Raw genomic sequence first — 60,948 nt, 5'->3', positions numbered from 1 at the left:
GGCAATGTGGCGAAGGATATAATTTCTCCACGGCGGTCCTGCTCCGCCAGCTGGCCCAATGACGGCCGTCGAGACTGGGAATTCCTAGGAGCGAAGGCGATGCCTGAGTGGAAGGAAGACTAAGGGCATCGTTGACCGCGGTCTCGCGTGACCTGAGCAAGACCAGGTCAATATCAGGCAGCAGAGTGCCTCGTGGCAGCGTGTCATATTTCAATGTCGAAATGGACGTCTGAGTTACGGCGATCCACATGGGAGTCTCGTGGCCCCAAGCCGTCTCGGGAAGGAGAAAATTTGCTGTCACGGCATCACCTCGAAGATGCGAATACGTACGTCGTACGCACCCCGACGACACTCCTAACGCCGTTATGTAACAGAAACGTGGCGCTATTTCAACCGCGTTCCACCACTTCTTTATCTCACCAGTGCTGTGCTGCCTGGTGTAGGCCCACGAGGTCCCCGTGCTCCTTCCCTTGAGCCGGTTAGGCCCAGATCAGACAGACAGTGGACCGGCTAAGACTGACCCTGCTCCCATTGACCAGCACAATTATATTGAACCAACCCATTGAACAGACTCAAAGTAGAGCTGGCTGCACCCATTTTTAGCCCTTAATATATATATCACATTATGATATTATCAGCAAGATAAACAAGAAAATGTGAAGCCACTTCAAATATTCAATATAGAGCTAGCTAGTGGCACCCTCCCATAATTTACTTATATTTTGCAAGTACAATATCCATGTTTTTTTCCCCAAAGTGCTAAAGGGAAAAATAATGGTGCTTATCCCATACCTAACACCATCTATCTTCTGTGTATCACACCAACCTTTTATTTCTTTGCCAAAAATATATAAATTATTTTTTTTCTTTTTAGTACATGACGGATAGAGATATCTTCCATACAAAGGATTCATCTTCCCACTCATAAATCTACCATAATTTTTACAAACAAATAAATGAAAAAAATTTGAAAATGCTTTGAGACCTACGCAAAGTGCAATTCAATTTGCAAAACAACATCAATCATTCTTCGGTATAACAGATATGATCCGAATCTAGTGCAGGACACAATTTTAAAATTTAGAGGATTGCGCATGGGTCCTTGAACTTCATCTCTCTCATTATACATGATAAGATTTATAATCTTGGAACTGTTTTAAGTTTATAATTTATCCGTAAAATAGGCTCGAATGAGTATACAGCCCGACCAAATAAGCCAAGTTCAAGGGAGAGTACAAGTAATCGAACCAAATCTACAAATACCTCAGTGGGCCACCAATGGTGGGGGGAACAAGGACTGATGGAGGGTGGCACACCTTATCGCCGCAAAGCAGTGCGGCAGAATTCTTTTTTTAACTCATTGCGGAAGTCGCACTTTCCAAGCTCTCCCCGCTGTAAAACACTTACATCGGACAGATGGATCGATAGATACGTCTAGTCGGCAATCTGCAACCGAAAAGCTCCCAATCTCTTTCCTGTTCTTCTGTCATTTTGTTCCCTCCTGCCAGAGAAAATGAAAGAATAAAAGGAGAGAGGGAGAGAGAGAGAGAGAGAGCTGTGAGGTGGTGGGTCTTTTCTCTGTGCGATTGATGCCTAATTTCTTCAATTTCTATTCGTTCTCTGAATCGAAATGGAGCGGTACGAGGTATTGAGGGCTATCGGATCTGGTAATTTTGGGGTGGCCAAGCTGGTTAGAGATGTTTGGACCAAGGAACTCTATGCCGCGAAGCTTATAGAGAGAGGACAGAAGGTTGCACCTCTTTTCCTTTCCCTGTTTTCTGGCTGGATTCTGCTTAAAAATCCAATTTTGTTATCTGGTGATTGCGTAGATTGCCAAATTAGCAATCTTTTTGAAGGTTTTTCTATTTGTTCATCGCCGTTGACGAAGGTGTTTGTTTTGTGGGACTGAGGAGACTTCTGCTGTGATGACAGAAGGTTCCTCGTCCTTTTATATCTCTACTTTCTCTTATTTTCTTTCAGCGGCACTGTTTAGAAATCCAATCTCGATAACTGGATTTTGCTTAGCTTGCGCAGTTTGTGACTTTTCTTGAGTATTTGTTATCTGCTGTTTTACTGATACCTTTTAAGTTGCAAGTACTTATAAATCAGATGTTTGCTTCGGTGGACAGATTGATGAGCATGTTCAGAGAGAGATCATGAATCACAGATCATTGAGACATCCAAATATAGTTAGATTCAAGGAGGTATTTATTGCTATCCCTATGAAATGGACCTTTTTCCGTGTCATGTTAAGATGGCACTTTGAGCATCTTTCTCTTGCCTTACCTTGTATGCCCCATGAAGATTATATGAGTCGACTTATGTACTTTACACCGATTAGATGCATTATCTCTGTCTACTCTGATGATATTGCCGATCCTGGTTATCATCAAGTTTCGATCAATTACTGGATTCAATATTTTAACAAGAGAAGTACCTGTTCAATGTGTATATAATAAAAGACTTCTTGATGAGGATTCTCTTTATGGAGGACTTGGTGGGGTTCTATTGTCAAAGTTGGAGTTGTGAACTTGTGTAACGATTCTCCATTGCTTTTGCAGAAAGAGCACAAGATAATTCGAGGATATGAAAGAACAAACGATTTTTGTAGAAATCAAAACAATTTCCAGTTGACGATAATGAGGACAAGCATAACAGAGACATAACATTTAGTTTTTTGATTGCAGATATCTTATCTCTTATCACGAAACTGTACACATATTATACCGTGGAATTTTGGCATTTCCTGATTTTTTTTCTGCCTGTCTCGATTAGTTTCTGTTCTATAATTGATGCCAAGGAAGTTCTCTGTCCTAACTAATTTTGTGAAATCTTTCCACACTCTGTTTCTTAATGTTTACGAGGATGCTGTCCTAAGGGCTTGCTCTTGGGGGAGGTCCAAGGTTCTAACTTTGGTGGTGGCACAGTTCCACCATATTGCTTTAAAAAAAAAAACTAGAACAAGAAGTATTCCTCGATACATTTAACTGCCACTAAAATCTCATCATTGAAAAAGGATGACATGTACCTGTCAATAATTTTTTTGGTGTAAATATAATTTCACATTTTTTAATTGTATGCCAGCCAGATATGTTTGAAATCTAACAAGATATAAGAAGTATGACATGGATGTCCACTAAATCTCTTGGTATTCAATTCTCTTGCAACATTGTAGAAGTTGGTTGATTTGATTCAGTTTGCTAACTGAATGACATTGGGGCCCCTATAACTTTATTCTGTTTTTGGAACTTGAAGTTGCTTGCTGATGGTGCTGTCACATGTCCTTGATTTTTCTGAATATTTTATGAATGTACGATGTGCCTAAGATGCCATTTTTTTTTTTGCTTTTTCAACAATGTTTGATATTTATTGCTCAATGCATGTCATGTAGCTTGTAAATCTCTTTGTAATAAAATTCTCTTCTATAAATGAGTCAGAAACATTCCTTGCTTGCACTAACAATGCAAAGGGATATCATGAGGGGATAGTGAGAGGATTATAGAACCCAAATGGTGCGCCTTTGTTTTCCTCTTTCCCACAGTTTAATGATGTTTGCTGTTACACTAAAACCTTGGTTACTTTAGATACTTTAGATAGAATTAACTCTGCTAAAACAGTCCAAATAAAATTGCATGCTCATATTTTAATGTCTTCTTCATTTTCAGTCTAGTGTTGTTGGAAATAGATAATGTTGAGACTTTCAACATATAAATTTCCTCGTCTATTTTATTTCTTTGACTATATTTACATTTTCTGACCTAATATTTAATGGGAATAGAGTAGGACTGATGTCCCAACTCTTCCTTTTTCAAAAATTTCTCTGCAAGTTTCCCAAGAGATCGATGTTAAATCAACACAAAGAACATATGAATAACCCTGATTTGAGGAATTACCACCCAGAAAACTTCCACTTGTGGGGAGGCCACCACAAGATCAGCTCCTAAACTGGTGCCAGCCCTGATTCTTTAGGGTTATTCACCTCTTCTCATTTTAATTTAGCATTTTTCATGTCCAAAATTAACTACTGAGCTTTCTTCCTGAAGAACTTTTGCTTCTCATGTGCCATAAAAAGCTTAGTTTCTTAAATTTGCATGGCACATTTTCCATACACTAACTTAAATGTGCTCGATCAGTCCTGTTATATAGTGAAGTATTATTATGTGAAAGTTTTCCCTCCTTTAATTGGGTATTAAATTATGAAACAGAGTTTAGCTATTTTATCTCCAGGCAATCTTAAACTAAGTTATCAGCAAGCAGGTTACTTGGTCAACCATGGTATTCTCATTAAGTAGGTAAATAATCTATCGTTGTTACTTGTCACTTGTGATGATGATATCTCAATATTAAGAACCTTGTTATACATTACTCGGAGCTTCTATTGTGAACTGTAGAGTAATCTGGCTCGACATTATATAGCTTGCTAGAATCTGATGGTAAGGTTGTATCAAACACAAGAGTATGGTTTAACCGTAATCTGTTTCTGAATAGCAGCATTTTCTATTTCTGAAAGATGTTCTGTTAATCCTTTCAGAATTTATATTTATATTTATGTTTATATATTTACAGGTATGTCTTAAGACTAGTCAGAATACTAGTCTATTAGTTACATTGCGTTTGGATTGTTGCTTGATTTACAGGCACATGCTAGAACATTAACCTGCTTCTGTCCATTATCATTTATATGAGTTTATTTTTGGATAGTGGGTTTTCAGGACATTCCCCATGTCTAAATTGCTGATACACCACTGCTTTGATAGAATACTGCGTACTGAAAAACCAATTATCTATTCCTAAAATCCACAGTATCTATGTGCATTTAAAGCAGTGCTTTTTTCCTAAAAATGCAATTTTGTATAGCACAGAGTTAATAGGATTTACATAGTGTTCACCATAAACCATGATGGTTTACATGTCATTCATTCTATTTCTAGGCTGCTAATGATAGCATGATAATGTAAAGTTCTCTATGATATTATGAGTTGTATAGATAAATATTACCTCTCTTAAATAGCAGCCTTAGTAAGTAAACCTCTAAATTCACTTTATCTCTTTGTTACATAGGCTGTGTCCCTCCCAAGCCCGATATCTCCTATGATGAAAGAGCTTGTTCAACCACTGAATGGACTTTTGACTCTTTAGGCTTAGATTATAGAGGTGGGAGAAGCTGAAACTTGCACAAAGCCCAATTAATTACATTTTTTGATGTAACAATTAATTACATCATGAAAGAAGTTAATCAACTTTTCCATCTTTACAATGGCCTCTCATAACTCGAGGCACCATGAAAGGAGTTTCTGAAAAAAATTTCCTACTGAATCCATGCCATTATAAGGTAGGCCAGATTAGATATGTGATTTTGAAAAACTAACTGAACAATAACTTATTTGTTTCCAAAGCATCATAGTTCTAGTTTCTCTCATGTTGAGGTCTAGCCTGCTAAATCTGACCATTTGTGACTATGCCTCTCTCTTATAATTGGTTCTGTGTTGCTTTATTGAAAAATCCGGTGTCCACTATATGATTAAACCAAAAAATTTCGTTCCAGGTCTTGCTGACACCAACACATCTAGCCATAGTTATGGAATATGCTGCTGGTGGTGAGCTTTTTGAGAGGATATGCAGTGCAGGGAGATTCAGCGAGGATGAGGTAGAAATGTGCTCTCATTGTCTTCAATTTTGTTTATATGATATATAAGTAAAGTTTATATTTGATTTGATTGTTGTTTGTCACATTTGAAACAGGCACGTTTTTTCTTTCAACAATTGATTTCAGGAGTCAGCTATTGTCATTCCATGGTATTTATTTGTGTTTGTCCTGCCCTAGTAAAACTCCATATCCTATTACATGTATTGATAGCTTTATGATTCTTGACGTGGCAGCAAATATGTCATCGGGATCTTAAGCTGGAAAATACTTTATTGGATGGTAGCACAGCACCCCGCCTTAAGATATGTGATTTTGGTTACTCAAAGGTAATTAACTGTTGTAAGGCTAGAAATTTCGGCTCAAGACAAATACATGACCATATCTTTCTCATCTTTCAGTCTTCGGTGCTGCATTCCCAACCAAAATCCACTGTCGGCACACCAGCTTACATTGCGCCAGAGGTTTTTTCAAGAAAGCAATATGATGGAAAGGTTAGTTCGGTTTACATTTTCCTCTATTGTCTAAGAGCTTTTTTACCGGAACTAATCAACTGGTTGGTGAAAACTCTAGATTGCAGATGTCTGGTCATGTGGAGTAACATTATATGTAATGCTTGTCGGTGCTTATCCCTTTGAGGACCCAGATGATCCAAGAAATTTTCGAAAGACAATTGGGGTGAGTATCTAGCACCCTTTCAGAGCTAGAAAGATGATCGGAAAATTCTTGGTGCTTCTTGCAGCAATTCTAGAAATCTTGCTCTATCTGACTTTCTTATATAGTCTGAGTGGACCATAATTAGAGTGTGATATTGTCTTTTATCTGCTGGTCTCATGGAGATGATTTTTCCTTGATCGCCGAAAATTTCAGTTCAAGCTAATATTTACCTTAACATGTTTTAGCATTGTTAACTAAAGAAAAATCTTTTACTTTGGCAGCGGATACTTAGCGTCCAGTACTCTATTCCAGATTATGTACGAGTATCAATGGAGTGTAGACATCTTTTGTCTCGGATATTTGTTGCTAATCCTGAACAGGTAAAACCTTCTGAGGGACTTGGTCGCTTTTCGAGCTTTGCCATGCATATATGGAATGGAGACAGCAATTTATATATTTTATGACTTTTGAAAGCTGATTTTGTCACTGTTTTGGGATATCGCTCTTCCAATTTTTGCCGAACCATTTATTCCATTGCTTTCATTATTTTTTTTTGGCACCATTTTTGTTTCGACTAAATGTATCAGTACATCTCATAGGCATTCATCTGTGGCAGTTGATGGTGTTATTACTCTGTTTGGTGCTTTCTTGCAGAGGATCACCATTCCAGAAATAAAAATCCACCCATGGTTTCTAAGGAACCTGCCAATCGAGCTAACAGATGAGTACCAGAGCGGATTGCAGAATTCCAACACCAACACCTCATCCCAAAGCGTCGAAGAAATCATGACCATCATACAAGAGGCACGGAAGCCTACTGAGGGTCCAAAACTTGGTGGCGAGCACTTTGTTGGCAGCAGCAGCATGGACCTAGATGACATGGATGCAGATGCGGACCTTGATGATATTGAGACGAGCGGAGATTTTGTTTGTGCTCTTTAAATGTCAAGAATACAGAATCTGCCTGCTAGCATCTAGTTGTTGTGTGAGTTATTTCTTCTTGAGACGAAAGCAGGATCGTCAACTCGACGAGGAACAATTCCAATTTGTCATGGGTAGAGATATGTTGTCGTGTAAATGAACCAAGTGAATATCTCATGAACCTTTGACGAACTAAGCACCATTTGTTTGCTCTTATGTTAAAATCTAGGTTACTTTAGATATAATTAATAGACTTAATTAACTTCGCTAGTACGCTCCAATCAACATTGGATGTTTAGGCTCCGTTTGGAGGGGTTTTTGAGGGACCAAAAAATACTTTATGATCCTCTAAAAGCACTTTTCGATTGAAAAAAAGGTGTTTTGGTAAAAATTTCTGAAAGTTGTTTTAGTTTTTCTAAAAAGCTAAAAACAGTTTTTTGAAAGAAGCTTCATTTTAGAGTTTTTCGAAAAAATTATTTTGAACTTTTTCTGAAAGTTTTTTTTTGACCAAAATACCCATAGTAAAATATAATAATTACATACTTTGTCCTCTTATAAACCTAAAATCTGCTGGAGCCCTAACACAGAACTCTAGTCGTGGATCAGACTTCCTTCCATGCAAAAAAAGATATTCTTATTTTTTATTTTTATTTTATATCTTTATTATTGTATTATACTATAATATAATATAATATAATATCATAATACATTAATATATTATGTTAAATAATTTAATATTAAGTTATATTATAAAAAAATAATTTATGCTAATAATTATAATATTTATACCTTTTTTTTTTTGCTAGTACGGGTCGATCATACCCGGCGTGAGCGGATAGACCCAATAAAGTCGAAAAATAAAATGCCTCGGAGTGCCAAGGGCAACTCCCCATCACCAAGCCATAAGGTGCCTCCGGAGTGACAAGCTACAAACGCAGCTACCCAATCCGCAGCATCGTTACCTTCACGGTAAATATGCGTGGCCTGAAAGGCCCATCCATCCCTCGCCATGGCCCAGATGTCCCGGAGCAGGGGATGGTCACACCCGCCACCCCTCGGACCCCCCTGGATCCAACTAATAACGGTGGCTGAATCACCCTCCAGGATGATAGACCTAGCCCGTAAGACGCACCGGGCATAGCAAACGCCCGCCCAGGCTGCACTCAGCTCCGCACATGGAACCGAAGTATCAAATAACTGACTGCCACCAGCAGCCACGACCCTAGCAGACGGATCCCGAATAACAAAACCTGCGCCTCCCCTCATACCACCATCCAGAACAGACCCATCAAAGTTGACCTTAAGGAAACTCGGGGGTGGGGGTTCCCAGGTGAAAAGCACCGTACGGGATACTGCCGAGGCAGGGTGGGAACCCCAGATGTCCCGAGCTGTCAAGGTCCCTCCAACAGGACTAGTGTAACACAGCTCAGCCGTCCGAGCGCAAGCACTCTCGACCACGAATCGCAGTGACATGCGTCGTTCACCAAACAGGCGAGCGTTCCTAGCCAGCCAAATCTGGTAGGCAAGACAGCTCGCTCGAATAGCCGCCTGACGACGCACTGGGGACACCGATCCCTGACGCATGGCCTGTAGGAACATGTCCCTACATCGCCATACCACATGTGGGACCCCTGCCAGACGCCAAGTAGCCCTAGCCCATGTGCACCGAAATAGGGCATGGTCCACCGTCTCGGTCGCACCACAAGCCCCACACACCAGTGGGATCCTCACACCCCGACCGCCGAGAACAGCACTCGTAGGAAGACGGTCCTAGGCCACCTTCCAGAGGAACAACGCTACCCTCGGGTGGAGCCCCAATCGCCAAATCCAGGCACAATCCGGACCAGGCTCACAACCCCGCCTAAGGATACGGAAAAGATCGCCCATCCTAACCCGGGACCTGGTCGAGGAACTCCACACACGAACATCAGGTCCGCCACTCTGTGGTAGAGGGAGTGAGCGAACCCGCTCCGCCAAATGCTGCCCGAAGAACCGGGCCAACCGAGTCTCATCCCAGCCAGCCACCCCGGGAGTCATGAGATCACAGACTCGAAGACCCTCCCCAGCCTCGACACTAACCGCAGTCGGCCAAAGCCGCAAAGGAAGGCCGTCGACCCATGGGTCCCTGGCAACATCGATGCTACACCCGTCGCCGATCAACCATCGGGTGTGACTAGACACTAGCGGCAAGTACCGCGCTATCTCACGCCATAGAAAGGAGCAACTCCGCCCTCCTCGGGCCCAGCCCTCTGGGCCTGCCCGTCCATAGCGGCTAGTAATGATCCGACTCCAGAACCCCCGCGGCTCCAGAATGACTCGGGCGGCATGCCGGGCAAGGAGCAGCTCTCGTCTCTCGAGGAGAGATACCACCCCTAGACCACCCTCGCTGAGAGGAAGGCATATGCTTTCCCACGCCACCAGGTGCACCCCCCGACCTCCTCCATGTGAGCCCCATAGGAAACCCCGAAAAAGTTGCTCAATCTTCAGTAGAACAGACTTTGGCACCACCGTATTCGCCATAAGATAGACAGGCATAGAGCTTAAAACTGATCGAATCAGCGTGACTCTGCCCATCATCGACAGGGATGCTGCCCGCCACCCCTCTAGTCTACCCTGAACCCGCTGCACCAGTCCGGTGCACTCGGACACACGCAATCTCCTGCCCGAGATCGGAACACCCAGATAGGTCCAGGTTCCATCCTGCTCGAGCATCTCCATAATCCTCCGGATCCCTCGTCGAACCGCGAGTGTCGTACCCGGGCTAAAGGAGATGGAGGATTTCTGGACATTCACTCTCTGACCAGATACAAAGCAATAAGCAGCCAAAACCCTCCTGATGGTCTGAGCATCCGCAACGCGGGCCCAAGTCAGGAGGAGGCAGTCATCAGCAAAAAGTAAATGTGATATCGGCTGGGCCCCAGGAGCTGGGACGTAGGCCCCTAGCTCACCGGCAGCACATACATCCCGCAGCGAGCGAGATAAGACATCAGAGCAAATAATAAACAAGTATGGAGATAACGGGTATCCCTGCCGAAGCCCCATAGTAGATCTGAAGAAAGGAGATGGGGAACCGTTGACCAAGATAGAAAACCTCGGTCCCCGAACACACCCCATAACCCACCTAATCCATGTCTCATGGAACCCCAAACTCTCCAAAGCTAACCTAAGAAAGCTCCACCTGATTCTATCATAAGCACGTTCCATATCCAGTTTAACAGCCATCAGGCAATGTCGCTTCGAGGCCCGTCGAAGATCCCACATCATCTCTTGGGCCACCATGACATTGTCTGAAATATTCCTACTACCCACAAAAGCACCCTGCTCGGGACAGATAATGTCAGCAAGGAAGGGCTTCATACGAACCATGAGTATTCTTGCGACAACTTTATATAAAGTTGTGCACAGACTAATCGGCCTAAAGTGGCTCGGCTCGACCGCATCCTGATGCTTAGGTATAAGAGTGACAAAAGTGGCCTTCCAGTCATCAGGCATCCCAGCCTGCCTAAAGAAACACAAGACCGCTTCCACCACTGCACTCCGGACGATACCCCAATATCTCCGGAAAAAGAAAGGTGGAAAACCATCTGGGCCCGGAGCCCTATCCTCCCCTAGAGCCCAAATGGCCTCACGCACCTCTCCCTCCGTAACTGGTCGAACCAACATAGCGTTCTCGGTCATACCAATTTAGGGCTCAACCCTCGGGAGCTGGCCCGCAACATAAGACCCACTGTCCTCCGTCCAACGAGATCGAAAGAAATCGAGCAGAATACGACTGATATCTGAATCGCCCTCCACCCGATGGCCCTGGTCATCCTGCAAGGATCGGATCATATTCCGCTGCCTTCTGATGACCGTAGAGCGGTGAAAGAAACTAGTATTCCGGTCACCCTCTCTGACCCACTGGATTCTGGATTTCTGTCTCCAGAAGATCTCATGTTGACGCAGGATCGAGTGATGAGCGGCGAGCAGTCCCCGGAGGCTAACCATATCGGCCTCATGGAGCACACCCACCTGATCTTCTCTTCTTTGTAGGTCAGCAATCACGACCTCCACACCTTCCAATTTCCTAAAGATATCACCCACTACCTCACGATTCCACCGCCGTAGCCGTCGCCTAGTCAGTTCCAATTTACGTGAGACCCTCTGCATGGCGTCGCCGCGAACCGGCAGACCCCAAGCTCCTCGGACAATGTCCCAGGATTGAGGGATGGACAGCCAAACCTTCTCGAAGCGGAAGGGGCACTGGTGACTAGAGCCCGATACCGTCGAAACCAGCAACGGGCAGTGGTCCGAAGCAATATGGGGTAAATGGCTAACCCTGTAGGAAGGAAATCTAGTGAGCCAGTCAGCAGAAGCAACCGCCCTATCAATCCGCTCCCACACTCTGGCACAACCAGACTGGTTATTACACCACGTGAATTGTGAGCCGGAAAAACCTAGATCAACTAGGCCATTACTCGAGATGAAGTCGCGAAACTCCCTCCTGTCCACGGAGTCGGTAAACACCCTCCCTCCACGTTTCTCACTCCTCTCCAAGATACAATTGAAATCACCCACAATCGCCGTCGGAAATCCCTGAGCGATCAAGTGGGTCAGCTCATCCCACATCACCCTCCTGGTCCGATGGTCAGTACTAGCATACACACCGCTCAATATCCATGGAGCACCATTAGGTTCCGAAATAATCATCAGGACCTGTTGGGCACAGTTATGGAAAACATCGATTGTGGCCACACCCCGCTTCCACAAAGCCACAATGCCCCCGGACAACTCCTGGGATTCAACCACATATGACTCCCACTCAACCTCAAACCGCCGTAATACACGATCCAGACCTCTACCAGACAGTCGTGTCTCGTAGAGAAGGCAGATCTCTGGACTATGGATCTGAACCAACCTCCTGAAAGATGACATAAAAGCTGGCTTAGCCGCCCCTCTACAATTCCACGCAAGAATCCTCATGGGGAGAAGTCCGAGAGGTCGGCCGCAAGCACATCCACCCTCTGGGCCGTAGGGTCCATCGCCGCCTCGTGATGAGGATCATCCTGCAAACCCTCATCCACACTAGGCCCGGACACAACACGCAACACTGCCGCCCGAACCTGCTGAACGACTGTCGAGTGATCCGTAGACCTGCTCACCGCCCCCTCGGAAACACTCAAGTCGCCTAGCCCAGGCTCCACAAGTGCAGGCGCGTCCCGCATCGGGCAATCTACACAGACTGGAAAATTGTTGGTCATGGTCGGGGTGCCCAAATCGGGCCCGCTCGAGACACCATCCCCCAGTCCCACATCTGCCGCTAGGGAACCTAAAATAGTAGGGATCTCGGACGATAAGGCTACCCCCAAAGCCCGGTCCCTGAACTGGAACCCAGGCTCACCCGCCAGCTCGGCCCGTGGATCGGGCCCAATGGCAGGCCCATCTGTAGACCCCATAGGCCCCACATGGGCTGTGAACAGTAGAAGGCCCCCGCCCACAGGGGCCTTCCCAGAATCCTCCGCACGGGCCCCAGCCAAGCTGGGCCACGCCAAACCCATCGCGCGACAGGCCTAGGAACCCATCGCGCGAAACCGGCCATGCCTCCCGCGGGACTCACGTGCCCCGCGACCTCCCCCGTGGCCCACCCGTCCCACGCCCTGCGGGCGGCCCGCATCAAATAGCAGCCCAGAGTTTCTGGAACGTTTCTTGGATCCAAGGGTCAGCCCAGTTTCCGAGTCCACGCGTCCCACGAGTGAGTCGCCGGACGTGTCGACTCGGGAATCCTCTTCATGCCTACCGGGAACCGGGACCCCCACCGCCGGCGGGGAGTGGCGACGGGCCACTTTACTTGGCTTTTGCCAGCCCTCAAGATCCGGCGGGGACACCGGATGCCTGGGCGAGGCAACCGGCGAGGGCGGCCGAGATGGGGGCGCTCTGACTGAAGGCTCAGTCGTCTTCCCCGGCTACGGCTGCGGTGGACCTTTCTCCCGCGTCTGCCGCGCACGGGTCGTCACCAACCACGGGCCGTAGATCGGCCCGGGGATCTCCTCCCCTGAAGGGCATCCTTCCGCCGGTGCCGGAGCCCCAAATCGGCACCCTGACTCAAGGTGTCCAATCCGACCGCACCGCACGCAAAGGTCCGGTAGACTCTCGAAGACGAACGGCTGCCAGAGGGCCTTCGTCTTCCCGAGTATCCGGATGCCAGGGAGGAGGGGCTCAGAAGCGTCAATCGACACCTTGACCCGCGCAAACCCCATAGCTCGGCGCCCCTCTGTAACTCCATCCACCGCCAGTGGTCGCCCTGCCTTGGCCGCGATCTCCAGAATAGTCGACGTCGACCAATACTCTGGAGGGAGCCCAGGCAGCCGAAGCCAGACCGCCACCCTCTGCACCGGATTTTTCCTAGGTAGAAAGTCCGGCGTCCACGGCTCCATGGCTAAGAGCTGCCCCGCCACCACCCAGGGCCCTTCCGACAGGGCGCGATCCCGAACCTCCAGCGACCGGAAACGCAGAGCAAAGTGGTCGTCGGCTAAAGACACCGCCACCACCTCCCTTGGTTTCCTCAGTCGGGCGGCCACATCCTTGGCCACCCACTCGACCGGCACCTGCCGACCGAGGCTCCGGCCGACGAGCGCTAACCCTTCCCATTCCCGGCGAGCAGCCTCAATGGGCTCCACCGGGAGCTCAAACACCGACAAGAAGTGGTGGCTCAGGCGAGCCACCTCCGTCTCTGTCAGCCGGTGAGTAACCCATGGAGCCGGCCGCGCCCCGCCAGCGGGTCTCTCCCCTTTCCGCCCCAGATTCCTACCTTTGCCTTGCGCTACAACCTCCGCCCACGTCCTCGTCGTTGCCGCCGCGGCCATCTCCGTCGGGTCTTTACCTTCCGCAGACGACGGCCCCGATGACTGCTCCCCTGCCGGACCCGTCGACCCCTCCATCGGCTCCTTCCCCTTCCTCCTGGCCATGGGAGACCTGCAACACAATGAGCAAACCAAACAACAAACCCTCCTCACCGCCCGGCCCGGCCAGCAGCAGCTCACCGACCACCGGCGAAGAGAGCCGTTGGGTTGACAGAGCTTTCTCTCTCCTCAGAGCTTCTCACTCTAAAGAGCCGTTAACGAAAAACTTTTAAACAGTAATATTTATACCTTTATTATTGTATCATAGTATAAATATAATGTTATATTACATTATATCATAATACATTAATATGTTATATTAAAATAATTTAATATTATGTTATATTATGAAAAATTAATGTACGCTAATAATTATAATATTTTGTACATTTATTATTGTATTATAGTATAAATATAATATTATATTACATTATATCATAATATATTGATATGTTATATTAAATAATTTAATATTATATTAAATTATTATGCTATAGTATACAATGTTATATTACTATATTATAATAATATTATATTACATTGCAGTAATATTATACTATATCATATATTAATATATTAATATATGTTATATTTTATTATGCTCTGTTATATAATACTATGCAATATTCTTTATGGTAATTTTGTCATACAAAAGTACTTTCTCAGTTTGTTTACCAAACATATGTTAAAGTGGTATAGCACTTTAGAAATGTAGTTACCAAACAGCAAATAGCTTTTTATAAAAGCTCTACTTCAAGAAGCTCTACTTCCAATAGCTCTACTTCCAAAAGCTCTACTGCCAACAGCTCCCCAAACAAGGTTGATGTCTTTGTTGTCGTAAGTCTAGATATGTTGTAAATAGATGATGCTGAGATTTACCCTACTTTTGGAATTGGCATAAATTTCCTCATCTGTTATATTTTTTGGGCTATATTTACATTTTCTGTCATAAGATTTGGTGGGAATGGGAGTAAGATTGATGTTCTGACTTACTGTTCATGGATAGCCCTTACTTTGAAGGTTACCACCAAAAAATTCACTTATGGTCCACCACCAAACCAGCTTCCTACAATAAGCAAGATGAATCTCTTTTTCATCTGGTGATTTTGCACCACCTGGGGAACTCGCACTTCAAACCGGAGGAAAGAATGAAGTTCAGTTTCCTTTCTTCTCTTCTTTCCCACTCGCGGGAGCCCCCTTTTACTGGTACCAACTACCATCCCTGATTCTTTAGGGTTGTTCACCTCTTCTCAATTTAGTTCAACATTTTTCATATCCAAAATTAACCGCTGAGCTTTCTTCCTCGAGACCGTTTGGAACTTCTTAGGTGCCATAAAAAGCTTAATTTTTTAAATTTGCAAAGTATATTTTTCATACACTAATCAATTTTGTAATATGGTGAGGTATTATTATCTCAAATTTGTTTCCTCATCAAATTATTTATCGACTTATGAAATAGAGTATAGCTATCTTAGCTCCGGCAGTCTTAAATTAGGGTTATCAGCCAGCTGTTTACTTGGTCCACCACGATAATCTCGTTAAGTAGGTAAGTACTGCATCTTGATGGTGTTTGTAAAATTATGATGCTTAGGATGTTTGTAATTTATAATTAACTATGTTTTGGATTTAGAAGTTGGATAAAACATTTACGTATATTGGGATGGTGAGGCATGGCAATATAATTTTGTTTACTTTTTGTGATGGAGAGGGCTATATAAAGTTTATGAATAAAAGTATTGGATCGTTTTTGAAAAATGTATAGTAATGTGAAATTTATTATTTCCTATATAAATAATAAAAAAGTTTGATTGAAAATATCATTGCAATTCTTTATATTTTTCTATTTTATAAATTTTTGCTTTTTTAAATTTATTAAATATTTTTAATTATGATATTTTGGGTTCTTAAGTTGACGGGCAACTAAAACGGGTTTGGATTCAATCCAAGCATGCATTTGGAGCATGTGATTAAGATCTGATTATAACCCAACCACTAATGTCCGGATTAGGCTCGGTCTCCGACAGGCTTCCGGTAAACTGGCTCGGGTTCTAATCGGTGGTAGCAATCGAACGGCGCAGATCACCCAATCCGTCTAAGAGTGAACGGTTCAGATCATTGGCACATAACCAAACCCTAACCCTCCCGGTCCCAATATAAGACGCAGCCAGAAGCGCCCAAAGTCCGAGAGGAAAACCTAGCAGCCGCGGCTCCCTCTCGCGTTCCTCTCCTTCGATAGCCCTGGTGCAAGGGAAACTCGATCCAAGATGAAGGTACGGGTTCAAATCCTTGAATATTTGGCTAAATTTTGCGATTTTTCATCGATTTTGTGGTCTCTTTTTATCGGTGTTGGTTGTTTTGGATCATTTCCGCTTCATTTTGTACTGTCTGATCCACTTTTTGTTGATTTCCCCCCTAATCTTGCAGTTCAATATCGCGAATCCTACCACTGGGTGCCAGAAGAAGCTTGAGATCGATGACGATCAGAAACTGTAAGTTTGTTTGGTTATTTTTCTGTTAGTATCTTCTTCTTTTGTGTTTTATTCCTAGATCTGATGGAGTCTGATCTTCTTCAATAAGACCTTTTTTTAATTTCTTATTTCTAATTTTTATCATTTACTTTGAAGTATTCTAAGCTGTCTTAGTGATTTAATTGATGGGGCTGTCGAGAGTTTGAGTGCTGGTAGAGTGGAAAGGTTGGCAACTTGACATGGTCGAAATCATGCTGCGTATGGAGACGAAATTGTCCTAATAAGCAGCTTAGTTGATAAAATTATAATTTATTTAGTCTCACTGCTTAATCTTGCATTTTCGAGATATTCCTGATAAGCCCATCAAGGTAGTTGATTCTCTATGTCCAATGAATGTAGTTCTGTGTTTTGTTATAGTTGTAAGCTTTATTATGGGCGCACCGGGATTGTTACCTTGGTAAGGTGGCATCTTTGTTTCATAGAGAGAATTGAACTTGTGAGCTGAGATGTAAACAAAAAAGTTTCACTTTGCAGGAAGATCTATGCTTCAGCTTTTGTATTGCTAGTTTACCATAATTTTGCATTCAGTTCCTGTGAGGGTATGATAACAGATTCCCCCAGATCAAAGTTTTCATGCTCAAGTCCTCATGCAATTGATAAAGGGTCATATTCTTTTGTTTATTGAGGGGAGAGATATTTTCTCCCTTTCTCTCCCCTCCCCCTCTCCAAACTTGTTTCCCAAGTTTTTTTTTGCAACTAAGTTGGTTATATTGCATGACACCTTTTTTTTATGCATCATAAATTTGTTTATACTACTGATCAGCTCATCAATGCCTCTAATTCTCAAAGCTCAGGGCTTTATTTTGTACCATCGATTATCTGCTCTTCTGTGATTATCTGCTCTTCTGCCTTCCTAAAATCTATTTTAGTGTATCTAAACTTGTGGAACCTTGTTATTGATTCTGTATACTAATAATGAAGGCATGAATGAGGTATGTGCTTTACATACTTCACAAAAGCTTCTCTAGAGAAGCTGTGTATACCTCATGCTATATAACCTTTCTAGTTTATGTGTCACTTCTTTTATCCCATTTGTTGTTAAAAATTTGAGGTGCCTCATGTTACAGTCAAGGTGACCCATGGAAGGCTCTTTTGAGTAGACACAAGGGAAAGTTAAATTACTTAGTCAGGACCATGTTTAATACCGTATGACTGGCATGTAATCACTTGTACTCCATCATTGAATATATCATATCCAGAACCAACAATCTTCTTGAATATGCTATGGGTTCTGTGAAATCTCTGGCAATTCACACTTGCATGCTTTCTATGGGTCTTGTCCTTGAGGAATTTCGTCTCTTTAGCTTGTTTTTTTCTCATTTTCCAATTCCCATTTGTAGTTTTTATTTATCTTGAGTGAGGCTTCATATTGCTCAAGCAAACATACCAGTGTCGAGGTAGACAGGGTGCCTGCAATGAACATATGAGCGCTGTTATTATGTTTTCTAATTTGATTCTATTCCTGGTTTGAAGTCTCATCTCAAACAATTAGCTCAAGGAACTGTAGTTGAATTCTATCTTGTTAAATTACAAAATTTCATTTAGCATCTTCCTGCTATAAAGTGATGCAGTACTGAATGTTGTTGTCAACATACAAATAAATATACGTTTTGTGATGTATTTTTTTTTCTATTGGTTGGGAATTTTTAAAGAAAATTCACTTTAATTTCAATTTTGTAAAAACGGTTGCTTTATGCATTTTGGATTTTATTTGATCATGATACTCCTGCTCCCATGCCTACCAAATATTCCTGCAAGATTAATAAGTGTGATCCTTTTTCTAAAAGTGAAAATGCAGTGGATTTTTCTGCAAAACCATTGACATAATGTATGGTAATGCATATGGCAGTTATTGTTGGCTCTGTAAGAATTTCTTTTATGGAGTCTTAAGAAACCCTTGCATGGGCAAGTATTGATTTCAAATTAGCAGTTTAATGTGATGTCTGCAATCCTCAATGCGATAATCTTATGGCTTTTTAGTTAAATCTTTCTGTCAGTTTACCATGAACATGTTTTTTCCTGTGTCACAATTCTGCATGTAGCATCTGAATGCTTGACTCTGGAGTCTCGACCTAATTTTTTGGGTTCAGAAGGAAAAGAGTGTTGGTCTGACTCACAAGATGTTCAAGTTCTTCCACGTGATGTAAAAAGTGTTTTATGTTCATTTCATGCTTATAGCAGTCAAATGAGACTGGCCAACATGCTATTTTTTTTTACTGGGGCAGTTTCTTGAACGACTGCATTTTATGCTTTGATGTGTCTTCTTTTTCTTCTATAAGTGTGATGATGAACCTTAATATGTGGGTTTATGACAAATGTACAGTCGTGCGTTTTATGACAAGAGGATCTCTCAGGAGGTCAGTGGAGATTCTCTTGGTGAGGTATGGCTCAGTGACAACTTATTTAAGAAAAGAATGCTGGAATACCTTTTTCTGGCTCAAGCACATTCTCAAAGTAAATACTTAGGAAGCATATAATGATGACTACTTGCTTGCTTGTACAGGAGTTCAAGGGCTATGTTTTCAAAATCATGGGAGGCTGCGACAAACAAGGGTTTCCCATGAAACAGGGAGTACTAACCCCTGGACGTGTCCGCCTGCTGCTGCACAGAGGCAAGCTTATAAATTTTAATTCATTTATTTATTTTTGTGTGTATGAGTGCGTGGGGTAGGGGGTGGTCATGCATGCTTCTGAAAAAGTGCTTATGAAGGGGCCTAATTTAAATTTGTTCAATTTGCTATTTCTCATTTATTATGGAACCTTCATGGCAGGAACACCCTGTTTCCGTGGATATGGCCGGCGCAATGGAGAGCGCAGGAGGAAATCTGTTCGAGGGTGTATTGTCAGTCCTGATCTTTCAGTTCTGAACTTAGTCATTGTTAAAAAAGGTGAGAATGATCTGCCTGGATTGACCGACATCGAGAAGCCTAGAATGAGAGGACCAAAGAGGGCCTCTAAAATCCGGAAGCTGTTCAACCTCTCCAAGGAGGATGACGTGCGCAAGTATGTCAACACATATCGCCGAACCTTCACTACTAAATCAGGTGGGTTGAATATCTTTAATTGCTGGTTTTACAGTAGTCTTATATATTTTTATGGTTCCATAATATCAAGCAGGTGATGATTATCTAAAAGCTCCCAGACTTGTAGTTCCATTTTTTCTTATGCTTTTTGTGATTTTGAAATATGTGGTAGGAAAGGGTTCATTCAGTGAGGGCATCTGTTACATTCTCATAGGACTAGTGTTGGGCCGCCTCAGTTTCTCTCTCTCTCTCTCTCTGTGGGTCTGCTTTGTGTAAATTCCCGTGCATGTTTGTGTATGGTCATCATTTGTTTAGTAATGGTGGACAGCCGTGAGTAGGGGAACAAGTCATGAAAAGATGAACGCTTCAGTCATCCTTTTTTATTTTTAACTATCTGTACCAATATTTTCTGAGAACTTGTTGAATGGTCCTAATCATAACTTCGGCAGTAGTTTGTGATTGATTCTTATCGTCCTACTGAGGAAAAAAAATGTATATATGTTTTCCGGAATAAATTTTCATCCTTTCAAATGTGATAGTGCAACATTGCAGGAGCAACAGCTGCGTATGGATCCATTTTAGCCTTCGTTTTTTTGACCTTGAATCAACATGACATGCTTGCTGACATCTTGCAGGCAAGAAGTGCAGCAAGGCCCCCAAGATTCAGAGGCTCGTGACTCCCTTGACACTCCAAAGGAAGCGTGCCAGAATTGCCGAGAAGAAGAAGAGAATCTCCAAGGCCAAGGCAGAAGCAGCTGAGTACCAGAAGCTTCTTGCAATGAGGCTCAAGGAACAGCGTGACCGTAGAAGTGAAAGCCTGGCAAAGAGGAGATCTAAGCTTTCTGCTGCATCCAAGCTATCAGTGGCAGCTTAGATGTAAGGTTGTTCAACGGAAACTGATAAAAAAAATTGTTAGGACGGTAGTTGTCATTTTGACTGCATGCATATGTTCGCAAGTTTGGTGGTTGGGATTTTGTGTTGGATAAGTGTCCTCTTGTTTTTTTGAGTTTTGGATGTTGCATCTCAATATGTTGGGATTCTGCCGTATGGTATTTAATGCTTTTGCGTTTGAAGTTTGTAATTAAACCGTGAGTACTCGAGAAGATTGATGCATGGTGAGGGACACCGGCAAGCGTCGAGGCCAAGTGCCGCTTTCTCTCTCTCTCTCTAGAGAGAGAGAGATGTTACCGTTAACATATCTCGTGATTACCGGTTAAGAGAGAGATATTATAGTTAGCATATCTCGTGATTACCGGTTATTTTAGATGTGTCTACAATAATTAATGACAAAGCTTGTGATGGTTCACCGAAGCAAATGGGAAAGCTACATTATTTGGCTGTAAATGGGGCTGTAATTGGGCCGGGCCCTGACTGGTTTCCATACAGCCTGAGGCCTGAAATTGCTTTTAAACTTTTGGGTCGAGTCTCGGCCCGAGGCTTGATTTAGCCGGCCAATTTAGGGCGGGCCAGGCTTTTCCACCGGGCTCTGGTGAGAGAGGGGATCTTGGGAGGGGCGGAGACAAATTAGGAGGGAGGGGAATGGTGAGATCGGGAGGAAGAGAGAGTGGGAGGGAGAGAGGACATCGGAGATTGGGAGAGCGAGCACAGAGGAGAGACAGAGGAAGAGGAGGGGGGGGGGGGGAGCTCGACTGGAAAGAGAGGAAAGGAGGGATAGAGAGAAGAGAGGAGAGCGGATAGGGGAGAGAGAACCGGAGGGAGATAGGGGAGAGAGATTAGGAGGGGAGGGGAGGGGAGGGGAGGGGAGGAGAGAGGGAAGACCAGGTCAAGCATCGTCCCGAGCCCAGTTGTTACGGCCTTATTTTTGGGCTTGAACCACACGACCAACTTGGGCTTCGCCCAGGCCCGACCTGTAGTCAGCTGGACCGAAGCCATTCCATCCGTATATGTAAATGAGGGCTATTGGACCTAGCCATATTACTTAATGAAGAACTTAGATGAGTCACAATAATCGCTAAGGTTTTTTACCTTAAATATTGCTCAAGCGAACATTATGGTTCATCCTCATCAAATATGACATGGAGGGAATGGATGAAGGACAACTGGATTGAGGAGGACAAAGCCTGGGAAGGCTTCATGCAAATAAATATAGAGTGGTAACTTTAAACAACCAGCTGAAATAAACATAAGCATATGTTTGGTTCACGAATTGGTGGTGAGATCCTTACCTTAGTAACTTCGGAACAAAGAAGTGCCTGCTGATGCTAGAGAAAGAAGTCGGTATACAAAGAAGTGCTCTGTAGAACTCAGCTCAGATATCCTATCCAAGCATTGGCTATACAATGTTGCCATGAAAAGTTGGCAGTTCAAACTTAGGAGACCAGTTACGTTCCAAGCTTAACCAGAACAAATTCAACTAGTTATTCCTCTTAAATTGCAGCCTGTAGACCACCACAGATATAGTCTCAGAGGGATCCAACTCTATTATGAAGCTTCTCACCAGCAACATACAAATTTCTTAATGCCAATAGAGTTAAATCACCTCCTCTTGTTTCTCTTTGAAAAGCCAATGACATCTAAAAAAGCTAAAATCTTCCTCAAAGATAGACCCATTCCTCTCGTATCAAATTATCATATGCAACTATTCCAAAACTGGATACTTTCCAACCTATCTGTTGTACCTTTTTATCTTGTTGTTGACCTTTTAAGAGATTTAAACCATTAATCTGCAATGTATTAATGAGTTCTGTTTTTGATAAAATTCAGACAGGCCTTACACCCTTTTAATTATGGAAAAAAAACAAGGTGACAAAAGCAAATTGATACAGTTGCACACATCCATTCATTGCTTATACCTCAAGACTCTTTAGTGCAAGTAGCAGCAGATCGATAACACATTAAGATTGTTAACAAGCAACAATAAATTAGTAACAACCATAGCTCACATAAGCCATGTAGACCTATTCAGGAATTGAAATCCAACGAGTCACCAAACGCATAGTGCTTCAAGACAGAATTGAAACACAAAGTGCAAAACCTCTCCCACCTAACAGCTGAGCCATAAATAAGAAAAATCCACATTTTATTCAACAAGTTTTACTTCTTCCAAATTTCCAACTGATGTTTTTATTGAATATTTGTTATGGATAAAATTATCAAAAAGTTTAATAAACATCAGCTCCATATAAATTGGGTCAAGGATATCAGCAAAAAAAAATATTCATAATCTTGGTCCAAGTATTCCCATTTTAAACAAAAAATATACAATGAAAAACTATAAAGTACAGTTATATATAAACAGAATAAGATAAACTCAGAAAAAAATGACTATTAAGATCTCCTATTCAGATTGTGGGTTAAGTCAAGTTGGGCTGCATTATTTAGAAATCAGAACCTTCAATCAGAGGATTGGTAATCATTCAACTCTCCCCAAACGACTTCTTCGACCTCCTCCCATGACTTGGCTGTCCTCAATTCCTTCCATAAACTGAATATAGCTCCCAGGACATTCTCCTCATGTAAAATACAATAGCACCTGCAAAGGCAACGTTTTTATATATTGAACAAAACCCACTTTGAAGCCATCATTAGCCTCTCAAGACAAATAAAAACAACTACAGCATATGATACTTCTGACAAAATAAATGGAATGAAATAATAGTTAGAAAAAAGAGATGTAAAGTTGCCCATTGCTACATTAAGATTTTTTGTGACAATACTCTGTGTGAATGTTGTGAAATCAAAAGAAAGCTATGCCTTCTTGTTGTATTGCTTCAGTTTATCATTCTTGGTCAATATAATCACTCAGGTCTTAATTGCATGATATTTTAGTCTTTAGTCGAATTTGCTCTATGATGAAGAACAGTTAGTCTGACTTTGTAGTTATTAACTAATCTTGTTATATGATGAGCAAAGCCGATGTGAAGCAGGGCAACAAGTCTCCACTCTAATGAACACAAGCTGCATGGTAATAAATAGCATGCAAATAAGTAATAAAGGGCTGTGTTTTAGGACTGATGTTTGAGAAGAAAAGAAAGCAAAAGAGAAACAAGGACAGAAAAAAAATAAGATGGGAAGTAAATTAGATGAATAAAATTGAATTGTATATCGAATTTGCAACAAAAACGTGAATCAATATTTATCAAGAACAACAAAAATTGGAATAACTAATGTATTTATAGGTTATTGAGACTTGGTTTGATAAAAAGTGTCATAAATTTGCATCACTAACTAAACAACTAGTCCTCAATCATCGCATTATACTTAAAAATGAATGTAAAAATAAAATAATGGAAATGAAACCTGTTAATGCATCAAACACTAAAAGAATATCCAATCTAGGAAAGAGATATTAAAGAATATCATGTTTAACAGAAACAACAATTTAAACCTTAAACTACAACCCCGGAACTTGGAGCAGTAATTTATATCAGAAAAGAAGTGAACACCAATTAAAGCTATTCCTAAGCATAAAATTACCTCTCTAAACATCTTAATATAATTCTACACCTTCTCCAATTCTGCTGGGCCTCAATTACCCCCTACCCCAAAAATGCGCGCACACATGAAAAAAAAGGCGCCAGTGTAGGACATCTGCCATGTTGAATGTTATGTGCGCCGTTATGTCATAGGACCCAGTCCATGATCTACACTGGATTACAAATGGCATATGGAAGACCAATCCTCCAGGATAATAGTGCATATATTAGTGAAAAAATCCTTTGTGTTGACCATCACCCCTCGGCCATGGTGGATATGGTCTCTTCCCCTTGATAACCTTGGCAAGGGTTTGGGACTGACACCATCCTCCTCTTAAGTCCTTGGTTTCATACACTCAGAAATTGTTTCTGCTCCAACAACTGCCCCATATGCTTTTGAGCTTTCTTACGGCCTAACCACTAGCTAGTGCTGCAAAGGTGTATTCAAATACTTTTGAAAGTTAACTACTATTATCCATTTTATTGGATTTGGATAACAAAAGCTTGTAGTACTTTACCATCAAAAATCAACATTTTAATATGATTTATCAAGTGTAGCAATATGTATCACCACCTCCTATTATTTTTAGGATCAACCCAAGATCCACTCTCATACTTGCTCCTGCTTCAGGAAACTAGCATCATATGCACTTATGTTGTCTATAATATGAAATCAACTCCTAGTTTTAATTGCATGAATTTGTTGCTAACATCAATATAGGGTATGAAGTACCTCTTATCCTGGTATTGTTCAGGCATACAGTGCCCACTGTGGATACTAAGTCATCCCAGTATGAACAGTATGAACATATAAGTGTACTATACACGTAGCATAAATACTGATGCATTCTCCGTACTTAAATTTGGATTTAATTTAGTGTGCTTTTCATAATCAGTTGACTTGATATAAACATTTAACCAGAAAACGACTCCAAGACATCTAATATCTTAAATTGAACATGCATCTTCGATCCGATGAGCATAACCAAAACAAATACAGAACATTTTTTTATTTACCGATATAATAAATATTTATAACACAGTTTCCTTTACAAAAAATTGTTTGTCCAAAAAACACAAAGAAAAAACTAAATCCCACTTGTCTGGACCCAGGTGATTTTACCAGCAGAACAAGTTGGCACCCTCATAGTTGAGAAAATCTTCAAAATGAAAAAGTAAAAAACTTTTGAAGGCACTTCTTGGCACACCTAGCCAGGGTCTATATATTAACAAACCACAAAACTCATCCCCTAGCCACACCTAGCCATTGGTTCATTACTTGCAAAAACTTCTCCAATACCATATTGTTGACATCATCTTATGAAGCCTAAAACTGAGCTAAGTTATTGTTTTGGAAGTTGCTGCACCGAAAGAATTGATGGATTTCCTCAAACTAGACACTGAACACCAATCATCAACCTCTATAAAAGAGGTAAAATAAATCCATTCAAATTGGCTGATGTGGAACACTTAGGTATTGTAGGTCCATGTCAGGCATTGTGTTATATCATCAGCACTGCAATATGGTACAAATAATGTAGTATGATACAATACTTACAAGCACTTATATACAATATGCAAAGAAAAAAATTCCAATCAATTTAGCCAATTAAGAATAATCTTTCCAAAACATCTATTATCATTTGCTTAAAAAAGTTATCCTTCTTAAGCCCCTAAATGTATTTAAGCTCAAACCTAGCTGTTCTCTACATAAACACGCCACTCACAAAAACTTGTAATAAATGCACCGTTTGAATGTTAGATTAACAGGAGTCATCTTTATTTTTAACTGGAATTCCTAAATTTCAACTGTCAAAAATTTAGAACTACCTTGAAGAATTTCTGTCCATGTTAAAGCTACAATAAGATATCAGGCATGTATTTCTAAAACTTTTGCCAACCACTAATTCTCTAGCCAATGAAGCAGGTCAAACAGTATTTCTAAAATGAAAGGAGAGAAGCCTTTTAGTTGTTTAAGAGATAGAAAATCATATTCTGGAATATTAGCAAAAATGCTTAGACAAATTTCATAAATGAAACTAGGACCAAAAATAACATGCGGAAAGAAGAGGATACTCAATAATCCTTAATGAATGCAAATTAATCTAGTGAGATTCAAATCTATGGAAGAAACAAGGCTAGAAACATGTATAATATTCTAGGTGAGAATATGAGTTATATGCTTACGTACATGGCACGATATGATATTCTTTTCAGCTTCTTCTGATTATCTACTGGTCCCCAACAAAATGCATCAAGGTCAGCTATTCTTCCTGCCAATGGAAGTTTGTAGCTTTCCAAAAGTTTCTTAAGAAGATATGCATCTCCTCTGAAAACATCCAGGTATATTGGAATCAAGTCGTATAAAGGATCCCCTGAAAAAGAATGGACATGATTGTATTCAGTAGTACATTAAGAGATCATGTTGGAAGTAAAAAAAAAAAAAATTGCTGGAGTTTGAAAACTATTTTTACATAAGAAATGAAACATGGGCACGAAAGAAACCTGTTTAAAACACTGTAAGCCAGTAATTTGAAACATCGGTTGTTTAGCAGCCCTTAGAAAAGGGCTATACATCCAATACCTGACTTTTCTTGGAAGGCGCACTGGATATGGAAGGCCAAGTGGACTCTTATAATATATTTATCCATCCAAATTGTAAAATCATTGTTCCTGTGCATCTACCCAAGAATGTCTAGAAAAGGTAACAAAAAGCTACAGAAAGAAGTAAACAAGCTGATATGTGCATGAATCAGACAACGACCTTTATATTATTGCTTTACAAATTATTACTTTATTAAGTAGATAAGTACAAGCAAAAAGTCAAAACAAATCTGACCCAAATCATTTGTCTTATTGCTCAAACGTGAACAAGATAAAACATTGAAGAAGCAACCAAAACAAATTAAATGCTTACAATCTAGGTGCGTAGAGTCCTCTTTTGTCATCTACATCTACTAAGAGTTGCACCTTTAAACCTAAGTGTTTTGATTTCTTCTTTACCTCACATTTCCTTGGGTCTTCCTTCCTCTCTTCTTGAGCTCTCCTTATTAGAAGTGTCCTCTGAATTGTATTAAGACCAAGGTTTGCCATACCGGGTCCGATAGGCGTACCGATCGCCAATCGGACTAGTACGGTTCCGGTTCGTATCGGAACCAGGCGGTACGAACCGGCCAGCTCTTCTCCACCGGAGCCGGGGAAGAAGAAGAGAACGAGAGAGAGCGCGGGGAAGAGAGGGAGGGAGAAGACCTGTGGCTGCCATCGGAGAGCCGTGGAGGGGCGGTAGAGGCCGGGGGAGCGGCGGAGCCCGAGGCCGCGTCCCCTGTTTTGAAGGCGGTAGAGGCCGGGGGGGCGGCGGAGCCCGAGGCCGTGGCTGCATCCCCTGTTTCGAATGCAGCCGTGGGTTTTTAATTTGGGATTTTTAAAGTGAAGTCGGCCAATCAGTTGCCAACTTCACTTAAAATTTTTTTGCGATTTCTAAGTGAAGTCGGCAAATTGCCGACTTCACTTAAAACCCCCAAATTAAAAACCCGTGGCCGCGTCCCATGTTTCTTTGAAACAGGGGACGTGGCCATGGCCTCGGCCTCCTCCATGCCCCCCACGGGTTCCCCCGCCCCCCGCCGGGCTCCACCGCCCCGATGGCCTCCGCCGCCCCTCCGCGGCTCTCCGATGGCGGCCACAGATTTCCTCTCTCCCTCTCTTCCCCGCGCTCTCTCTCCTTCTCTTCGTCTTCTTCATCTCCGGCACAGAACCGGCCCGTACCAGTTTCCACTGCTCCGGTGTACCAGTAGCTGGCTAGACCGGTTCGTACTGGCCCGTATCGGCATACCATGATTTAGACTGCTATAGAACTTCAATAGATTCTCCCATGACTTGATGGTGCATCTATACAATTTATCTTTTATTAACTACTACTCTCTCAGAAGTTCTTTTATGAGTTTTCCTTATTAAAATCCATTTAATCCTTTGTTGATACTTCTTTTTTCAAGAAAAAATTCTATGTTGCTATGGAGTGATTATAGAAGAAGTCATTTAAATTGGAGCATCATGCAGGAATGAGTATTTAATGTTTTTGGCTGGCTAAGTTGCCAAAGAGATTGATGGCAAAAGCACATTAAAAAATGGAACATGACTTGGAAGGCATGGAAGTCCCAGAACCACACTGTTAGCTCAGCTTAATTAGCAACTCAGAATGCTTAACAGAAACATGACATAAAGGCAACAGATTTGGATGAACAATGTGCTCAGCTAAACTGGCAAGGGTGTTTTAAAGACGTGGAAGTCCCAGAACCACTCTCTAAGTTCAGTTTAAGGAACAACTCAATATGTTTGACCAAAACATGAAGGCAACAGATTTGGAAACAAATTGGCAAGCAGCTTTATGTAAAGACGCAAATCCACTAGACAAGACCAATTGAATATTTATTGAGTCCAAGATCCACCTCTGCCCTGATCCATTTAATTGGTGGGCATGAGTTAGGATTTGTTTCTGCATTATATTTTACGGATCACACTCAACAACTTGAACCAATTTTCATCAGTCCTCTTTGGACCCGCTTGGTAATTTGGCTTGAGAATGCAGACCAAGTCAGGGATAGTTGTCAAGTTGAGAATGGGTCAGGTGTTGGATAACAAGCAAACTAGCACCGAAATCCACCAAGTAATCCATATGTTAAATTGTGTGATCTAAGCCAAAACTGCTGTTACAAATTAGACGAATCAGTAAACCCATATTACAAAATAGAGGTCCAAGATTTGTGAGATCATCAAAATCATCCAAAATTTTCCAACATCACCTTCAATTATTGCACAATCATAAAGGACCGATTAATCGCAAAACAAGTACTATGACCAATACCTACAGGATGTCGGTGAGAGTGGATGAGAGGGAGAGAGAGAAGAGGAAGTGGACTGGGAGGTTAGAGCTCGTCAATCAGGGGCCATAGCTTGCCGATCAGGCCCAAAGCTCATAGATTGGGACCATAGCCATTGTCAAGGTCCCCTATGGCATGAACACAGGAGGATGAGTAGGTGATTAGGTGGTGGGTGAAGCAAAGGGTTCGTGCCTGGCAGGGGGGGTGGGGTGTGGTGGTGGTGCGGGAGGCGTGTAGGCAGAGGGCGATGGCTAGGATTTCAAATAGGATAGAAAAGAGAGAAAGATCGTTTGAACAAACATGAGGAGGGTCAGGGTTTTATAACAGCGCTCGGTTTGGCTGGGCAAACCAAGTCAAAACTATTCGAAACCGGAAAGAACTAATTCGTTCAATCCACTTTGGACTAGTTCTAACAAGTTCTAATTCTATTTCATTTTGGGTGGTCACATCGTCCCGGTTCTTAGCCAGTTTGGTTCTATATGCCCCAAACCGCCCAATTTGGGACGATTTGGCGTACCTTAGTTTTAATTATCCATCAACTAAAATATAGTGGTATGATTTTGGCTTCTACCTATTTCTTCAAGATGAATATATATCCTAATATCAAAGTATGCATTCTTCTCTCTTTGTTAGATTCCTCATGAGTCTACGAGGACTTTCAAAGTTCTTCCTTATAGTGGTATGATTTTGGCTTCTACCTATTTCTTCAAGATGAATATATATCCTAACATCAAAGTATGCATTCTTCTCTCTTTGTTAGATTCCTCATGAGTCTACGAGGACTTTCAAAGTTCTTCCTTGGCATGCATGCACTGCACGCATTTAGAGCAAGCCCAAATCTTCTCTAAAGATACCTCAAGCAAACACTCGACATCAATTAGGAGTGATAATGGTAGATGAGCCTTGATTATAGAAAGTGCTCAGACCTTATAACTCAATTCTCAAACATTGTAGGTGAGCACTGAGTGTAAAAAGTTTTTAGATATTGATGGATTATAACTTAATTCTTATGGCCAAGACCAATGGGATAAGGTTAAAGCATATATCAAGTAGCCTTAACAAGAAATGAAGGTAAGATGTAAACTTGAACCTATAATGAAAACTCGACGAACTATAGTATTGCAAAGACAATGTACTTGCAGAACAGCAAGGGAGGAGGAAGGCATTATTTTTTTCAGGGGTATATTTTGATTCTCAACCTCCTCTCCCACCCCCACCCCCTCCAACCGCCAAACACACACACACGAATGGACTTCATGTCACATTAAGGAATTTCATGTTCACATTAAGGAGTTTCATGCTTGCTCTTATAACCAAGAAATCATGCTGAAGAGTTAATCACAATGTCATAAATAAGCCTTTTCACATGCTTTCAAACTTGCCTTGGTAAAATTGTTCTCTTCAATACTGATGGTGTCAAGATAATAGGACAAAGGTTAATATGTTAGGTTCTCTATATACAATTAAATACAATACCTATGCAGCTGACTAATCCCCATGTTTCAATCATTTTGCAATCACTTTCATTCATTCTTATCAACTAATATAACAAGGTGGTGGAACAAAACACATAAGGACTACTTTCTTGAGGACCTCTATTAAGCTAGCTAACATTAAAAAAACATCCAACTTTGATGTAATTATTTAAAAAACATTTTCGATTTTTTTAAAAAAAAATCATGAAGCTCTTCACAAACTGAAATAAAGAGAATGAAACAGAAAAACAAAATAACAAAACAAAATTTAATTAAAAAACATTTTCCTCAACCTGAAATGAAGAAAAGCAGTAGTATATAAGTATACAATTGTATATTTGATAGAAAACAAAGTAAACATCCATCTAATCATTACAATTAAAATAAGGCAGAATCGTCTTCTTAAACTCTTATCTAGAATTCATAAGTCCATAACTTAGTTTTAAGTTTTCATCTTCTCGAATTATTTCAAGAGATATTTAGAAACATTTAATCTAATGGAGTCGAACATATGCTTGAGTAAAATTAAGCAACATGAGAAGTGGCTCACCAATAGACAAATTACTGAAATCAAGAATATGAGTGGGATGCCATTTCCTCAGCCCTCTTTCCCCATTACTAGAATCAAGTTTGCCATTAGCAATGACACTTGCATGTGGAGCATCCTCACCAAAGCGATGCATAGGCAGGCATGGTTCCATATGAATGTTGTCATCCATGATATCTGAATGTATCCAAGTAGGAGATTCACAGACCTTGTACAAGCCATCATTATCCTGGTTCATTCAACCAGATGTCTAAGGTCAAGAACATTAAAATGGTAGTGGAGCTGTAAATATGACAGAGAGACTAAGGAATGACCATGATTAAGTCGAGAAACATTGTGAGATCACGTGGAAGGTACTCTTCAACATTCTCTATTAGAAGTCCTGGAATTGGATCCCCCCTAAGTTCGGAAATCAAGAATGTTAGAACTTCTGCACGGATTCTGTAATTCCAACTAAATCATCCATGAACCTTGAGGGCATCATGGAGTTGAGTTTCTCAGAAGATACCAATATAGTTTCTTCAATTTATAGTTTAATAATCATTTAGAAAAACCCAGAGGCAGTATATGACAATAAATCTGACAGCAATAATAGAACCCTTAAAAAGTAGAATTTTGCAATTTAACCCCCCCCCCCCCCCCCCAAAAAAAAAAAAAAAAAAAAGAAATGAACCAGTGCAGGAAACCTTGACTATAAATAGCACAGAGATTTATACTTTTGGTTATGGTTGTGGTATGTGCAAAAAGGATCACATGAACAAACTAACATATGTAGATGTGAAACAAAATAGAAGAATTCACTCATTTGTACACAATTTAATAGGTGATAAATTACTCTTTAGGTCTACAATATAAGGTCCCTCCATATCTTATTTCAGAACAGACCATAGTTTCAGTGTAAAAATGCAATATAATGTTGCAGGGAGCAATTTAAGAGGGGTCAACATAACAAACTGCTCCTTAGTGTGAAATTACAAACTGCTCCTTAGTTTTATAACTTCTTATCAATAGAACACTAACTTTAGTCATTCTAATCCTACGTTCAAAGAAAGATTTGTCATAGTCTATACCACCGTCTTCAGGGATTTTTAAAAATCTTGCTTGTTCCATGATTGAAGTCTTATGCTAAGATAAAATTTATCTTCATAATGTTCAGAATTACTCATCGCCCCTTCGCCCCTGCATGAGATAACTTGAACCCCAAAAGGAAGAGTCATGGAATCAAACCTGAAAGCGAAGTTTTTAATAACTAAGATATTGTCCATTGTGGTGGGTGACCATGACTGAGATGAAGCTAGATCTTTATTTATCTTAGTCAAGATGGTAACTTGGGAAATTTGGATATCTCTGAGATTTTCTAAGATCTTGGCTGATATTTTTGGACTGAGATATCAGAATCTCAAAAAGTTATGTTAAATTCTAGATCACCAAATAGGTTAAAGCATTAATTTTAAAATTTATTAGTCAAGATAACAAATTAAGAAAGTAAATATGTGTGGTGAGAAAATACTAGCCAATGTAATGATATTTGTATTGGGCAATATATCAGGATTTATCAGTTTACATTGGGCAAGAAAATAGAAACCAACATGTTCTATATCTCATATAGGGAGCACATGTTATCAATACAAACTGAGATCTCAGCCAAGAGAAAAAGTAAAAAGAAAAATGAGAAAGAAAGAGTAAAGACTTTCAAATTGATTTATCAAATAAGATGAATACCAAAGCAGGATCTATAAGGCAATCCCATAAAATGGGTGGGAAAGCTCGTATCTTAGGCAAACCTGATTTTTAAGGTAGTTGTACAACAATATATTCATCTTGCAATGAAAAGATAAATAAACGTGATTTTTAGTAACCGTGCATTTCTGTTCAAACACTTAGATCCTCCAAATAGGTATTCCATCAGAATATAAGTTTCAACCACCTCAATAGCTATTAACCCTTCAATAGAAAAGGAACATATTCCTATTTATTGCCTTATAAAATCTTTTGAATGCCTAAAATACCCCTCATCAAGAAAGTACAGTAAATAATCTGTACCCAAAGATTAAACGGGTACAGATCTACACCACTGATTTATTCCACTATGCTAGGGCCTTTTTAGAGCTTTCAAACTATTAGTTCTTTCAGAAAACTCTAGCATCTATAGCCACAGTCATAACTACCTATCTCAATCTAACTAGAATCTGTTGCATGTCCTTTTCTATCTGGGCCACATTATCATTATCATGAACTCTCTGGTATCCTTTCTCCAACCTCTATCCAGCTACCAGCCTACATCATCCTCAGGACAGCATAAGAAACAAACATGAAGACACCTCTTCCAGCTGGTTTAACTAATGTCAGCACACATAATCTTCTCAAGAAAAACGAATATATATTTTCAAACTAATTCTGAAACTAGTATATCTCTAAAATCTTGCTACCATCATTTCATTAATTTTGCAGAGGAAAAACATAAATAATTATCAAAAAGCTTTCAAGGTTAGACTTGCTAAAACAACCTTTAACAACAGCAGCAAAAACAATTTGTAAAAACAAACCAATCAAAAATAGAAACATGAATCACCACCATGATTCATGATGTCAGTTACTTTAATATCTCAAGGGAAAAAGCTCACGTACCATTGAACTAGACGGTTTTTTATATTCTTCTTTCTTATATCCAGATCTGCAATAACAAGCTCCCATTCTAGTGGAATATTAAAACCCTCAGAAACTGCTCTTGCAGAAGCATTTGTTGCAGATGTCTTGGAACTTTCAACCAAACTGTTGAAGGTTCTTGCCAAAGATAAATTGTTCACCTCTGAATGGATGGTATGCTGGAAATGTGGTAGGGGTAAAAGGTGAAGATTTCGCAGTTGATCACCCAAAAAAGAAGCTAGATGTAAGACATCATCATCTGATAATGTATCCCTTCTGCAAATGGAACAAGATCATTAATAGAGTTACTGCAAAGATCCCATGAATAATAATAGTGAATGAGTATACAGTTTAGCATTCAATCAAAATTTGCAGAAAATCAAACTTACAGATGAGCAAAAATATTTCCTTTGCATCTTTTAGTTACTATGTATGGCCATATCCTTGTGCATGAAACAGATCCTGATTTTTTTAGTACAAATTGTATTTTGCTCCATACACCAAAAGGAAAGCAAACCTCTACGCATTCTCCCTTGATAAGATTGCAGTTAACAATCACATCTGGTACTCCTTTTCCCTCCCATCGAAATGTTCTATAGCGACCACTTTCATAGACAAGAATACCACTAGCCAAAATCTCAGGAACATGATCTATCAAAGGTGACTTGGCTTTATGAAGAAGATCGTAGAACTCAAGCTGCAGGAACAAGGAACAGAACTCAACATGTGAATGAGAAAATAGGGTTCTGGATTTACAAAAGATTTACACTTTCACAGCATGTTGAGTGATACCTCAGTGCCCAGACCATGGATAGCAGACTCCAAGCCTCCTTCAGCATAAATTTTTATGACATAGTCAGAAACAAGAAAAACCTGCAGAAACAGGTCAAATGGGTCAGAATTATTCAGTTCGAGCTACAAAATAAGGACAGAGAGTCTGTTAGAAAAAGCAGTGCTGATATTCACTTGATTTAAATCAACAAAAAATAATGGATTGCTGCTCATTATATATTCTCAGTCCTGGACACGTATGTGAGACCTAGTACTCACCTTAAAAACCATTTCCCAAAAACTTGCTATAGCTGTAAGAATATGCTCTTGAACAGATTTCCCTAATTCCATTTCTAGCACATTGCCTTATCTGATGGATACATACCTTTCCTTTTTATAGGCTGACATTAGACTGGTTGCTGAAATGTATCATGACAAACTACTTTTCCAGAAATTTCTTGACTTCTGCATAAGATGATTCATGTGAATAACATACTCCTATATCACCACTAATAAGCCTCGAGATAAATCATTCAAACCCAAACCATACCATTTTGATATACCTGGTCCTATCCAAGGATTTAAGGTTAGCGCTGGTACCTATACTAATTGCCAGCCATATGTTCATGCAACACCAGCACAGGGCATAGGCTGGCATCTGTGGGTTCAAATGAGAAGGGGGGAAAAAGTAAAATAAAATGTGTACCAGGTAGTATGAGCTGATACATATTTGGCATGAGGCACTCCAGGGCAGTTCGGCCATGAACCAATGCCAAGGGCACGTCGATGTGATTACACAACCGACCCTCATCATCAGCAGAGGATCTAACTAGAAATCCAGGGTCAAATTTTTCAAAAACCAATTCAATCAGTCAATCCTTTTTGAGGTACATTTTCAAGGACAGAGCCTCATCATCACATTGTCTAGGAATGCAGTTGTGAGAATAGGGCCTCAATGGACTGGAGTCGGCAGGCCTAGCCGACTCCAGCCCTAGGCCCCCAAAAGGAAACAGAACAGGGGATCGCGATCGCGATCCCCTGCTCCTCCTTCCACGGCATGACCGGGAGCAGCGGCGCCGCGGCCGTTCCGCGGCATCCCCGCGGCTGTTCCGCGGCTGCCCCGCGGCCGCTTGAGCGGCCGCCGATCTCGCTCAACCGCCGCGGGAATCGCGGCGGTGAGCTGTTTGGATCTTCCTTTAAATCCCTCCTCCTTTGTGATTGTTCCAGCACCGAGCCTCTCCTCCCTCTTCTCCCTTTCCTCCTCCTCCTTCCTCACCTCCGGCCACCACCTTGAGATCCGACAAGCTCTCTCTCCCCTCCTCTGATTTCCATCACCAAAAACGCCGAGATTCAAGCCTTCTTCTCCGAGCTTCTTCCTCTGGGATTTCTCATCGGAAGGCGCCGCCGCTTGACCGTCGGACTAAACCACCTGCGGCCGGGATCCACTGCCTCCGTCGACCGCCGGTAAGCTTCTTCTCTTTACTATTTGTTCCGATGCCAATAGCCTTGATTTCCTTCCTTTCGGCCCCCAACCGAGATCATTCTCGGATTTCTTCTTCACGGCCGAGCCGCCGCGCCACTCTGCCGCCAGCCATGACCACTCTGTCGACGGCCGCGCCACCCCCTGCAAGCCACTGGCCGGGCCATCAGCCTCCTCCTTCTTCTTCCTTTCTCCTCTTGGTCTTCTCATGTCCGTGGGGATTTGGGGAAGAAGGCCCATCGTGGGCCGAACTGGGCCAAGCTTGGGCCCTGTTCACTGTGGGCCCAACTTGGGCCCAGTCCAGTCGTGTTGAGCCTAGATGGGCCGTACCCATTGTGGGCCCAACTTGGGCCCAATTCAGCCTTATTGGTCCTATTTGGGCCGTACCTTTTGTGGGCCAACTTGGGCCCAGTTCAGATTCGAACCCGAAACCCATTTCAGATCCGAAATCCGAAATCCGAAATCCGGAACCCGAAACCCGAACTCGTTTGGCCAATAAATGGAATTTTACAGTTAAGCCCTTGATAGTATATTATTGCACAAAAGAGCCTTCTGTAATTTATGTTTGATCCCTATAAGAAAGATTTATTACGTAAAGATCCTCAAATATATTATTTAGTCCCTTCACTCAAGCTTTATTATAGAACAGTACCCCGTAATTAAGTATTAGTCCCTACAATGAATTTTATTGCATGAATAATCCATCTAGAGGCCAACTTTGGGGGCCCTATTGGGTCGAGTCTATGCGGGCCCATTGGCCGTGTCCGATGTGGGCCCTATCGGGCCATACCCATCATGGGCCAACTCTGGGCCCTGTTGGGCCGTGTCCAATAATATTGATTTTGGTTTTGCTTAGCTCTGAAATTAACAAAGAAATTAATTAAACAGGTGTATCTGACATGTTTGCCTGAAGTGGAATTTAGAGCAAAAAGAGGTAAGTAACTTAATACTTCAAGTGTAATTTTCAAATTACTTGATAAATAGATTAAATTCTGATAAATATTTTGTATTCTGTAAAATGGGTCAGGCATGTTAAATTTTATTTGAAAATCATGTTATGCTCTGAAATCCGTGAAATATGACTGCACAGTTTATGAAAACTATTTTTATATATATGCATTCTCAGCATGGCTATGATCTGTTCTGTTCTGTTCTGGCCCCGCCAATGGGGATTGTACGTTGGACCTGTCGACTTGTATTCTGTGAGGAACCGGTTTCGACACCGCGCCACCGGTGATTAGAATAGTGGTTTCTGGACACCGTTTCCACCGGTGACTAACAATAGTGGTTTCTGGCACTCTGTGCAACCCATGCCACTGGGTTACGTGGCCGTAGCCTATTATGTTGAGATTCTGGTATAAGAGTTTTTGAAAAAATGATAATAAGTTTTGAAAACAACAAAACGATGTTATTTATGATTTATTCCAGACATTATCCTGTATTTTGATCTGATATGCTCTGACCCCACTCTGGGGTATTTTGTTGCTTACTGGGCTAGTGTAGCTCATTATTCTGTTTTTCTCCATTTTTCAGATCCAGAGGCTTGATCGCACGGGATTGGGGAGTGCGTTAGAGTTTCCGATGATTCTTCAGTTATTGGCATTTTAGTTAGTTTAATTTGGACATTTGAATTATATTGGCATATGTTATTCTGAAATTTTGTAAGACTGCTTTTGAACAATTTAAATAATTATGTCAATTTTGAACATCTGTATCTGTTTTGATGTAATCCGTTGCCTTGCACGCCTGCGCGGCCCGCCGTGCGGGCGTGCGGCGTCTGCCGCGCCTCGGGCTCGGGGCGTGATAGCAGTAAAACAGATCCATATGGAAAAGAGACAAACTGAAGCAAGAAAGGATAAGTTTTCCTCAAGAGTACAACTTGGGCATGTCATGCACTAAATCTTGCACAATAGTGCCAAAGCCTCATGGCAGCAACACCAGTCATATGAAAGGTTTTTATATATTCTTTGACAATATGGATGCTGGGACTTATTTTCTTCTCTATTAATTTTCACACCTTCGCACTACAGGATGCATGTAGCAGTCAACTATCAATCCAGGATGGAATGAGAAATTTTATCAACACAAGACACAGAAATCTGAAGTTAGAAAGACTCATGCCATGTCGAAAATAATACAGAAACTATTCTACATCAACTAGAAAATTTGAATTTTGCACATCAAACCCAACTTATCATTTATCTGCATTATGGGTAATTATGATAGTGGTAATATGTAGCAAAAATAATAGGTTCGACTCTGGATTCACTCAGGATAATGGCAATGCAACATTTTATAAGCCAGAAATTAAACATGTTTCCTGAATTGAAAATTTTAAATCCAAAATAATTAATAAATGCTACCATGAATAAAATTGAAATATACAATGCTTATGGTATTGTTACATGTATATATTTTCAATTTGGGCATTTCAGCCCCAACCTACCAGACTTCCTGCGGTAACTATAAAGGACCTGCTACTTACGCATAATACTATGTCTTATGCAGAGATTCTTAACCTTAAAAATATATGAAGCCTGAAAAAATCTGAGTAATATTACCAATCTAATGACAATACTATATAAGCTAAAATGCAGATCAATATAATGACTTGTATGACACATTCATGCTTGCTCCAAAACAAGGCACATTAATATCCATATTCACTAACCATGATAAAGAAGCTACTTACAGGATTGCTACCTGTGCCAACAGGAAGCTTCTCATCATCCATGGGAGATGGCAAATTATGGCATGCACAAATTTCCAGCATACATGCATACCATCTATCAACATTTAAAGCTATCTGTGCACCCTGCAAACAACAAAACCATTTTTTAAGAAAAAATTGATATGAGCTGCATTTAACATGTAAAGAGATAGATAAATCGTGAAGGCATCTTCAGAAAATGAGCCACCATATGATGCCTAGCTTCATTTGAGTATTGAAGAACCAAGAACCATGCATTATATTGTTTGTATATAAGGTTCACCATCTTAGTAAAGAATTTCGTAGAGGTACCATACTAGTATAATGTCGGTACGTCTGGTATGAGGGTCAGTTCAACATACTGAAACTTGGTATGCCCCTTGTACCAAGTCTCTGTTCGGTATCAGTATAGTAAGGTATGCCGGGTACGGGGCAGTATGCACTGCCACAGGGAACCATGCCACCAACAAAGAAAAGTATATGATAGTTACCTTCCATATTAATTGTCTCATTGCTGGCTTTGTGATCCAAAGCTTGTGCAACCATTCTCTCATTTCTCTTTGTCCAATGCTGTTGCTAGCGCTCCAAATAGAATTATAGTGGTCTCTATCTTCCTCCAAAAATGTAGATAATAAATCTATATCATAAGAAAATTTCTGTTTCCATAAATTGCTGTGAGCTTCTGAGAACTCATCTTTAGCATGCCAACTGCTACCATATCTAGATGGCTCTTTCCCAGGTTCCACATGTTTGAGCCTTTTCTCTTTCCTAGTCATATCAGGAAAATTAAAAGAATTTGTCTCAAGGAATGCATTGTTTTCAACATTTCCAAAACCCTTATCCTGGACAGCCAACAATCCAGCACGAGAAACTCCTTTATGATGATGGCCAGGTGCCATATCCAGACATACAAATTCAAAATTTGATGCATTTACAAAGTTCTGAGTGATGGCAATGGTTGTCTCAAGATTTAGCACGCAATGCCACCAACCACTTGGAACAAATATTGTCTCTCCTGGCAGTTGAGTGCACTCTAGTGGCTTATCATGGTCAGCAAGTTGAGGATAAATATCTAGCCACCACTGCATACATCCAAATTTATGTCACATATAAAAAACATGGATACGATAAATAGATTTCTTAAAAAAGATGTCTAAGTTGAATTACCTGCAGGGATGTCGGGCTCTCAATATTAACATCACCATCTTCCTCATTTACATGTACAGTAACACCTGCAGGAACTCTACCTGGAGGGTACAATGCCCACCTACAAAAGAAACCAGAGAAAGTCTTAAGTTTTAACCATTCACTGGTGATTTAACTAAATCAAGAAAAATATGCCAAGAAACAAGTGAATTTATGAGAAATTAAAGGGCATATAATACTAGCATTAACAGGACAAAAGTTTCAATGCAACATGTAGAACTGCTAGGTGCAGAAATATATAAAAGTCAAATAACATTAAGTGAACAGGATATAAAATCTCTCATTTGCACTGATCCAGAAAGCTCGACAAATTGAAGAGAATTTTCTAATATTGTGATAGAAAATGTAATGCAATTTTTCAGATAGCAACATTCTGGTCTTTCTAAAGAACAGATATTGGGAATTAACGTCAGTCTTGAAAACCTCCTAAAACACAGTACAAGGTGTATGCTGATTGGTCAGTCTTATTAACAAATAAGTCTTCAGATAAATACACATCAAATTAGGCAGCGTCTATATATGTGCAAAGACACCTACTGTTGAAGTAAACTTACCTTTTCCGCCCAGATAGAAGCGTGTTCCAGGCACTGGTTAGGGCAGGGTCAACATGCCAAGATGCGCCGGACCTCTCGGGTCCAATAATTAGCCATCTAAAAGAAGGCCGCTGATCATGATCTAAGACATCAAAAAAGTCTTCTTGGAACAAATGAGGCACGTTGTAATCTTCCAATAAAGCTGGTGCAGCTTCTCCAAACTGTATAAATAGTACTTAGATATTACGATTATATAGATATTTCGATTAATTCTGGAAAGCATTTTTCGTGAGGTATTTAAAAGCAAACAGGCACCTTGTCATCAAAAACATAAAGGGGATCTTCATCATGTTGAAGTTTCATGTATGAGACATAGTCTTTAAATTTCATAGTAATTTTTTTTGAGCTCCTCTGAGATATTCCGAGAGTAACATCCCCATAGTTCAACAATAGCTGATCAATCGTCCACTTAGTTCTTGCTGGCCAAGTTTCAGCCATCTCAGTAAGCAAAACCTGGAAGGACGAGCATATTGTAGTTTTAGATACACTGCTAAAAAATCCAGATATCATTACATGGAGAAGTGGGGTTTGAACTTTCACATAAAAGATCCAAAAATGTTTCAAAGGTAGTAAATAATGCAAAATATAAGACAATAGAAAACAATCACAAAAAGAAAATAGATAAGCATAGCAGTCCTCCCCATCCCTCCCCATCCCAAAACTCACACACACAGAGTGTAGCATGGCAGGGGTGGGGGTGGGGATTGCAGCTGGTGAGAAATTGTGTCAGAGTATGTGCATGACCTAAATTTATGGAATCCCACAGACTAGGAACGAATTCAGAGGTTCCTACCTAAAAAGATATAATCTTACAACACTGCCTATAAAATGAAAATTGAACATGAGCATCTTAGAAGTTGCAGATCATGATTAGAGTACAACATTAAACATCAGTTTCATTAAAAGAAATAGACCATGCTCAGTGTAAATCATAATTTTCAGTTCTTTCAAAAGTTAATACAGAACTTGGCAAAAGCCTTACAGGTTTTTTGCCATCATATTCAGAATGAAACTCATCCAAGGTAAGGTCCTTCTTTCTTTCTAGATCTCTACTGTCCAAAGAAAAGGAATTTAATGTGGTAAAACACCTGTACCATCTTCTATATAAGAAAAAGGAATAGAACCCTGCAGACAGAAGACAGAAATAAAACATGGTAACCATAGTTTAGGAAATGTCATAGAAGGAAAAAGAATAAAATATTCTAAAAAAGCAATGATGAATTGGAAATATTTGTTACCATCGAACTGCAGAGGCTTTCGGCAAGTTTCTTCATTTTTAGGGTAGATATTTTGCCTGAAAAACCAGAAATCGTTAATATGCAAAACAATGCTCTTAAGCTCAATTTAAGTTCTTTAGGAGAGTAGCCGTCAAAATTTCTTACTGCTGCAACACAATCAATTTTACAATTTACATACCTGTGCAATGTTGTCTTCTTCCACGAACCTTTGTACTCAAGAAGACCCCCAACTTTGAGACATTGATTCATCCATAGTGGCTCTTCATTGCACAGCATATACATAACACTGAAAAGTATTCAAGAGCAAGTCCAATTCAACATCTACGACAGAGTACAGTTGAGGAAAAGGGAAGAAGGGTCGACCTGAAAATTCACAAACAAAGACATACAAATGCACATGATTGCACATGCCCATGTAGATAGATGCTTTTGTGAACATGGTTCCACTCGGTTCAGCTTTATGAAAATATTTATCTTAAAAGAGTAAGTATCCATAGCCCTAGATGCATCACCTCAATATTCATGATTGAGATGCATAAGCAGTTGACATCTCATTCCAACAAATATTATAATGCTTGTGGAATTATGCAATAGGCAATCTATAAGATGTCCCCTCAACTGTGTTTTGCCTTCACATAAATTTCTATATTGATGCTTCTTAACAATAGAAGGTACAAATGTCCAATATCCATCAAAGAAAATTTCAGAAACCTAACCCTATATACTGCAAACAATCCTACTCTAACCAATATTAAGTTAATTGATTAATTCTTTGCATTTTTGCTCTTTTTAAAGAACTGTACCTATTCTAAATTCCTTTTAGCAACATTATATTCACATTCTGACCATGCCAACCTTTGTGCATCATGCTCTATGTCATTCATAAGCATAACCAACTTTCAATTAGTTACCATCTTCTTCTACGATCAACCTCCACCACCCTACCATTCTCTTCATCAAAAGCCACAATAGCTAATCATCTTTGGCACACCAACAAACACTGTTATCAACATCACGGCCTACACCTTCTTCCAGTGCAAACCTTTCAGTATCATCTATCTAGCTTTTTGGCTAATAGTCATCTCGAACCTCACAACCAACCACTGTCCTCAAAAGCCAGAATTCTTCAGCTCTGTGGCCACCACCATTTCAACCTGACATAAAAATTTCATATGCCAAAGGTAACACCTTGGTTGATCTTTCTTGCTGATTAAAAACTTATCATTGATTTGGTTTTCTACTAGAATCAGAGTTTTCCAACTCGTCTTTAACAATCAAACTCAATTTTTTTTTTTTTTCATGCTTCCCTTTTCTTTTCCTATCATTGTACATGGAATCAGTACTGCTCTCTTTATTGCTTCCTCCTTGTGTCTTCATTGCACTACTATACCATCACCATTAGTTCCCATTGGCACTTCATCTTCTATTATCTTCAAATGCATTCTGTATGGCACTCATGTTTTATACCACTATATCTCTTTTTATGAAAAAACCACCTTGGCAATGGGGGAAAAAATAGCACCAAAGAATCTCTTAGAAAGCAAAATCAATTGCAAAAGAAAGCAATGATAAGCATTGGCAAATCAAGTGCAAGTCAAGAGAGGCCACAAAAAGAACACAACAGGGGAAACAAAGTAAACTATAGAAGATCAGCTAAGATCAAACACTCACAAAATCCAACTGTTTCTCAATTGAAACTACAGAAACAATATTGACGGGCAAAGCCAAATAAAAATAGTGAAATCATTCTCAAGTAGAAGAACTATCTATGCCTGCATACAGCCCTTGATTCCAGGGCTCCTTTGTTTTATTATATTACTTACATCTATACACAGTTGTGGGTTCAGAGGTCACTATGCTTGGGAACAAGGTAAAGTCTTCCGCATCCTGCTGAATTATTAGCACCTTTAGCACCGGTCGATCAATGCCACAGTGGCAAGCAATATTAGTAACCAGTAATTGATTCACTTCAAGTAAGTACATTATATTTCACTTTATTCAGCTTTGCCATATCATCGAAAATATGAACTTGAGTAAATTCTAACGCCCTTTACTTTTTTGAGACGAGGAACCTGCAAGGGTTTGCCAATGCACCAACCGTTTGTATTTATTCATGATAAGAAATCTAAAACTCAGCGTAATAACCAGGAATAAACTATATATATAAGACTAATCGTACCGGACCCAACTAGGAGGCACCAATCCCTCCAAGAAATCTATCTCCTATATAGTTCCACAACAAAACCCTTGAAACAAATAAGATTCGAGCACCTCCTATAATTATCTAAACATCAACGAAAATACACAAAAAAAAGAAGGATAATTCAAACAAAAGAATCGTCTGATTCCGAAAAACGATCAAAGGAGAAAAAAAGCGGGGGTGAGAGAGAGAGAGGGAGACCTGCTGACACAAGCGAGGCGGGCGAGGTCGGGAGGGGAGAGGAGTTCGAGGATGGCGCAGAGGAAATCGTCGGGGAGGACTCGAAGGTCGCCGAGGGCGTCTGGCCTCCGATCCCTGAATTGCTGCGTCTCCATCGTTGGTGGCGTCCCAGAGCGGTGATCGGACCGCTCCTCGTACGGAGGCTGACTTAGTATGCGGCGATGGGATTGTCTCGGTCTCAAGAAAAGAGGTGAGGGGCCGCCCAGGGAGGAGGGGAGGAGGGGGGTGTTGTGGGGGAGAAGGGAAATAGGCCTGGGCGTAGTGGCGTTGCTTCGACGCGCGGGGGACGCGGATCCGTGGGTCGGTGAGATCACCGCCTCACTGCAGATGGGAAACCGTCGCCCGCTGAAACTTCGAACCCGCCGGCCGCTGCCGTACGCTATTCTGAAGAAATCAGTGGGCCCATTGCGAGCGGGTTGGGTCAGGTCCGGTTTCGTTATAAACTCGGACTCCGCAGTGGGTTGGGTCAGGTCCGGATTCGTTCTAAACCCGGACTCTGCATGAGTCAATATCGGGTCTAGGATTTGGATCCAGATTCAATCGGGGGTAATTGGGCTAAGGTCAAAGTTATGGTTTAGTAGAAGTTTTAGAGCTAGTAGTATATCGGGTTTAAATCACTGCAGTACCATCAGGCCAAGCCTCAATTGCTGATGAAGGTCCTACTCTGCTTGTGATATACGGTGCAGCTGCAACAAAAGTTCTGCTCTGAAAGGCTGTGTTTGGTTCAGTATAAGCCTGAAACAAGGCCTAGCTTTTTCCTATCAAACAGGATTAAAAAAATAATAATAAGGAACATTGACAATACGAGTTAATTCATAAATTCCGACAGTAATTCATAATAAGATAGAAGCATTCCATTAAGTCATAAAGCAAATGTCAGAGTGACTCAAAATCAAGCTCATAGATGTTTCATTAAAATTCAACTTATATCCACAATGTTCATAGCACATTTATGTATCATATTCCAAATACATAACATAACAGTGAGAAGAATACAGGGCTTGGAGAATGGCCTTCGTTATTGTGCTTACTCCACTTGAAGCATGAACAGCATACCATTAACCTTTCAGAAATGTCTTGAATGCAAGGTCCATCCTTTGGCCCTGGCATATTAGCACCGTCCTGAAGCATTCGCATGTCGCTCATATAATGGGCAGCTATTGATTGTATTTCCCCATCATGAAAGGAAAATAATCAACTAAAATCTTAGAGAGATCACATTTAGAAGCATCGGGTACCAAATGGCAGAATTTATACCAAACAATCCGCAACCGTCCAACTGAGCATCAAGAAAGAATGGTCATTTACTTTTACAACTGCCCTCATGCAACCCAAGTTTGATATTTTCCGGAGTCCAATGAAGTCAAGATTCCATCAATGGTCATGCTTTATTTCCAGCTCTAGCTAGCCACAATCCAAGAGCTAATGCAATCCCAAACAAAGCATGCAGCCGCACACAATAATATTTTGCCATGAAAATCTTGTTGTTATCCTGTAATCCAGTGAAATATTAAGCCAAAAGAGCATTCCTTGGACAGTGGAAAACATGAAAAATGAGAAGTAGAATGTGTAAAACTTTGGTGGGGAAGGAATGCTTACATTGTGATTTTCTTCGACATAGTCTACAACAATCTTTCCTACTGGTAGGGTCAGAGCACAGAGAAACTGGAGAATAGGCCAGTGAAGTTATCAGAGAAAACATTTGGTAATATGAGTTCTTTGAAAATATTGTGTCCACTTAATTAGCAACTTACAACACAGGTCAAAGGAAGAGTTTTGCATAATCCAAAAGCCAGCAAAAGAAAATAAAGTGAGACGATTCCAAATCTCACCACTTTGGAGCCTGCTCTGGTGCCAATTCTGACCTGTGTGCATTACGATCATTCACAGTTCTGAACCACTAAAGACATTCAGGAAAAACTAACTCTATGTAGAGAAAAATACCAGGGGAGACATCTTTCCAACAGCTCGATCTCCATCAATCTAAACAATTTCAGTGACAATGAGTATACAGACATCATTTACAGTGCAAAATGGAAGCAAATGCTCAAATGGCATAGAATTAGAAGCACACCTGGTGAAAATGGCTGCAGAAAAGAATAAAAGTGGTTGTTAACCCAACAAGAACAGATGCTGACAAAACTGTTCCAGTGAGAGGGAGATGGCTTAGTCCGCTGAAAATTTGCATGACGTGATTAAATGGAGTTATCCAATCCAACAAATCATGAATGAGCAAGTAGATACTCTTATAAATGAACCTTGTTAAATATTTGCTTCTGTTAGTGAAATAGAACGCTGTAGTGGCAAATGGACCAAATGCTGCAAAGCACAATGGTTCTCCAAGTCCTTGGTAACTTAATCGAAATGGAGGACACTGAAAAAATACAACGTAAAATGGAATGACTAATGATCACCTTCTGCAGAATCATAATTCAGCTATTGTCACAGATTACAACAACAACAAAACCTTCATCCTTGTATCTCTATATCTGATTTTTTGGTGTCTATTTTCATAAAAAAAGAACAGGTAGAATGTCAAAAATATTGTGATATCAAAGAATCGTAAATACAACCACCGAAGCACATCCCATATTGGATATCCAGATGGCACAGAATATTGGAACAGACTGAAGGTAACTTAAGTTTGACTGCTTTGGGTTTGAATTCACCTCGTGACAGGAGTCAAATTGAGCAAATTGCAATCAGGTGAGATTCTCTTAAGCAATGATAACAATGACCCAAGATAGTCTTCAGGCCAACTATAGTTTTCGGATAATCAACCAAAATGCAAATTATATATGGTCAAAGGGAAAAATTCAGCAAACTATATACGCAGAACCAAAAATTTATAAAGCTTCTTGCTTGAATTACCAACACAGTATATAAGCAAGTTGTTACCTGATAAACATACCCACACAGTATAGCATATGCCACTAATAAGATGGATCGGACGTCTCCTGCTTCTATGGATGCCCAGATCAGCCCCATAAAGCCAAGCGCAAGTGATATGTTGGCGGCATATTGTGTAACCGTCCGACTACTCGACATTTGCAAATATGAGTTTCATTATTTTTCACAATCAATTAATGAAAGGTTCAATTACACAAAAACAAAACCATGAGAAAATTAAATATACCTGCCAATGATATTAACAACAGATTCTTTTTTGTGTCGGTCTGCGCCAGTATCAAAATCATAAACATCATTGCTACAAACACAATAAACATAACTCCTTAGCTAGAAAGCTGCATGAGTCATCATGAGCTTACAAGAAATACACACACAGACACACATGCACGTACACACATACAGACACACACATACACGTACACACATACAGACACACATACACGTACACACATACATGCATACAGACACACATACAGACGCACACACATACACATACATCCACACATACACACATACACACACACATACACACATATAAGAATAATAAACAACAATGATTTTGCAATGTATTCCTCAAGAGCATGCTCACTCTCGTGCTCTAGTCACCTCAAATTTAGCCAAGTAATCACAAGCATTGATGCAGATAAGATCACAAAGTAATGCTTGGCAAAGAATAAGCCTGTCTGGAGATAAGCTGCAGCGCTGCCTACCTGTCAGAGGGGCATAAAAACATAAAATGCTGGATGGCAGTAAAAATTCAAAATAATCAAAGCAATATAATAATGACTATCAACTAACAAGATAAAATGTTTTTGACTCATATATTGCATTGCATAAAAGCCGTCACTTCAATACAGTAATTTTGGTCAGTGTTTCTTCTTTTGTTTCCTTTTTCTTTTCTTTCCCCTTTTTTTTGAATGGAATAGCAACATTATATCTGGATATTAGAAAAGATAGAGTTCTACAGAAAAGAGCACTGACAAGAACATTTCCCATAAAACAATTTGCTCATGTTTTCATATACAAATTTCTCCCCATAAAACATAATCCTTTCCTATATTACAATCAAAAGTTTGGTGTGTATTCCTTTCCTCTCTTGGACCAAGTGGCATGGCGATTAAATCCCACTTGGTGTGGACAACCCCTTTCTACCTTAACAAGCTTCCACACTTTCTGAGGGTTGGAGAAGCACTTAGGCATGGTTAAAAGGCAATTATAGTAACCTGTAGGGAGTAAGGAATGATTTCATTAACTGCAGCAAAGTTACAAACTTTCTGCTAATACCACTCATCATGGCAGATGCACAATCGTACTCTTCAGGCTCCAACAGATGAAAGACTTCCAAACCAATTTAGGATGTCGAAAACAACTACCTCCATCTGTGAGTACTGAGTACAAACCAATTTAGGATGTCGAAACCAAGTACCTCCATCTGTGAGTAGTTAGAACTCAAATGTAGCACTTGGCATCCTACCTTAAAAACTGCATAACATTCTCCTTTCCTGTCAAATTTATGAATCATTCCAATAACAACCCATTTCTTTTGTCACCAAAGGTTTTCTCCTCTGTTTCTAAAACTATTTAAAAACAGATCCAAGTGCCTTGTTTTAGCGGACCCATCCTAGCCTTCATTGAGCATGATCAGATCACTTAGATCATTTATACAAATTCTCCATCCATGTATTTGGTGCAGCTCATAACCTTCGCTAAGCAGACATTGACTAGACACAACCTGGATGCCAAGTGTCTGAGTTTCTTTAGTGTATTAATTAAAAAAAATGCCAGAAAAAAAAAATCACACATTCACTTTTCAAATTTGTATAGTTGAAAATAAAGGTCAATGAAAGAAAAGCAGAAAACTGTCCTCAAATAGATACATAATTCTAGGATCATATACCAACAATTTGTATGATTTCAAAGATAAGACTGATGTTAACTTGAATAATATGCACCACAACCACCCACAGTCCATTCAATATTAAACAATATATACAGTTTTTGTTAATACAAACAATTTTTTCTAACATCGCAAGCAAATACAAATGCAATAGCATTATGAATGGTTGAGGAAACACATAAATTAAACAGTCAATACTTCACAACTAAAGCAAATTTTCATTTAATGCTAAAAACAAAGAGATACTTTGAATAGTTGCTTGATTTAGCATGCAAGAGTCGTGATTTATCATCTTCAGCAGCACATTAGAGTTGACAATGTTTGGCTTAATCACACCAAAAAACCTAAACCTTTTGGAGGTTTTCCTTTTTATCCTGAACTTCAATTTAGTGCAAACAGGTTATTAAACTTTCAAAATTTTGCAATTGGCACCCTGGTTGTTACTTTCAAAATTAAAACAATACCAGAAGAGACATATCCAACCAAAATCTTACACAAAAATGCTGAAACCAGAGTTCAATAGTTAGGGCACTAAAAGGCAGGTTAAGATATCTTTTTTTCGTGAGGGAAAGTAATAAATCTTCAGTGATCTGTTATTTATACCAAGATAAATGTTTGAAGTAAAATCCCAATCGCCTATTAAAATACAAGACCATTAAAACTTTCCAAAGGCCGGTTCTTTAAATGCACTAACTTCCATTGTCCAAGTTGACGTCTGATGGAGCTCAATGGTTTTGATTTGACAAACTGGAACCCAGCAAAAAGCAATGTGCTGACTTCTAAACACACTCCTTTATCAGCTTACACAAAACCGGGGACACCTAGGGATTCTTCAGATTCCATTGGAACAAAAAAAGACAGTTAGAAATCTACAATGCCCCATCTATGTCCAGCAAGGAATTTTATGCTGTGGCCTGTCAAATGTCAAACAATTAAGTAAAAACCCCAGTTCACCCAGAAAAGTGAATCAAAAATCAAATTTCCTTTCACACAACTTAGAATGCTGGTCCATAAAAGCATCAAATATTAGGGGTTAACGGGGATTTGAAGAATTGAGGAGAGAAGAAGGAAGCAATACCGGCAGCACTCACGTTGAGAATTCCTATGCATTCAACAGAGCAACACAAGGCACATTGGTATATCGATGCTGTACAAAACTTTGGCCAATCAACTACCCCACCGGGCACTGAGGCCTATTAGTGGAACTAAAAATCCCAAATTCACCAATTAAACGGATCAAAATCAATTCTTTTAGGGAAATATCAACAAAGAGAAGTATTCTGTGTTGGAAATTAACCGGCGATTAAGGAGGGAGGAGAGAGAAGCATGGCTGGTGGTACTCACGGTGAGAGGGACCAACGCCACAGAGTAGATGGGCAATTTGGCGGCTCTCCACAAAAGCGTCGCCCTCGATATCTCATCTGCGTCGCCTTCGCGCGCAACTTCGGGCGTCGGCTGGGAAGAAGACCGCGGCCAAAGGGGAGGCCATGGCTTCCTCGCTGCCACGGCCAATTTGCCACACTTTCTTAAGGGACGCGTGGTGGTTCTCCGTGAAAGGGAAGGAGGTGGAGGGGAAGAAGGTTTGGAGAGGAGAAGGGGGAGGAAAGGAAGGGCAGTCGCCATGAATTGGACGAGAAGAAGACAGAAGGACTGGAGATTATTTTATGGAGCCTCCGACGTTTCTTCGTCGAACTCGATGCAGCGAAGACTCAGAAAGTTGGAGAAATTATCTGAAAGTCCACCACCGATTTTGCCGACTTCATAGCTTATGTAAACTATGGCATGTGACGAAGTATTGTCGTAATATATATATATATATATATATATATATATATATATATAAGTTTGAGCACTCGCAGTTCTTTAAATAACCTTTTTATTATTTTTGCAAGACATTCTGTGTAAAGTCGGCAGGACCGTGGGCATTCTTCATAGGAGCATGATGAATATTTTTATTTCATTTTTTATTATAATCTCATATACTATTCTATATCCACACCCCTCTCCAAATAGATTGAGCGGGATACTGTAAAACAGAAGCCCCAAAGAAAACCTTTCAACAAAGGGCATGGAACCTTTGCCCCTTGCAGAGTGACACCATCCAAATTATTGTTTGGTGATGAAACATAATTGTTGGGGGAATAAGGTTTTTCCCCCAAATGACACGAATGCCCCAAAGAAGCCGCACAATCGTCGACCCTGGAAGCCCGAAGTCGGCACCCGAACTCGGAACCTCCGACCTAAGAGAAACCCCAATGCCCGAGGCCTACTTTTGTCAGCCACCTACTACGGCTATACGTCTCCGAGGTCCGGCCAGAGACCGTACTATGACGCCCCTCCGGCATTTATTGCGCATGACCGCTGTGATCCTCCGGCACACTCCACAATAAATATGGATCTCCAGCTTACTCCACAATGAATGCGGATCTCCGGCTTACTCCACAATAAATGCGGATCTCCGGCTTACTCCACAATAAATGTGGATCTCCGGCTCACTCAACAATTAATGCACGTGACTCCTGTCATCTACGGACTCCCAGCTCTCCACGGCAAATAAGCCCAGCAGAGTCTAGTCAACTGTGATAAGTCTCTGATCTCGGCCATACCTCCGACACTGATGCAATAAATTCGCCTAGTAGCGTGCTAATTCGGGTTGTACAACGCCCTCATCGCCGACATCAGTGCAATTATTCGCCTGACCAAGCGCCGACCTGAACGACATGCCGAGCCGTACTACGGCTTCGCCCCGTTACATCGCAGGTAAACCGACCCCCGGTCTATAAAAGGGGGTTGGAAAATCGATACTGAGGACACGCACCGTTTACCTCTACTCTACACGATTTGCCCCCTCCCTGACTTGAGCGTCGGAGGGCCGGCGCCGGGAGACCCGGCCACCGGCTCGTGTGCAGGCACCCAGACGGAGGACGCCGCCCACTGTCGGATCGTCACCCAGCCGCGGGAATCAGCCGCTCCTTCTCGCCGATCGCCCCAGACGGAGGACGCCGCCCGTCGACGAACCACCGCCCCACCGTGAGTAACCACCTCCCGCTCCCTCTCCTCGACCGAAGATTGCCCCCGGGTCCAATTTCCAGCAACAGTTGGCGCTAGAGGAAGGGCCCGAGTAGCAGTCATGAAGTTGAGAAGTAAGGGAGCCTCTAACGTCTCCCGGCGTCCCCCGCAAAGTCCTGGACACTCCGTCCAGAATTTCCCAACTCCAGCTGACCCAGGTCCTCAGGTCCAGCTGGAACAGTTCAATGCCCTGGTACAGCAAGTCCAGGCCCTGGCCGCCGCCGTGCAGGGCCTACGGCGCGTGGAAGCTTCATCGGCGCTTCCCCCGCAGGCCCAGGCCCCGCCGGAGTGTCTCCCCAACGGCCCGGTTCTCCCCAGTCAAAATCTGCATGGCTCCTCCAGAGCCAACAACGGAGAACGGGCTACTCCCCGTAGGGAGTTACCGAGAGAAGGTTTCGATCGGAGACCCCAACTTTCCGAGGCGGAGTCAGCCCCGGACCGCCAAGGGCCGGCGCAAACCACAACGACAATCCCACGGGTGGGAGAGCTCGACCGAAAAGTTGAGCATCTGGAGCGCCAGATTGCGGCACTCCACGGCAAGAAGGCAAGACAGGAAGGGGACTTTGAGTTCACTGCCAAGTCCCCCTTCTCCCGCCAGATCGAGGACGAGCCGGTTCCCGTGAGATTCAAAATGCCTCAGGTGGAGCCCTACAGCGGAATCACCGACCCCCTCGACCACTTGGAGAGTTATCGGGCCCTCATGGCCCTACAAGGGTCCTCGGAGGCCATACTCTGCAAAGCCTTTCCAGCGACCCTCCGAGGGACCGCTCGGCTTTGGTTTTCTGGACTGAAGCCGAACACGGTGTCCTCCTTTGAGCAGCTCGGCAGGCAGTTCGCCACCAACTTTGCTGCTAGCCGGCGCCAGCGACGGACATCAGACTCCCTCCTGGACATCAAGCAGAAGGAGGGGGAGTCCCTCAAAGAGTACCTGGACCGCTTTACCGCCGCCACATGGGAGGTCCGCGAGCTAGACCAGTCGATAGCCATGTCGGCTCTGAAAACTGGGGTTCGCTCCTACCGATTCCTCTTCTCCATCGAGAAGAGCTTCCCGGCCGACTTCACCGAAATGCTGGCCCGAGCCCGGAAGTATGCCAAGGCCGAGGAGGCAGTCGCCTCCAGGCGGGGAGCAATCGAGCCCGCCTCTAAGAAGCAGAAGAAGCGCCGCGAGGAGCGCGGCCGACAAAGGAGCCGGTCTCCCCGCAGAGAGAAAAATCTCCCCAGACTGAGGAGTCCGCCCCGTCAGCAGGGGCGACCTCAGCAGAGGACACCTCCTCGTCCGAGGTCTCAACCACGGCCCCGGACGTACCAGGCGAGGTACGAGAACTATACACCCGTCAATGCTCCCCGGGCCGAGATCCTGATGGAAATTGAGGGTCGGGACTTCTTCCGACCCCCGCCTCCTATGCGAGACACGGGATTTCCCCGAAATACCAGGAAGTATTGCCGCTTCCACCGAGACCGTGGGCACGACACGGAGGACTGCTTCCAACTCCGGGACGAGATAGAAGCGCTCATCCGACGGGGAGTACTCAACCGGTTCGTGAGGAATCGACCTGAGGAAAGAAGGCCGGCGGAGAATGTCGCACCAACCGAAAATCCAGGCGACAACAGGCCCATCGCCGGCACCATCAACATGATCGGGCGGGCCTCGGCAGGAACGGCCGCCCAGGGAACACCCCCGAAGCGCCCACGTACTGATGAAGTCATCTCGTTCTCGGACGAGGACTTAGAAGGGGTCGAGACCCCTCACGATGACGCTGTGGTCATCTCCATGATTGTAAATAGGTTTGATGTAAAGCGTGTCCTAGTTGACAATGGAAGTTCAGCCAATATTTTGTACTACCATGCCTACCAAAAAATGGGGTTGACAGGAAGACATCTCCGGAGAATCAATGCCCCGCTAGTCGGGTTTACCGGAGATGCGGTCTCGGTTGAAGGTGAGGCTAGCTTCCTTGTCACAGTTGGCCTCGCCCCCCGGGAGAGCACTGTGAGGATGGACTTCTTGGTGGTCCGTCTGCCCTCGGTCTACAACGCCATCCTTGGGCGCCCAGGGTTAAACACCCTTCGAGCCGTGGTTTCAACCCGCCATTTACTCATGCGGTTCCCCACCGGCCAAGGAGTAGGCGAGGTCCGCGGAGACCAACTGGTCGCCAAGCAATGCTACATGGCGGCCCACACAGTGAAACAACCAGCTGAGGCGCCAGACCGCCCGACGCGCCCCTCACTCCCCATAGAAACCCTCGATGCAAGGGACACCCCCTGGAAGAAGCAAGTAGAGCCCGGTGAGCTCCTTATTCAAATCCCACTACGAGAAAATTTTCCCAAGCTAACCGTGCAGGTCGGCTCCGGCCTCGGCGCCCATGAGAGGGATCGCCTCGTCAGCTTCCTGCGGGATAATGCCGACGTCTTCGCCTGGTCGCCCGCGGACGTGCCAGGAATTGACCCTGAGGTCATGGTCCACCGACTTCAGGTGAAACCAACCAGCAGGCCTATAAAGCAGAAGAAAAGAGGCTCCGCCCCCGAGCGACAACGAGCTGCGGCCGAGGAGGTGGACAAACTCCTCGGAGCCGGCTTCATCCGGGAGGTCTCCTACCCGGACTGGCTCGCCAACATAGTCCTCGTAAAGAAGGCCAACGGAAAATGGCGTATGTGTGTGGACTACACCGACCTGAACAAGGCCTGCCCAAAAGACAGTTTCCCCCTCCCGAGCATCGACCAGCTCGTCGACTCCACCTCGGGACACCAACTGCTAACTTTTATGGACGCCTTTTCAGGATACAATCAAATCCGAATGGCGCCAGAAGACGAGGAGAAGACGGCCTTCATCACCGACAAGGGCACCTACTGCTATAAGGTGATGCCCTTTGGCCTGAAAAACGCTGGGGCCACCTATCAGAGGCTGGTCAGCCAGATTTTTAAAGACCAGATCGGCCGGAACATGGAAGTCTACGTGGACGACATGTTGGTGAAGAGCCGAGCGGCGGAACACCACATAGCCGATCTCGACGAGACGTTCGCCAAGCTCAGAAAATATCAAATGAAACTCAATCCGGCGAAGTGCGCGTTCGGGGTCACCTCGGGCAAGTTCCTGGGTTTCATAGTGACCCAGCGCGGAATTGAGGCCAACCCGGAGAAAATCCGGGCACTGCAAGAGATGTCGCCTCCAAAGACAGTTAAGGAGGTGCAGCGGCTCGCGGGCGGGTAGCCGCCCTGGGAAGGTTCGTCTCTCGGTCAGCCGAGCGTTACCTCTCCTTCTTCAAGAGCCTCAAACGGCCGAAAGACTTCCGGTGGACAGAAGAATGCCAGCAGGCCTTTGAAGATCTTCGGAGCCTTCTGGCTTCTCCCCCGCTGCTCACCAAGCCCCGGAAAGGCGAGGTCCTTTACTTATATCTGGCCGTCTCCCCAGCCGCAGTGAGCTCAGTTCTCGTCCGGGAAGAGGACAAGCTCCAAAAGCCGGTCTATTACACCAGCCGGGTTCTCAGGGATGCCGAGACCCGATATTCTAAACTTGAGAAGACCATCTTCGCTCTCATCATCTCGGCTCGGAGACTCAGGCCTTACTTCCAAGCCCACACGATAGTTATATTGACTGACCAGCCCATGAAGCAAATATTGCAGAGGTCGGATCGTGCGGGGAGGATCGCCAAATGGGCGGTCGAGCTCAGGGAATTCGACCTCGAATATCGGCCCAGGCCGGCTATCAAAGCTCAGATACTCGCCGACTTCATCGTGGAGTGCACCCTTCCGGACGACCCTGACCTGCCATCTGGACCCGCGGAGGAGGCCCCGAGGCAGCCATGGGTCCTGCACTCGGACGGGTCTTCGACCTCGGGGGGTAACGGGGCCGGACTTATCCTCACTAGTCCAGACGGAGTGGTGGCTGAGCAAGCCCTGCGCCTCGAGTTCCCGGCCTCGAACAATGAGGCCGAGTATGAGGCCCTGATCGCCGGGCTCAAACTGGCGAAAGAACTAAACGTGGGAGACTTGACGGCATTCAGCGACTCCCAGCTGGTGGTGAACCAGGTCCAAGGAGATTTTGAAGCTAAAGAGCCATCCATGCAAAAGTATCTCCAAAAGGTGCGGGAACTCATATCTGCCCTGAATTCTTTCAACATTCAGTACATTCCCAGAACGGAAAACCTCAGGGCAGACCAGCTATCCAAGCTAGCAAGCTCCCGCATGAGCGAGCTTCCTAAGGGAACCGCGCTCGAGTATCTTCAGACCCCCAGCACGGAGGAACCCGAGCCTACCATGTGCATCGGCTCCGAGCCAAGCTGGATCGACGGGCTCGTCTGCTACCTTCAGGACGGAACCCTACCTCATGACGAGATGGAGGCTCGCCGAATCAAGCGCCAGGCCCCCCGATATGTCCTATACGAGAACAGGCTCTATCGACGATCATTTACTTCCCCCCTTCTCAGATGCCTCCGCCCCTCCGAGGCGGACTATGCTCTCCGAGAGGTCCATGAAGGGATCTGCGGAAATCACCTGGGGGGCCGGGCCTTGGCCCATAAGATCCTGCGGCAGGGATATTACTGGCCCACACTCCAAAAAGACGTAACAGATTTCGTCCGCAAGTGCGATCGGTGCCAGCGAAACGCCAATATCCAGCGCCGACCTTCAGCTCTGCTGACCTCCATCATCGCCCCCTGGCCGTTTGCCCAATGGGGGATCGACATCCTGGGGCCCTTTCCCCTCGCCACCGGACAGAGAAAGTTCCTGGTCGTCTCCATCGACTATTTCACCAAATGGGTCGAGGCCGAACCTGTCGCCCGGATCACCGAGCAAAGGATGCGGGATTTCGTATGGAAGTCTATAATCTGCCGATTCGGACTACCCCGTATCCTTATATCTGATAATGGTCGACAATTTGACAATATTCATTTCAGGGAGTTTTGCTCTGAACTCGGCATTGATCATCGCTTCACCTCGGTTGCCCATCCCCAGACAAACGGGGAAACCGAGGTAACTAACCGAACTATTTTGCAGGGACTTAAAGCTAGGCTTGATCGGTCCAAAGGACAGTGGGTCGAGGACTTGTACAATGTCCTTTGGGCGTACCGGACCACGTTCCGACTACCCACGGGAGAGACCCCCTTCAACCTAGCATACGGCACTGAGGCCGTCATCCCGCTGGAGATCTGCCTGCCTTCTCCCAGAATGGAGCATTACGACCCCGACACCAATTCTTCCCAGCTAAGGAGCAACTTGGACCTTGTCGAAGAAACGAGAGAGGTCGCCCGGGTTCGCATGGCGAGATACCAACAGCGAACGGCCCAATACTACAACTCCAGAGTCAAGCCCAAGCTCTTCAAAGTAGGGGACCTCGTCCTCAGGAGAGTCGAGGCTTCTCAACCGACCGAGCAAGGAAAGCTCGCCCCAAATTGGGAAGGGCCGTATCAAATCGCCCGGGTACAACGACCAGGGGCGTACAAATTGAAGTCCCTGGAGGGGACTCTGATCCCACGAAGCTGGAACTCCGAGAATCTACGGATGTATTACCAATGAAACCCTAAGGGGTTCAAAACAATCAGGACAATGGACTCAGCTCCTTTTTCTGCAAAAATTTCTCTCACCTTGATAACTGTAATCCTCTTTTAATATTGGGTCGTCTGTGATCCTCAGATTCCCCGGCCAAAATCGGGATGCCTCGAGGCTCGACCGTAGAGTCCCAAACTCCCTCGACCTCGGGAAGGATCGCAAGACGACGAAACGTGGAATGGAGCAGGATTCCTCGACTAAGGCCGAGATGCCCCGAGTGTCGACAGTGCGTGCCCAGACCCCTCGACACTTCGGGAAGACGGGGTAGTACCTTCGCGGCCCCCCGTGGCGCTCATCACCAACAACGGGGTAGTACCTTCGCGGCCCCCCGTAGCGCCTCCTCAACTAAGGTCGGGATGCCCCGAGGGTCGACCGTAGAGAACCAGACTCCCTTGACCTCGGGAAGGCGCCGTGAGGGGTGGAAAGGGTGGCTCCACCTGGGGCGCCACGAAGTGGACCCCCAGGAGCGGTCGACGATCCCCGATCCCCGAAGCGAGCAATCCCTCGACTAAGGTCGAGATGCCCCGAGTGTCGACAGCGCGTACCCAGACCCCTCGACACTTCGGGAAGACGGGGAAGTACCTTCGCGGCCCCCCGTGGCGCTCATCACCAACAACGGGGTAGTACCTTCGCGGCCCCCCGTAGCGCCTCCTCGACTAAGGTCGGGATGCCCCGAAGGTCGATCGTAGAGAACCAGACTCCCTCGACCTCGGGAAGCGTCGCAGGTCGACAGTGCGTACCCAGACCCCTCGACCTGACGAACGATTCCTCGACCAAGGTCGGGATGCCCCGAGGGTCGACCGTAGAGAACCAGACTCCCTTGACCTCGGGAAGGCGCCGTGAGGGGTGGAAAGGGTGGCTCCACCTGGGGCGCCACGAAGTGGACCCCCAGGAGCGGTCGACGATCCCCGATCCCCGAAGCGAGCGATCCCTCGACTAAGGTCGAGATGCTCCGAGTGTCGACAGCGCGTACCCAGACCCCTCGACACTTCGGGAAGACGGGAAAGTACTTTCGCGGCCCCCCGTGGCGCTCATCACCAACAACGGGGTAGTACCTTCGCGGCCCCCTGTAGCGCCTCCTCGACTAAGGTCGGGATGCCCCGAAGGTCGACCGTAGAGAACCAGACTCCCTCGACCTCGGGAAGCGTCGCAGGTCGACAGTGCGTACCCAGACCCCTCGACCTGACGAACGATTCCTCGACCAAGGTCGGGATGCCCCGAGGGTCGACCGTAGAGAACCAGACTCCCTTGACCTCGGGAAGGCGCCGTGAGGGGTGGAAAGGGTGGCTCCACCTGGGGCGCCACGAAGTGGACCCCCAGGAGCGGTCGACGATCTCCGATCCCCGAAGCGAGCGATCCCTCGACTAAGGTCGAGATGCCCCGAGTGTCGACAGTGCGTGCCCAGACCCCTCGACACTTCGGGAAGACGGGGTAGTACCTTCGCGGCCCCCCGTGGCGCTCATCACCAACAACGGGGTAGTACCTTCGCGGTCTCCCGTAGCGCCCCCTCGACTAAGGTCGGGATACCCCGAGGATCGACCGTAGAGAACCAGACTCCCTCGACCTCGGGAAGCATCGCAGGTCGGTAGAGCGTGCCCAGACCCGCCGACCTGACGTATGATCCCTCGACTGAGGTCGGGATGCCCCGAGGGTCGACCGTAGAGAATCAGACTCCCTCGACTTCGGGAGGTACCACAGGTCAGCAAAGCGTCCGCGGACCCGCCGACCTGACACAAGACCCCTCGGCCAAAGTTGAGGTGCCCCGAGGTCCGACCACAGGGTCTCAAACTCCCTCGACCTCGCAAAGAGCTACAAATCAATAAAGCCTCCCCAAGCCCTCTCAACCTCGGCGGGTGCTGTCGGGTCCGTGAGAAGCCCGAGCCCCCTTAAAGTCAAAAATGACTCCGCAGGTCGACGAGGAAGGGAAGCAGCCTACTCTACCATGCGAAGCATAACTCTGAGAATGAAAGAGGTACATTCAACTGGACGCCCTCCTTGTCAAATTTTATTTACATATTGCTGAACGGAATCTTAATGTTGAAGCCTTATCTCGCCCCAAAGTCGGGCCTCTCTAACGGGTCGGCTTAGGATCGACCTCCTAATTACATTATGCATGCACCGTTCGTCAAGTCTCCGAAACTGGTACAGAGGATTTCATAAATTAGTGCCCGACTTGGCTCTTCGACGTAAACTCCTACGTCCGGCTAAAAAGTGGTCCCGGCCACGAATGCGCCAGCCAAACACGGGTACCAAGGCAATCTCTGGAAACCCCAGCCTTGCTCACCGAAGCCTCGGCAGAGTCCGAGAACAATAACTACGAAAACCTTCGGTAATAACCTGCCTATTGGCCCGCGCTCCCTCTGAGGAGTTTGGAGTTAAGTTCGGAGACCCGACTAAACTCCCCGATTAGCGGCACATACCGACCTAGTCCGGTCTTAGTTAAAGGGCTAAGGCCCGACCTCGACACCTTGGGACTTCCCTAAAGGCTAAACGCGATGACCTCCACGTCTCCCAAATCCGAGCTATAGGACTTAGGGAAATTTTCTAAAAAACTCAAGACTCGGAGCTCCTCTTCGTCGGGATGACTGGAACCCGAGAAGGCTAAGACGTAGCCCGGGAAGAAGGGCAACTTCGTTAAGCAGCCCGGAAATTAAAATGCAAAGCTAGGCCATCGAGGCTGTTCGCTAAGGCCCTGGCCTCGGTCACGACAACAGAGGGAAAGATGAACACGGAATGGCAAAAATACTTTTTCATTAACAAAGGGCCGGAAGGCCAATTACAAAATTGGAAGTCGGCCGCTCAAGGGCCGACCTCGGATACAATGAAAAAGAAAGAAAAATACGCTAAGTCCTAAGCGGCGGGAGCCACATCCGGGGGGTCGTCCGGCACATTGATGACCTCAAGACCTTCCTCCGGAACAGGCTCGGGGTCGGGAGCAGGAGCTTCGGGCACCACCTCCGGGACAGCGTCCGTCTCGGCCGCCAGAGCCACCTCCATGACACCGTCCGCCTCGGCTACCCTCGTCGAAGGCTCGGCGGGGTCTTGCTCATATATTCCCGCCTCGGATGTCAGGATGGTGGGAAGGGCTCGCACGTCGGACCCCCAGCCCCGGTCCTCCCTCGGACGGACCGTCGAGAAGTCATACTGAGGGCAGTACAGGCGCACCTGCTCTCGGAAGTTCTCGAAGCCTCGAAGGAAACCGTCGACCGTCTCCTCCTCCAACATGTCGCGGAACTCTTGCGACTCTTTGAAGAGCTCCACGGCGTGCTCGGCTCGTTCGAGAGCCCTCCTCTCCCGGGCCTCAAGTTGCTCGATTCGGAGGCGAAGGGCCCTCTCCTCATACTCGAGGGCCGCGACCCTGGCCTGGACCTCCCCCAAGCGCGCCTCCGTGCCGCGCATGGTTGCCTTGGTCATGGCGTGAGCCGCCTTCTCCTCCTCAAGCGCCCCCACCACGGCAAGGCGCT

General features: G+C 43.6%; 4 protein-coding genes and 1 long non-coding RNA gene across 10 annotated transcripts; 2 read left to right on the top strand and 3 right to left on the bottom strand.

The window, feature by feature from the left end:
• Positions 1 to 1,435: 1,435 nt before the first annotated feature.
• LOC103717964 (serine/threonine-protein kinase SAPK2) lies at positions 1,436 to 7,438 on the top strand. 4 transcript variants are annotated; one of them, XM_008806556.4, is made up of 9 exons: positions 1,437 to 1,750; positions 2,130 to 2,204; positions 5,546 to 5,647; positions 5,743 to 5,796; positions 5,881 to 5,973; positions 6,046 to 6,138; positions 6,218 to 6,322; positions 6,583 to 6,681; positions 6,956 to 7,438. In XM_008806556.4, exons 1-9 carry the CDS (start codon positions 1,631 to 1,633, stop codon positions 7,241 to 7,243), a joined length of 1,029 nt encoding a protein of 342 aa, XP_008804778.1. In that variant the 5' UTR covers positions 1,437 to 1,630; the 3' UTR covers positions 7,244 to 7,438. The 4 variants fall into 4 exon arrangements, with proteins under 4 accessions (XP_026664603.1, XP_008804778.1, XP_008804780.1 ...); XM_026808802.2 differs by having other exon boundaries at positions 1,436 to 1,750; positions 5,881 to 6,138; XM_008806558.4 differs by lacking the exon at positions 6,218 to 6,322.
• Positions 7,439 to 16,235: 8,797 nt separating this feature from the next.
• Positions 16,236 to 20,737, top strand: LOC103717963 (40S ribosomal protein S6). The gene is made up of 6 exons (XM_008806555.4): positions 16,236 to 16,370; positions 16,525 to 16,589; positions 18,952 to 19,009; positions 19,132 to 19,240; positions 19,400 to 19,672; positions 20,287 to 20,737. The coding sequence occupies exons 1-6, from the start codon at positions 16,365 to 16,367 to the stop codon at positions 20,523 to 20,525; spliced, it is 750 nt and encodes a 249-aa protein (XP_008804777.1). The 5' UTR covers positions 16,236 to 16,364; the 3' UTR covers positions 20,526 to 20,737.
• A 2,024-nt stretch (positions 20,738 to 22,761) lies between these two features.
• On the bottom strand, positions 22,762 to 44,630 carry LOC103717962 (F-box protein At1g78280). The gene is made up of 16 exons (XM_008806550.4): positions 44,029 to 44,630; positions 41,806 to 41,913; positions 41,628 to 41,683; positions 41,372 to 41,514; positions 40,645 to 40,842; positions 40,351 to 40,550; positions 39,758 to 39,857; positions 39,082 to 39,672; positions 38,573 to 38,695; positions 34,422 to 34,502; positions 34,019 to 34,326; positions 33,612 to 33,905; positions 31,298 to 31,382; positions 30,987 to 31,212; positions 26,279 to 26,462; positions 22,762 to 23,144 (listed from the first exon to the last, which is right to left on the bottom strand). The coding sequence occupies exons 1-16, from the start codon at positions 44,160 to 44,162 to the stop codon at positions 23,006 to 23,008; spliced, it is 2,970 nt and encodes a 989-aa protein (XP_008804772.2). The 5' UTR covers positions 44,163 to 44,630; the 3' UTR covers positions 22,762 to 23,005.
• LOC113463448 lies at positions 42,428 to 44,012 on the bottom strand. The gene is made up of 2 exons (XR_003387681.2): positions 43,807 to 44,012; positions 42,428 to 43,699 (listed from the first exon to the last, which is right to left on the bottom strand). It is a non-coding gene; the product is annotated as an uncharacterized LOC113463448 (long non-coding RNA).
• A 319-nt stretch (positions 44,631 to 44,949) lies between the features above and the next one.
• LOC103717960 (2-carboxy-1,4-naphthoquinone phytyltransferase, chloroplastic) lies at positions 44,950 to 50,629 on the bottom strand. 3 transcript variants are annotated; one of them, XM_008806547.4, is made up of 10 exons: positions 50,219 to 50,628; positions 47,584 to 47,687; positions 47,204 to 47,275; positions 46,966 to 47,104; positions 46,326 to 46,441; positions 46,142 to 46,241; positions 46,012 to 46,050; positions 45,900 to 45,932; positions 45,667 to 45,732; positions 44,950 to 45,559 (listed from the first exon to the last, which is right to left on the bottom strand). In XM_008806547.4, the coding sequence occupies exons 1-10, from the start codon at positions 50,495 to 50,497 to the stop codon at positions 45,449 to 45,451; spliced, it is 1,059 nt and encodes a 352-aa protein (XP_008804769.2). In that variant the 5' UTR covers positions 50,498 to 50,628; the 3' UTR covers positions 44,950 to 45,448. The 3 variants fall into 3 exon arrangements, with proteins under 3 accessions (XP_008804769.2, XP_008804768.2, XP_026664600.2); XM_008806546.4 differs by having other exon boundaries at positions 45,822 to 45,932; positions 50,219 to 50,627; XM_026808799.2 differs by having other exon boundaries at positions 45,822 to 45,932; positions 46,142 to 46,441; positions 50,219 to 50,629.
• Positions 50,630 to 60,948: the final 10,319 nt, after the last annotated feature.

This window comes from Phoenix dactylifera, unplaced genomic scaffold, assembly GCF_009389715.1.
Source record: "Phoenix dactylifera cultivar Barhee BC4 unplaced genomic scaffold, palm_55x_up_171113_PBpolish2nd_filt_p 000139F, whole genome shotgun sequence".
Lineage (NCBI taxonomy): Eukaryota > Viridiplantae > Streptophyta > Magnoliopsida > Arecales > Arecaceae > Phoenix > Phoenix dactylifera.
This window is presented reverse-complemented; position numbering and strand designations above follow the sequence as displayed.

Coding starts and splice junctions, on each gene's coding strand:
- LOC103717960 (XM_026808799.2), bottom strand. CDS start 50,497: ATGGCGACTGCCCTTCCTTTCCTCCCCCTTCTCCTCTCCAAACCTTCT. Junction 46,051..46,141: donor TCTGCAGCCATTTTCACCAG/GTGTGCTTCTAA, acceptor GAAATTGTTTAG/ATTGATGGAGATCGAGCTGT. Junction 45,933..46,011: donor TTGGAAAGATGTCTCCCCTG/GTATTTTTCTCT, acceptor TAATGCACACAG/GTCAGAATTGGCACCAGAGC.
- LOC103717962 (XM_008806550.4), bottom strand. CDS start 44,162: ATGGAGACGCAGCAATTCAGGGATCGGAGGCCAGACGCCCTCGGCGAC. Junction 41,914..44,028: donor CGCCTCGCTTGTGTCAGCAG/GTCTCCCTCTCT, acceptor AATACTTTTCAG/TGTTATGTATATGCTGTGCA. Junction 33,906..34,018: donor GGAAATATTTTTGCTCATCT/GTAAGTTTGATT, acceptor TTCCATTTGCAG/AAGGGATACATTATCAGATG.
- LOC103717963 (XM_008806555.4), top strand. Junction 16,590..18,951: donor ATCGATGACGATCAGAAACT/GTAAGTTTGTTT, acceptor ACAAATGTACAG/TCGTGCGTTTTATGACAAGA. Junction 19,673..20,286: donor AACCTTCACTACTAAATCAG/GTGGGTTGAATA, acceptor GACATCTTGCAG/GCAAGAAGTGCAGCAAGGCC.
- LOC103717964 (XM_026808802.2), top strand. CDS start 1,631: ATGGAGCGGTACGAGGTATTGAGGGCTATCGGATCTGGTAATTTTGGG. Junction 2,205..5,545: donor ATATAGTTAGATTCAAGGAG/GTATTTATTGCT, acceptor ATTTCGTTCCAG/GTCTTGCTGACACCAACACA. Junction 5,797..5,880: donor TCAGCTATTGTCATTCCATG/GTATTTATTTGT, acceptor TTGACGTGGCAG/CAAATATGTCATCGGGATCT.